This window comes from Salmo salar, chromosome 14 (assembly GCF_965601325.2).
Source record: "Salmo salar chromosome 14, fSalSal1, whole genome shotgun sequence".
Classification (NCBI taxonomy): domain Eukaryota; kingdom Metazoa; phylum Chordata; class Actinopteri; order Salmoniformes; family Salmonidae; genus Salmo; species Salmo salar.
Window position 1 is genome coordinate 62,340,781 of NC_138304.1, and position 72,089 is coordinate 62,412,869.

General features: G+C 40.9%; 1 protein-coding gene and 1 non-coding gene across 6 annotated transcripts; both read right to left on the reverse strand.

Moving 5' to 3' along the window:
- Window positions 1-18,681: 18,681 nt before the first annotated feature.
- Window positions 18,682-19,755, reverse strand: LOC106569781 (uncharacterized). The gene is made up of 4 exons (XR_014380396.1): window positions 19,519-19,755; window positions 19,286-19,356; window positions 19,019-19,093; window positions 18,682-18,896 (listed from the first exon to the last, which is right to left on the reverse strand). It is a non-coding gene; the product is annotated as an uncharacterized LOC106569781 (transcript).
- A 5,791-nt stretch (window positions 19,756-25,546) lies between these two features.
- LOC106569780 (T-cell differentiation antigen CD6) lies at window positions 25,547-35,931 on the reverse strand. 5 transcript variants are annotated; one of them, XM_045694586.2, is made up of 14 exons: window positions 35,687-35,931; window positions 34,043-34,108; window positions 33,175-33,456; window positions 32,612-32,929; window positions 32,173-32,484; window positions 31,955-32,020; window positions 31,681-31,827; window positions 27,653-27,772; window positions 27,391-27,510; window positions 26,975-27,049; window positions 26,761-26,841; window positions 26,267-26,350; window positions 25,994-26,086; window positions 25,547-25,866 (listed from the first exon to the last, which is right to left on the reverse strand). In XM_045694586.2, exons 1-14 carry the CDS (start codon window positions 35,736-35,738, stop codon window positions 25,730-25,732), a joined length of 1,953 nt encoding a protein of 650 aa, XP_045550542.1. In that variant the 5' UTR covers window positions 35,739-35,931; the 3' UTR covers window positions 25,547-25,729. The 5 variants fall into 5 exon arrangements, with proteins under 5 accessions (XP_045550542.1, XP_045550541.1, XP_045550543.1 ...); XM_045694585.2 differs by having other exon boundaries at window positions 25,994-26,089; XM_045694587.2 differs by having other exon boundaries at window positions 25,994-26,089; window positions 33,175-33,413; window positions 35,687-35,910.
- Window positions 35,932-72,089: the final 36,158 nt, after the last annotated feature.

Sequence of the window (72,089 nt, forward strand, 5' to 3'; positions counted from 1 at the left end):
TTGAAAAAATAAAGCAAATTGGATGGAATATGGAGAAAAATGCACAAAATTATTCCCACAGGAACACTACCAAAAAGAATTAGCAGAAACGTGTTACTAAAGATGGAGTCATCTATGACTCTCCGAATAATATTTTAAAAGAGAAAGCTAAATACTTAAAGCATGTTTTCTTTTCAGTCTCCTCCTCACCCTCTGAATAACTATTCAAGTAAAAAACAAGATAAACATGTACAAATAAACAAAAATATTAGTGTGAAGGACAAATTACAGAGTAATAACTTGTTGAGTCTATTCAAACCTTTCAGTCTGGAAAAACCCCAGGGCTTGATGGCAAGCCTTTCTTGATATAATCAAAGCTCCATTAGTAGATTGTAGTCTGTCAGGTACTCAACATCGGAGGCAGGTAAGGAACTGGTCTGTCTGCGCAATATAAAGGATAAAAACTGGTAGAGGAATAAAAACAACAAATTGGAAAGTATACCAGTTTCGTTTGAGGACCAGGATGTTGACAGCTGCGTCATATAGATTGCAAAATAGTTGGGAATAGATTTTTGATGTACCGATGTGCAAAATGCAAAAAACGACACAAGATTCAATACTTTGTGCTTTTCAGCTAAAATGATTGAACATAATTCTTGCCACCAACAACATTTTTTATATTTGGGGCATTCAACCGTCACAGATCTGCAGATTCTGTTGCGAGGATACAGAATCAATAGACCATTTGTTTTGGTATTGTCTTGACTGAACCTGGTCTCAGGTTCAGTAATGGCTGAAAAATATTTAAATGTATCTAAAATTTGACCCTAGAAATAGCATTGTTGGGAGAGTTGGAGAGACCAGATGCAGACACAGGAGGCAGATGGTTGGAGTCTTACAATGTTTATTAATCCAAAGGGGTTGGCAAGTGAATGGTCGTGGACAGGCAAAAAGGTCAAATCAGATCAGAGTCCGAAGGGCAGGCAGAATCAAGGTCAGGGCAGGCAGGATGAACAGGCAGGCAGGAAAGTAGTCCAGAGACAGGCAGAGGTCAGAACCGGGAGGACTAAAAAAAGTAAAGGAGTATGGGAAAAACACGCTGGTTGACTTGACTAAACATACAAGACGAACTGGCACAGAGAGACAGTAAACACATGGATAAATACACTGGGGAAAATAAGTGACACCTGGAGGGGGTGGAGACAATCACATAAACAGGTGAAACAGATCAGGGCGTGATAACACTTGCTTTGTTGTTTTTATTAAATAGTTTTAATCATAGCTAAAGTTTGTATTGCTACGTATTCTGCAAAGCGGTATGCCTTTAAGGATGGGACCGCAAGTTTGTGTCCTGGATTCCTGTTAAGGACTCCCCAGTGGAGCAATGGTCTAAGGCACTGCATCTCAGTGCAAGAGGTGTCACTATAGTACCTGGGTCGAATTCAGGCTGTATCACATGCGGCTGTGATTGGGAGTTCCATATGGTGGCACACAATAGGCCCAGCGTCGTCCGGAATTGGCAGAGTGAACAGGGCATTGTAAATAAGAATTTGTTCTTGACTGACTTGCTTAGTTAAATAAAATAAAATAGCTGCTGGCAATCGTGAAAACAGAGCAGGCTAACACTAGCCCACTGGTGTTTTTATCCACAGTTGGGCACAAATGTGTCAGGAGTGAGAGGATTTCCACCAATCACAAGATGAAGTTAAGGTGGAACTGGAAAACGGACAGGGGTTTGTCTGCCCTAAATGCACAATCATCGAGCAGCTTAGGGAAGAGCTCCTCCGGTTGTTAGCTCGGGTGGGAGAAAAGGATAACCTACTTTCTAAGTATACCGACCTTGCTGTAGCCCAGACGAACCGAATCTCAGTTTTAAATGCTTCCTATAGTAAAGCTGTCAATGAGTCGGGCAGCGTGATCTGTCCCAATCCACTGGACAGATGTTAATTAAGCTCAACTCCGTGGCCCATGGGAGACTGGACACTCGCATGGCGTAGGAGATCGGCGAGGCAATCTGGTCACCCTTCATCTATCCGAGAATATCAGATCCAGCTATCAAACAGCTTTTCCCTGCTTGAGACGAACCTACCAGCCCTGGGAGACAGCACGGATCCTGGATGTATACCAACAGCCGGAGGCCGCCCAGATGAATGACCTAATTTCTGAGTGCAAAGTTGAATTCATGTTTCTCACTGAAACATGGCTGTCAGACTGTAGTGCCACTCTTATTGACACCTCCCCCCAGACTCCAGCTTTTCATACTCTAGCAGAAAAGGGAAAAAGGGTGGTGGGACAGCCTCTATTTTTACTATTGCTCTCAGCTGTAAGGACATTTCGTTTGCCGGCTTTGGGTCTTTTGACCATCATGCTATACTGTTTAAATGTCAGCTACCATTACTTGCCATATCGTTGTATAGGCCGCCAAAGCATTGCCCCACTTTATTTACTGATTCATCTGAACTATTGTCTATTGTCCTTGAGATCTGTGATACAATGTTGTTAGGCAATTTTAATATTCATGCTGACAAAGAGGCTGACTCCAAAGCATTGAATTTCTGAATCTTTTGAGCTCTATGGACTTTATCCAACATGTTATTGGGCCCACCTATAACTGCGGCCATACTTTGGACCTGGTTATTACAAAGGGGATTTCTATTGACATATCCTCTATTGTTGATGTTGCTTTATCTGATCACTACTGTGTAGTTTTTAATACCTTGTTGCCCATAGCACAGGGTAATACTCAACGCATTACTAAGAAATGCTATTTTACCTCTGAAGTTGCTACAAGTTTTATTGAGTGTACGAACAATACTCCACCACATATTCTGCCTTCGTCTTTTGATGATTTAGTTGATAACTTTAATAGCAAACAAAGGGCAAACATTGATGCCATAGCTCGAGTAAAGTTGAAAAAGGCCACATCCAAACAGAGAGCCTGTAATGAATGCGCTGAGAGTGGCGAAGCAAGTACAGGGAGTGAGTGTTTAACCTGTTATGGCTAGGGGGCAGTATTTTCACGGCTGGATAAAAAACGTACCCGATTTAAACTGGTTACTACTCCTGCCCAGTAACTAGAATATGCATATAATTATTGGCTTTGGATAGAAAACACTCCAAAGTTTCTAAAACTGTTTGAATGGTGTCTGTGAGTATAACAGAACTCAAATGGCAGGTCAAAACCTGAGAGATTCCTTTACAGGAAGTGGCCTGTCTGACCATTTCTTGAACTTCTTTGCCATCTCTATCTATTACAAAGGATCTCTGCTCTAACGTGACACTTCCAACATCTTCCATAGGCTCTCAGAGCCCGGGATAACCCTGAATGTCGTCATTCCAGCCCCAGGCTGAAACACATTATCGCCTTTCTCAAGTGGCCGATCAAGGGACTGTGGGCTTAGGCGCGTGCACTGGCCGCCCCCGTCTTTGTGATTTTTCCTCTGTTTGCCGTAAAGGAGATTCCCGGTCGGAATATTATCGCTTTTTTACGAGATAAATTGCATAAAAATTGATTTTAAACAGCGGTTGACATGCTTCGAAGTACGGTAATGGAATATTTCGAATTTTTTGGTCACGAATTGCGCAATGCGCGCGAACCTGATTTACCATTTCGGATAGTTTCTGGAACGCGCGAACAAAATGCCGCTATTCGGATATAACGATGGATTATTTGGGACCAAACCAACATTTGTTATTGAAGTAGCAGTCCTGGGAGTGCATTCTAATGAAGACAACAAAGGTAATAACATTTTTGTTATAGTAAATCTGATTTTGGTGAAGGCTAAACTTGCCGGGTGTCTAAATAGCTAGCCCGTGATGGCTGGACTATGTACTTAGAATATTGCAAAATGTGCTTTCACCAAAAAGCTATTTTAAAATCGGACATATCGAGTGCATAGAGGAGTTCTGTATCTATAATTCTTAAAATAATTGTTATGCTTTTTGTGAACGTTTATCGTGAGTAATTTAGTAAATTGTTAGTAAATTCCCCGGAAGTTTGCGGGGGGTATGCTAGTTCTGAACGTCACATGCTAATGTAAAAAGCTGTTTTTTGATATAAATATGAACTTGATTGAACAAAACATGCATGTATTGTATAACATAATGTCCTAGGTGTGTCATCTGATGAAGATCATCAAAGGTTAGTGCTGCATTTAGCTGTCTTCTGGGTTTTTGTGACATTATATGCTAGCTTGAAAAATGGGTGTCTGATTATTTCTGGCTGGGTACTCTGCTGACATAATCTAATGTTTTGCTTTCGCTGTAAAGCCTTTTTGAAATCGGACAGTGTGGTTAGATAAAGGAGAGTCTTGTCTTTAAAATGCTGTGAAATAGTCATATGTTTGAAAAATTGAAGTTTTTGTATTTTTGAGGAATTTGTAATTCGCGCCACGCCTATCATTGGATATTGGAGCAGGTGTTCCCCTAGCGGAACGTCTAGATGTAAGAGGTTAATAAATAAACAGACCATGAAACAAGAAACAAGTCAATAACACCTGAGGAAAGAACAAAGGGGAGTGACAGATATAGGGAAGGTAATCAAGGAGAGGATGGAGTCCAGGTGAGAGTCATGAAGAGCTGGTGCGCGTGACGATGTGGACAGGTGTGCGTAATAATCAGCAGCCTGGTGACCTAGAGGCCGGAGAGGGAGTATATGTGACAGAGCCCCTTGGTTGAGTGAGGAATCAAATAAATTAAAAAGAAAATGCAGAAAGACAGAGCGGAAGTGGAGAAAGTAAAAGTTGCAAGTCCATTATGATATTCTGAGAGAGCAACTTGGCATATTAGAAATGCCACACTGGCAAATTTTTGCAACTTGATCACTGTTAATAAATCTTCTTAGGGCTAGAGTCCTTTTTTCCCATTTCTGCCTGACTTACGTGCCCAAAGTAAACTGCCTGTTGCTCAGGCCCTGAAGCCAAGATATGCATATAATTGGTACCATTGGAAAGAAAACACTTTGAAGTTTGTAGAAATGTTAATCTGGTTACCACTCCTACCCAGTAACTAGAATATGCATATACTTATTACATATGGATAGAAAACATCCTAAAGTTTCTAAAACTGTTTGAATGGTGTCTGTGAGTATAACAGAACTCATTTGGCAGGCAAAAACCTGAGAAGGTTTCATGCAGGAAGTGGCCTGTCTGACAAGGTGTCGTTCTTCTTGTCTCTGTTTATTGAAGAGTGAGGATCTTAGCTGTCCCGTGACACTTCCTACGGCTGCCATAGGCTCTCTGAAGGCGGCAAAACGCAGAATCGTGGCTTTGCAGGCTCTGGCTGAAAAAAAGTAGCGCGTTTGGGTAGTGGCTGGTTACAGTACTGTGAGACTCAGGCTCGTGCCCGCGTCGACCGAAAGCTGTGTTTTCTTTCCTCTGTTTAGCAAAATGGACATTCCCGGTCGGAATATTATTGCTTTTTTACGAGAAAAATGGCATAAAAATGGATTTTAAACAGCGGTTGACATGCTTCGAAGTACGGTAATGGAATATTTAGATTTTTTTGTCACGAATTGCACCATGCGCACGACCGTGATTTACCATTTCAGATAGTGTCTGGGACGCACGAACAAAACGCCGCTATTCGGATATAACGATGGATTATTTTGGACCAAACCAACATTTGTTATTGAAGTAGCAGTCCTGGGAGTGCATTCTGACGAAGACAACAAAAGGTAATCAAACTTTTATAATAGTAAATCTGATATTGGTGAGTGCTAAACTTGCCGGGTGTCTAAATAGCTAGCCCGTGATGCCTGGGCTATGTACTTAGAATATTGCAAAATGTGCTTTCACCAAAAAGCTATTTTAAAATCGGACATATCGAGTGCATAGAGGAGTTCTGTATCTATAATTCTTAAAATAATTGTTATGCTTTTTGTGAACGTTTATTGTGAGTAATTTAGTAAATTGTTAGCGAATTCCCCGGAAGTTTGCGGGGGGTATGCTAGTTCTGAACGTCACATGCTAATGTAAAAAGCTGTTTTTTTATATAAATATGAACTTGATTGAACAAAACATGCATGTATTGTATAACATAATGTCCTAGGGTTGTCATCTGATGAAGATCATCAAAGGTTAGTGCTGCATTTAGCTGTCTTCTGGGTTTTTGTGACATTATATGCTAGCTTGAAAAATGGGTGTCTGATTATTTCTGGCTTGGTACTCTGCTGACATAATCTAATGTTTTGCTTTCGTTGTAAAGCCTTTTTGAAATCGGACAGTGTGGTTAGATTAACCTCTATGGGCTAGGCGGGACGAATTCGTCCCACCTACGTAACAGCCAGTTGAAGCCTGTGGCGCGATTTTCAAAACCTTAAAAATCCTATTACTTCAATTTCTCAAACATATGACTATTTTACAGCTATTTAAAGACAAGATTCTCGTTAATCTAACCACACTGTCCGATTTCAAAAAGGCTTTACAACGAAAGCAAAACTTTAGATTATGTCAGCAGAGTACCAAGCCAGAGTTCTGTTATACTCACAGACACCATTCAAACAGTTTTAGAAACGTTAGGGTGTTTTCTATCCAAAGCCAATAATTATATGCCTATTCTAGTTACTGGGCAGGAGTAGTAACCAGATTAAATCGGGTACGTTTTTTATCCAGCCGTGTCAATACTGCCCCCTAGCCCTAACAGGTTAACATAATGTAGGGGACTATAACACAATATAAATGGTAGGAGAAAATTCAAAGAAAAACCAACCAGAATGTTTTGTTTTTCTGAGAGCCATTGCTCATGCAATGGAAAGTATAGGGGCACACTGAATTCCTATGCAATTCCTATGGCTTCCACAGGGTGTCAGCAGTCTATGTTCAAGGTTTTAGGCTTGTAACTTCAAAAACAAATAAGAAATGAGTTTTAGTACAAGGACACAGTCTTGGAAATTCGTGTTTGGGCACGCGATGAAGACAAGACGCACAAACACAATGACGGCCTACCCCGGCCAAACCCTGACGACGCTGGGCCAATTGTGCTCCGCCATATGGGACTCCCAATCATGGCTGGATGTGATACAGCCTGGATTTGAACCAGGGACTGTAGTGAAGCCTCTTCTACTGAGATGCTGTGCCTTAGACCGCTCAGTCGTAGTGATAATATAATTATTATCAGGACCCAGATGCAGACAGTTCAAATCAATGTTTATTAACAAAACAAGGGGCAGGCAGAGGTCAGTAGTCCAGGGCAGAGTCAGTAAGGTCAAAACTGGAAAAACTAGAAAACAGGGACTAGAGAGAACAGGAGTAGGGAAAACACACTGATAGGCTTGACAAGACAAACTGGCAACAGACAAACATAACAAAGGTATAAATGGGCAACACCTGGAGGGGGATGGAGACGAGCACAAGACAGGTGAATCAGATCAGGGTGGGACAAATAAACAATTACTACCATACTATTCTGTGCAGTCTGACGCAGACCGATTAGGCTATTTGGAGTCGAAAGCCACCTACTGGGAAAAAAAGTTATTATATGGACAATAACCCTGTGTTCCCTTTCAGTCAGTCAACTTTGGTACAACATACCGCACTCTCGCGACTTTGGTTGAAGTCTCTACAATGACGCCTGACAAGGCCAATGAAATCCGCTATTCTGTATGACTGTCCCATGTCATGGCTCTGTTCTGTATGGCTGTCCCATGTCAATACTCTGTTCTGTATGACTGTCCAATGTCATGACTCTGTTCTGTATGGCTGTCCCATGTCATGGTTCTTTACTGTTTGGCAGTAATCTCGTCATTTCCATGCATGGGAGTGACAGGAGAAGCGAAGGGAGAAGGTTGGTGTCGTATGATTCCACCTGTCCGTCCGTTTTCCATTACATGTCATTACATAACATGTCACATGATCATTTTTCAGAGGACCATTTACAGAGGACCATGCATTGATGTCACATGGTCATATTTACAGAGGACCATTTACAGAGGGCCATGCATTGATTGCACAGAGTAAAAATAAAAAGCTGTTTTCAAAAGATCCAGATGACTCGCCTTCCACAGGTGATAAGTGTGAGGCTAGAATTCATTACTTCAATTATTCCACTCTTCACTTTGGTTTGAACAGGAACGAATCCCGCTACTAAAACAAACAATTAGAAAATGAGACTGTCTTACGTTGCACCAACTAAACTGTCCCAAAGTTTTAGAGCGTGCTCTCCCCTTAGACGTGTTGAGATTGTTCTCATAAACAACTACTTATTATAAAACGTTATGGTGAAATGCGTAAGATAGCTAAGAAAATTACGAGACGACGATGGCTAAACTGGGTTCAGGGTTGAGATCATGCCTCCAGTCATGCGGTTATAGGATTTCCCTGAAAGATACTGTCACGGTTGTCGTAAGGAGAAGCGGACCAAAGTGCAGCGTGTGTGTCGTTCCACATTTTATTTACACTGTGAAACAAAGCAACACATAAACTAAACAACAAAACAACAAACCGTGATGCAGAGGTGAAACATACACTACTCAAAAACAATCTCCCACAAACCCAGGTGAAAAAAAACCCTACTTAACCTGTCTGGGCTAGGGGGCAGTATTTTCACGGCCGGATAAAAAACGTACCCGATTTAAACTGGTTACCACTCTTTCCCAGAAATGAGAATATGCACATTATTAGTAGATTTGGATAGAAAACACTCTGAAGTTTCTAAAACTGTTTGAATGGTGTCTGTGAGTATAACATAACTCATATGGCAGGCAAAAACCTGAGGAAATTCCAAGCAGGAAGTGGCCTGTCTGACAATTTGTAGTTCTTCTTTCTAGTCCCTTTCGAAACCAAAGTATCTCTGGGGTTACGTTGCACTTTCTAAGGTTTCCATTGGCTCTCTAAAGCCTTCAGAAAGCGGATTGAGGCGTATCCTGTCTCTGGGCAGAGTATGGTAGCTCAGTTTGTCAGTGGTCTGCCAGGTGACTAAGAGACTGGGTATGCGCGATCCCGTGACCATGCTGTTTTTTATTTTCCTCTTTGAATGAAAACACTATTGTCCGGTTGGAATATTATCGCAATTTACGAGAAAAATACCATGAATATTGATTTTAAACAGCGTTTGACATGCTTCTAAGTACGGTAAAGGAACATTTTTAAAAAAATTGTCTCGAAATGCGCTCGCGCGTTACTCTTTGGATAGTGACCTGAATGCACGAACAAAACGGAGGTATTTGGACATAACTATGGATTATTTGGAACAAAAACAACATTTCTTGTGGATGTAGCAGTCCTGGGAGTGCATTCTGATGAAGATCAGCAAAGGTAATACAATTTTTCTAATAGTAATTCTGAGTTTAGTGAGCCCGAAGTTGGCGGGTGTCAAAATAGCTAGCCGTGATGGCGAGCTATGTACTCAGAATATTGCAAAATGTGCTTTCGCCGAAAAGCTATTTTAAAATCTGACATAGTGATTGCATAAAGGAGTTCTGTATCTATAATCCTTAAAATAATTGTTATGTATTTTGTCAACGTTTATGGTGAGTAATTTAGTAAATTCACCGGAAGTTTTGGGTGGGAATGCATGTTCTGAACATCACATGCCAATGTAAAAAGCTGTTTTTGGATATAAATATGAACTTGATTGAACAAAACATGCATGTATTGTATAACATAATGTGCTAGGAGTGTCATCTGATGAAGATCATCAAAGGTTAGTGCTTCATTTAGCATTGTTTTGGGTTTATGTGACATATATGCTTGCTTTGAAAATGGCTGTGTGATTATTTGTGGCTATGTACTCTCCTAACATAATCTAATGTTTTGCTTTCACTGTAAAGCCTTTTTGAAATCAAACAATGTGGTTAGATTAACGAGAGTCTTGTCTTTAAAATGGTGTAAAATAGTCGTATGTTTGAAAAATTGAAATTATTGCATTTTTGAGGTTTTGTATTTCGCGCCACGCTCTTCCACTGGCTGTTGAATAGAGTGGGACGGTGACGTGCCACCTAGCCCATAGAAGTTAAGTATGATCTCCAATTAGAGACAACGAAGACCAGCTGCCTCTAATTGGAGATCATCCCAAACAAAACCCAACATAGAAATAGCAAACTAGAACCTGACAACATAGAAATAGAAAACATAGAATAGAACAAAGAACTACAAATCTCGAATGCCGACCCAAATCACACCCTGACCTAACCAAAATAGAGAAACTATGTGTAGTTTGACTCGGCTTGGAGCACTGCCCTTGCTCGAACTAGTCCACAATAAATGTTGTTTTGTTTAATAAAGTCCATAATTTATGTCCAAATACTTCCTTCTTGTTTGCGCGTTCAGTAAGCTACTCCAAATGTAGGAAGCTCGGCCAAAATTTCAAGACAAAAAGTTTAAAAAAAAGTTATATTAACCTGTTAGGGCTAGGGGGCCGTATTGACACGGCCGGATAAAAAACGTACCCGATTTAATCTGGTTACTACTCCTGCCCAGTAACTAGAATATGCATATAATTATTGGCTTTGGATAGAAAACACCCTAAAGTTTCTAAAACTGTTTGAATGGTGTCTGTGAGTATAACAGAACTCATATGGCAGGCCAAAACCTGAGAAGATTCCATGCAGGAAGTGGCATGTCTGACAATTTCTTCCCCTTCTTGATTATCTCTATCCATTACAAAGGATCTCTGTTGTTACGTGACACTTCTTACGGCTCCCATGGGCTCTCAGAAGGTGGCAAAAAGCTGAATCGTGGCTTTGCAGGCTCTGGCTGAAAAAAAGTAGCGCGTTTGGGTAGTGGCTGGTTACAGTACTGTGAGACTCAGGCTCGTGCCCGCGTCGACCAAATGCTTTGTTTTCTTTCCTCTTTTTACCTAAACGCAGATTCCCGGTCAGAATATTATCGTTTTTTTACGAGAAAAATGGCATAAAAATGGATTTTAAACAGCGGTTGACATGCTTCGAAGTACGGTAATGTAATATTTAGAATTTATTTGTCACGAATTGCGCCATGCTCGTGACCCTTATTTACACTTCGGATAGTGTCTTGAACGCACGAACAAAACGCCACTATTTGGATATAACGATGGATTATTTTGGACCAAACCAACATTTGTTATTGAAGTAGCAGTCCTGGGAGTGCATTCTGACGAAGAACACCAAAGGTAATCAAACTTTTCTAATAGTAAATCGGAGTTTGGTCAGGGCTAAACTTGGTGGGTGTCTAAATAGCTAGCCGTGATGGCTGGGCTATGTACTCAGAATATTGCAAAATGTGCTTTCACCGAAAAGCTATTTTAAAATCGGACACCTCGATTGCACAAAGGAGTTCTGTATCTATAATTCTTAAAATAATTGTTATTTTTTTTGTGAACGTTTATCGTGAGTAATTTAGTAAATTCACCGGAGGTTTGCGGGGGGTATGCTAGTTCTGAACGTCACATGCTAATGTAAAAACTGTTTTTTGATATAAATATGAACTTGATTGAACAAAACATGCATGTATTGTATAACATAATGTCCCAGGGTTGTCATCTGATGAAGATCATCAAAGGTTAGTGCTGCATTTAGCTGTGGTTTTGTTTTTTGTGACATTATATGCTAGCTTGAAAAATGGGTGTCTGATTATTTCTGGCTGTACTCTGCTGACATAATCTAATGTTTTGCTTTCGCTGTAAAGCCTTTTTGAAATCGGACAGTGTGGTTAGATAAAGGAGAGTCTTGTCTTTAAAATGCTGTAAAATAGTCATATGTTTGAAAAATTGAAGTTTTTGTATTTTTGAGGAATTTGTAATTCGCGCCACGCCTATCATTGGATATTGGAGCAGGTGTTCCGCTAGCGGAACGTCTAGATGTAACAAATTAGGCACATTTGGGCAGTCTTGATACAACATTTTTAACAGAAATGCAATGGTACATTGGATATGTCTAAAACGTTGTACATGATGCCATGGGCTGGAATAATACATTATAGCTTTTCTCTTGCATTTCAAAGATGATGGTACAAAAAAATACAAAACAACGGTTGTTTTTTTTCTTTGTATTATCTTTTACCAGATCTATTGTTATATTCTCCTACATTCCTTTCACATTTCCACAAACTTCAAAGTGTTTCCTTTCAAATGGTACCAAGAATATGCATGTCCTTGCTTCAGGGCCTGACTTACAGGCAGTTAGATTTTGTAATGGTCGTCGTACGTAGTGGACCAAGGCGCAGTGGATAGAGTGCTCATAGTGACTTTTATTGAACACAAAATTAAACAAAACACGAAAACGATCGAACGAACAGTGTTGCAGGCTAACACACAGCAGTACAACAACAACATCTTCCCACAAAGGGACAGGTGACACAGGGCTACCTAAGTATGACTCTCAATCAGCAACAACGATGTACAGCTGTTCCTGATTGAGAGCCATACCAGGCCAACACAAAGAAATACACAACATAGAAAACCATAGAAATACAAAACAAGAACATTACCCAAAAACCCCGGAACACATTAATTAAACACCCCTCTTACATAAATACACATCCCATTAAACCCCAAACCACATAAAACAAATACCCCCTGCCACGTCCTGACCAAACTGCAATAACCAAATAACCCCTTATACTGGTCAGGACGTGACAGATTTGGGTATGTCATTTTAGGCGAAAATGTAAAAAAAAGGGTTGGATCCTTTTTAATTAAGAGCTTATCTAATTTATAAGGTTCACATGCCATTAACCCTCTTTCAAGAACGTAAGCTTAGGACCTTCTGTACTAAGTGTTATCCCACGTCACTTACATAGAGGCTGCAGACTAAAGGCTTGTAAGAGCCACAATGGATATTGTAGTTGGGAATAGGCACCCAATCCACACTGACATAGATCACATACTGGTCTTGAGGCATTGCTGTAAAAGGACATAAGAATTGGTTTAAAAAAATTCAATAATTATCTGAATCCGTTCATTTGTTAGAAACGTTGTTTTTTTTCACCCAATATTGCTTGCCTTACCCTAAAGCAGTCTTACCTTGTACATAGACTGCTTCCATGGTAAGGAAACCAATAGACCTACAGTATGTCATTTTAACATCTAAATCCTGATAACACCTGTCAAAAGCCTGCCCGGTGTAGCATATGATCTGGTTGCCATGAGTTGAGTCTCTCTCCACATCACAGGAAATTGTCAGGGTGTCCGACAGTCCTGGCTCTCTGCGTTGAAACTGAACTGGTTCCCCTGGGTGAACCCTGTAAAAATAAGAAATTGTAACATTTAGCCTAATTATGAATGTCACCTCACAACTAAGTGCATCTTCATATTAAGGTTACATCGATTGAAAAGACAAAGAGCTGCTGGAGACGTGGCCCCAGTGGTCATCCTACCTTCTCCCTCAATTATAAGTTGTGCAGCTCCATTTATTCTCCCAACTCTTGGGGTCACTCTGGTAATTTTTTGAGCGTCTGATGAGTGAAAAGATGTGAATAGTCAGGGATTTAATATAATAAACAATCTTTTAATAACAGAAAATATAAATAGCAATAAATATTGAAGGTTAATCTTACTTGAGCAACACCACAGGAAAAAGGCAAGCGGCAAGTGCCAATGCTGTCTAGCACATTCCATCCTTGCGATGCCTGCATGCTTTTGTAGGACTATTGAATATTCTATATTGTCACGGATTCCTCCGGAACTTTCATTACGCACACCTGTCCCCTATTCCCACTGATTAGTATTTGTATATATGTGCCCTTTGGTTTCCATTGGGCTGTCAATTATTGTTACTATGTCCATCCATTTTACATAATAAATTAGCATACATACATACCATAAGCATTTATGATGACAATTCAGTTATACTCCTCAAAGCCAATTTATTTCAGACAGTTATCCTCTCTGGGCTAGGTGGGACGTTTGCGTCCCACCCTAGTCAACAGCCAGTGGAATCCCGTGGCGCTATATTCAAATACCTTAGAAATGCTATTACTTCAATTTCTCAAACATATGACTATTTTACACCATTTTAAAGACAAGACTCTCGTTAATAGGCTATTATTGAAATTTGCTAAATCTGCAATTAGTCTTAAAATTAAAAATGTGCCTAAATATTTGTATTTAATATGGATCCCCAAGGCAGCAGCTACTCTTCCTGGGATCCAGCAAAATTAAGGCAGTTTATACAATTTTAAAAACATTATAATACAATCACAGACTGTGTGCCCTCAGGCCCCTACTCCACCACTACCACATATATACACAATACAAAATCCATGTGTACGTGTGCATTTGGTGCCTATGTTATTGTGTGTGTGTGTATGCATGTGTCTGTGCCTATGTTTGTGTTGCTTCACAAATATAGGCACAGACACATGCATACACACAAATAGCCTACTAAAACAAGTCAAAATGAAATTGGTTGAGATAAATGACCTGTCGGGCAAAATGTTCAGATAGAGAGAGAGAGCCTCTTGAGCTCACAGCGCCTGCCCCAACAGGAAGCGTGTGCTCTGTCGATAACATGTTCATTACCTTCATGTGACACAAACACATGCACACACACACACACACACACACACACACACATTAAACTGTCAGACAACAAAATGATCAGAAGTGAAAGAGGTCTTATCTTCCTCTTAACTTCATATCATTTAAAATATGCAAATCATATGAAGGCATATCTTATAAGTTACATGATGCCTACTTGCCTGCATGCACAGTTCAATAGTGTCATAAAGGAAATAACTATACTCAAGGGAGCATTCTGATGGCTTACTAATCAAACTTATTGCTATATGACCTTTAATTAATTCATGATTTCATTGATTAATCTAAAAAAGTTTTTGTATCTGCATGTCAAACATATAGGCTTGCAGAAAAATATATTAACGTTATATTATGACAATAGTATGTAAGTGGTTTATAAATTATGCTTTTTATTCCATTTTCAAGTCACACATTTTCCTGTAAAATATGAAACACTTGCCTTGCCAAAAATAGCAACATGCTATGTTTAAATGTAAAACAACATTTAAACAGCATTCTTTACCCTAAAAATGAATGTATCACCCTAGGATATTCTTGAGGATTGATGGCCATAGGATATTTTATCAAGATATTCCAATGATCTCTTCACATAACTGAGATACAGGATTTAATTAAAGGGAGATATTGATATTCTATACACCATTAAACATAAAGTAAAACTTTTATGAATTATAGTTACAAATCAATTCAAATGAAAATATGAGAGCCTACATGTCAAACAAGGAACCTGCTTAAAATGGCTTTAAAATGTACTGGCATTGTTTGCAAAAAACATCTTCAAGGTACTTAAAGGTCTGTTTTTCTGCTGTAGTACTGCCTTATATCATGAACCTAAATCTAAAGCGATATTACTCTTTTGTTTATGTTTTTGTTTTAAAATTAACTATATAAAGCCGCAACTTAAATAAAACATGCCAATCTCATGGACTGTCAGTCCTTGCATCCATAGCTCCATCCACAAATTTGAGTGGTTACATTTCCCCAGTCCCATCCCAGGTGCCAGGATCAGGCTGTTGGAATTACAGATTGTAACTTTAACTGCTTATATGTGAGCAGTCATGTGTAGAAGTAAAGTATGTGGGATTTTTTTTACATCATGTTGACAGTCACCAAGAGGTTAATCACCTCCATATATCTGGACAATAGTCAAACTTGAAAGGACAGCAGGTACTCGAACGCATTTGTGAAAGAGACCTAGTTCTCAATATGTCTTCCCTGTTAAAATAAAGGTTAAATAAAAAAAATAGAAAATAATAATTTAAAGCAGTAAAGGGACAAAAGGAGAATTTCTGGGACAGGTTCAGCCATAGCTGTGTGACCTTCAATGCATGGTCACTCACACAGTAATCTGTCATGGACAGACATTATTAGATTAGATTAAACTTTATTTTCATTGAACAAGTACATGTACAGTACAACGAAATGCAGTCAGCATCTGACCAGAAGTGCAAATAAAAGAGTATAAAAAATGTACAAGAGAAACAATTAAGTACAATGTATATTATTAAGTGGGATGTATAAATGTGCAATGAAGGCAAATGGCAAGTCTAAATGTGCAATGAAGGCAAATTGAAAGTGCAAGGAGACATGCAACTGAAATACAGGGATAGCAGCAATGAGGTTACAGAGGTAGACATGTACAACTGAATAATGTCTTTTGCAAAGCAATATCAGAGTCCAGTAGTACTGTAAAGAGTGCAAAGAGAGTAATGCAACAAGGTCCCTGAGAGGCAGTACTAAGTGGTGGGCGGGTGGATATGGCTAGTGCCATGTCACAGAGTTCAGCAGGGTTAGCTGGAAAGAAACTGTTCTTGAGCCTGCTAGTGTGGGAACGTAGAGACCTGTACCGCCTGTCTGATGGTAGGAGGGCAAACAGTTTATGGCAAGGATGTGAAGGGTCCCTGATGATGATGCCCTACACAGACACCGCTTGCGCTAGAGGTCTACGATGGAAGGGAACTGGGCACCAGTGATGTGCTGGGTGGTTTTCACCATCCGTTGCAGGGCCTTCCGGTCGGCCACCGAGCATCCGCCAAACCAGACTGTGGCGCAGTTAGTCAGAATGCTCTCGACCGTGCAGCGGTAAAAGTTCACCAGGATCTTGGGAGACAGGCGGGCCTTTTTCCATTATGTAACAAACTGTAGTGGGAATTTCGTTCTTGGGTGCTTAGATTACTTACAGTTACTAACAACACGGGTATCTTTTGGTTATCACGACAACAACAGCATCCAGGAACAATAAAAAACACAATATTTACATCTTACAGTTAAATGAGAAAATGAGGAAAAGGAACAAAACCACAGTAAAATGGATGAGTTTGCGGTAAAATATTGTAAGGTACATTTTAAAACTCGAGACTGGACGTTTGTCATTATCTAATTCAGATATTGCTTGATCTATACTGTACAAAATATATATATAAAATACAGATATGCATCCGTTGGTCAGATACCTTTAAAAAAAGTTGGGGCGTAGACAGGAAAACCAGTCAGTATCTGGTGTGACCACCATTTGCCTCTTGCAGCACGACAAAGCCTTTCAATGGCTGTGGGGAGTTTCTGGATATTGGCGAGAACTGGAACACGTTAACTTACATGTAGATCCAGAGCATCCTAAAGTTGTTCAATAGGTGACATGTCTGCTGAGTATGGAGGAACTGGGACATTTCCAGCTTCAAGGAATTGTGTACAGATCCTTACGACATGGGGCTGTGTATTATCATGCTGAAACATGATGGAAGCAGATGAATGGCACGACAATGCGCCTCAGGATCTCTTCATGGTATCTCTGTGCATTCAAATTGCCATTGATAAAATGCAATTGTGTTTGTTGTCCGTAGCTTATGCCTGCCCATACCATAACCCCAATGCTACCATGGGGCACTCTGACATCACCAAACCGCTCGTCCACATGACGACATACAAGTGGTCTTCGGTTGTGAGGCCGGTTTGATGTACTGCCAAATTCTCTAAAAACGTAGTTGGAGGTGGCTTATGGTAGAGAAATTAACATTCAATTATCTGGCAACAGTTCTGGTGGACATTCCTGCAGTCAGCATGTCAATTGCATGCTCCCTCAAAACTTGAGACATTAGTGGCGTTGTGTGACAAAACTGCACATTTTATAATGGCTTTTTATTGTTCCCAGCACAAGGAGTACCATGTAATGATCATGCTGTGTAATCAGCTCATTGATATGCCACACCTGTTATGTGGATGCTCACTAAAAGGGATATAAACAAATTTGTGCACAACATTATTTCTCTATAATCTTTTTGTTCATATGGAAAAATTCTGCGATTTATTTCAGCTCATGAAAGCAAAGCAAACCAACACTTTACATGTTGCGTTTATATTTTTGTTCAGTGTAGATTATGATAAAGCTGGCTTTGCTTCACTTTGCTCTGCCTTGCATGCTACCTCAGGGAGTCTCAGGCTCAGTTGGCTCCGGCTGACAGCCCCCGGTTAGGGGTTTACGGGAACATTTTGGGTAGCCTGGGCTCTCAAACCCTGGACGGGCAGCCAGTCTAGAATATGGACAACTCCCATCACAAAGCAACAAGTCCTCAACGGCTGGCCAGGCAGATACAGGAGTCCCATCTCCCAAACATCTGGAAAGGCAGATGGCGGCAGCAACTGATAACTGACAAAATTGTATGCACTCACTACTATAAATCACTCTGGATAAGAGCGTCTTTGAAATAAAAACATTTATTTAAACGTAAATGATTGAGCTAAGCAGCAGAAGTTTGATTGTATTGTAAAGTTAACAGAATTGTATTGCATAAAGAGCAGAACAGGGCTGGAAGCAATTATGTTACTCTACTGTATTTCATGAGATGTTGTCAAGACAAAACAATAAATCTACCCACATTGCTCATGTGAAAGAAGCCAGGTTGCTCTTTTCTATTGTGCAGTGTTACAATGACCTAACCACAAAGTACTTTGAGATTAAATCTGAGGATGCATTCATTCACTAAGAAACAAAACGTATTGTGTAATATGAGGCCTCCATGGAAACATCTCCACAGGTAGTTTTGACAATGTCATGGGATGATGGTAGTTAAGTAAGACTTATTACGGTGTATTTTTGGTTGAAACGTCAGAGACAGAAGCTATGTAAAGTGGCATCAATTATCATTGAATGAGGGGACGTAAGCAAAAAATCGACCACTGTCAAAAAAAATTCACCTTTTAGTTTTGAAAGTGTCCAAGATGGAATTTACAATAAGGACGTTACTGGACTCTTAATGACAAAACATAACTATGGTTTTATTGTTAAAATTGTAGCATAAAAACAAACTAAATCTATATAAAAAAAACAAAGTAAAAATAACATAACATCAGTGGCAAAAAATAATATGTATTGAGAAAAAAAAATCTGCAGCCTCATTCACAAGGTAGAGTGTTGAGCTAAAAAAGTTGATTCTCTGTAATAGTTCCTTCTTCACACTCTGGTACAAGTGCTGCAAGAATAATAACATAACATGGTTGTTAGCAAAGTCACAGATTCATAGTAGTTAGAGACTAGGTATCTACAATAACATATTAGCTGAAATGGTGTGGTGAGTATTTATGCTCTGCATACCTCTTCCTTTTGGTGTGATTTCTGCTACCAGGTCCTCCACTGTTATGTGTTCCAAGCCCTTTTCTCTGATAACATCTGCATAGAAGAAGAACAGGGAAATGTCTCAAGGGCCAAATGGTTCAGATGCTTGCACTGACTCAGTGGTAGGTATGTTATGGGGATCCGGAATAAAATACCACAGGTGACTGAGTGATATATAGGTGACAACAACTAACCCCCCCTCCTCAAGCCACATACACAGATGGACAGGCAGGCAGACAGAAATACCTTTGCAGTGTGCTTTCAACTGATCCTTCCACCCACATTCTACCAGCTTCGCCCTGAGCAATTCTTTCAACCTGTGGTCAAGCAATCAATCACGTTCAAATCAAATGTACAAAAATAACAATGTCCATACGTGCAGTTTTTATCTCTGCCTGTTAGCTTTCAACCAGCTGGTTTTGTTTCACATTCCATCAGTAACGTTACACTACACACGCATGTGAATGTGTTTTGCTTACCGATCCCGTTCCCCCATTTCAATTAATTTCTGATTTATTGCTGCCCTCATTTGTGAATCTCTGCTCATGTTCTTTTCCCTGAAAATGGGATGGAGAACTTTGTACGTTTCCAAAGACACACCGCAAACTCGTTACAGCGATTGATTAATTGTAAACAAGGCGGTTAAACTAGCAAGCTACCTTTTTTTGGATGAGCAACAGTAAAATAAATATATTTCCGTGTCACGGACGTTAGAAAGAATTTCACAATAAAAGTCCCCCACGTAATAGTACAAGTGTCAATAACTTGTATTTATTCATGATATATGAAACATTAACAATGATTCATATTTGTTCATATTTACGTAACATTTGCATTAAATGTGGGTTTTAAAACATGTTCCAAGGTCAAATAAATGCCCCCAATGCACATAACTGTATATGAAATACATATTGGCTTGTAGAGCTTAAACTATTCTAGGTGCCGCAGTAAAAGCATTGTAGGGAATACCCAGTAGGGTCTATAGAGTGTACAAAACACCGTCCTAATATTATGTTGCACCCCCTTTTGCCCTCAGATCAGCCTCAATTTGTCGGGGCATGGACAAAGGGATGCTGGCCCATGTTGACTCCAACGCTTCCCAGTGTACGGGCTAAAAGATTGTAGCTCTGCTGGAGTCACTTTTATAGATAACTTTGACACCTTCTGGAAACAGAAGATACTCTACAGGAATGACGGAGTCCATCCAAATCATCTTGGCTCCTGGACTCTGTCCACGCATTTCAAGGCTGCGTTGAAACAATGACTGGTAAATGACCCAAGACCAGCTCAGTTAATCACTACCATTGTGTCAATGAGTGGTCATATGCTGCATCAAAAGCACATTATCCTAGGGGCGTTGGCAGACAATGTAAGTAACTTAATGTATGTCCCCCTAATTTCCCTGAATACCTTTGTTAATCCTACAGCTATTGGATGCAGTAATCATGAGCCTATGAACCAGAGTTACACAGTTAGCACTGAGGCAGTGTGTCCTAGTAAGAAGACCACTTTGTGCAGCTCACCCTGCACTATCAAGTCTGTCTGATAAGCTTCCCAGTAAAGCATTAAAAATAATCAAGCAACCCAGAAAAGTGCAAAAAATATCCCATATTAACACATGCAGCCTGAGAAACAAGGTCCATGAAGTCAACTTGCTTGTAACAGATGACATTCATATTCTGACTATCTCCGAAACTCACTTAGATAATACCTTTGATGACACAGTGGTAGCAATGCATGCTTATAACACTTACCGAAAAGACAAATGCCAACGAGGGCAGTGTTGCAGTCTATACAACGAACCACATTCCTGTAAAGCTCAGAGACAATCTAATGTTAAATACGGTTGAAGTAATATGGCTACAGGTTCATCTGCCTCACCTAAAGCCCATTCTTGTGGGAGCTGCTATAGACCACCAAGTGCTAACAGTCAGTTTCTGGATAATATGTGTGAAATGATTGATACTGTATGTGATATCAACAGAGAATAATATTTTCTGGGTGATTTAAATATTGACTGGCACTCATCAAGCTGCCCACTGAAGAAAAAACTTCAAACTGTAACCAGTGCCTGCAACCTGGTTCAGGTTATCAGTCAACCTACCAGGGTATTTACAAACAGCACAGGAATGAAATCATCAACATGTATTGATCACATCTTTACTAATGCTGCAGAAATTTGCTTTAAAGCAGTATCCAAATCCATAGGATGTAGTGATCACAATATAATAGCCATATCGAGGAAAACCAAAGTTCCAAAGGCTGGGCCTAATATAGTGTAGAAGAGGTCATACAATAAGTTTTGTAGTGATTCATATGTTGATGATGTAAAGAGTATTTGCTTGTCTGTGGTATGTAATGAGGAGCAACCAGACGCTGCACTTGACACATTTATGAAATTGCTTATTCTAGTTCCTAATAAGCATGCACCCATTGAGAAAATGACTGAAAAATGTTAAATCTTTGGATTTATGAGGACTTGAAAAATGGTATGGTTGAGAGGGATGAAGTAAAAGGTATGGCAAATAAGTCTGTTGAATCAGTTGGCTAATCTATCCCAAAACCCACTGATATTGCCAACTAATTACTTTTTCATTGGCAAGATATACAAATTTAGGGATGATATACCAGCAACAAACGCTGACACTACACATCCAAGTATATCTGACCAAATTATGAAAGACAAGAATTGTACTTCTGATTTTCGGAAAGTCAGTGTGGAAGAGGTGAAAAAATTATTTTTGTCTATCAACAATGACAAGCCACCGGGGTCTGACAGTCTGGATGGAAAATTACTGAGGAGAATAGTGAACGATATTGCCACATCTTCGATTTAAGCCTATTAGAAAGTGTTTTCCTTCAGGCCTGGAGGGAATCTAAAGTCATTCCACTACCCAAGAATAGTAAAACCCCCTTTACTGGCTCAAATAGCCAAACAATCAGCTTGTTACCAACCCTTAGTAAACTTCCGGAAAGAATTGTGTTTGACCAGATACAATGCTATTTTACAGTAAACAAATTGACAACAGACTTTCAGCACGCATATAGAGAAGGACACTCAACAAGCACAGCACTTACACAAAATACCCATGGCCATACTTGATGTTAGTAGATTCTCTACATCTTTGCGTGTGTTTTCATAGCACTCCTCGGAGGTGGTGCTGGAAGAATCAGAGGAGTCCACTGCAACAGAGGTCAACACAAACTATCTCTTGTCTCTTGCTTTTCACTGAATTGTTCATTGAGTTCAAAAAGGTGACCCTCTGGGGAGGTTACTTTTTTGGGATATAAAGAAGGACTTTATCGAACAAAATTACCATTTGTTATGTAGTTGGGACCCTTGTGATTGCAAACAGAGGAAGATCTTCAAAGGTAGGTGATTTATTTTATCGCCATTTCTGACTTTCGTGTCCCTCTGTTTGGAAAATGTTTGTAATGCTTTTGTACGCGGGGTGCTGTCCTCAGATAATCGCATGGTATGCTTTCGCAGTAAAGCCTTTTTGAAATCTGACAAAGCGGCTGGATTAACAAGAAGTTAAGCTTTTAAACGATGTAAGACGCTTGTATTTTCATGAATGTTTAATATTACGAATTTTGTATTTTGAATTTCACGCTCTGCAATTTCACAGGATGTTGGCCAGGTGGGCCTAGCCCAAATTAATATGCTGTAATTTGTAAACACTTTTCCTAGCAGCCAACCTGCTTGCACCAATCCCCTTTAATTACAGTAAAGATACAAACCCCTCCCTCAATGAATTTCATTCATTCATTCATTCAGATTATGGCAGCTTTTTACTTTTTACAATATAATAGTCAATTTTACAGTATTGTCATTACACAGTACTTGCTTTGATACTGTATTTATATTACAGTAAGTGTACTCTAATATGAAATACAGAATTTTACTTACCACCACACTGCTTGTATACTGTCAAATTCATGGCAATCCCTTTACAGCGCAGGTTAAGTTACAGAGTAGGCTGCAAAGCGCATCTCCGAATGGCGCAATGTCACGTCCTGACCAGTAAAAAGGGTTGTTTGTTATTGTAGTTTGGTCAGGGTGTGGCAGGGGGTGTTTGTTTAGTGTGTTTCGTTTTTTGGGGTCCTATTTAATAGGAGTGTTTTTTCATTGGGATTTGTGGGTAGTTGTTCAGTGTATAGCGTTTAGCCTTACAGGACAGTCTTCGTTTATTTTGTATAAGTATTTTTTATTTTTTTTCTCCATCTAATAAAGAAGATGAGTATACACATTCCCGCTGCGTATTGGTCCACTCAATACAACAAACGTTACACGCAATGCATTTATTTAAACAGCGGTTGACATGCTTCGAAGTACGGTAATGGAATATTTAGAATTTTTTTGTCACGAAATGCGTCGCGCTCGTCACCCTTCTTTACCATTCGGATAGTGTCTTGAACGCACTAACAAAACGCCGCTATTTGGATATAACTATGGATTATTTGGGACCAAACCAATTTTTTTTATTGAAATAGAAGTCCTGGGAGTGCATTCTGACGAAGAAGAGCAAAGGTAATAACATTTTTCTTATAGTAAATCTGACTTTGCTGAGGGCTAAACTTGGTGGGTGTCTAAATAGCTAGCCCTGTGATACCGGGCTATCTACTGAGAATTTTGCAAAATGTGCTTTCACCGAAAAGCTATTTTAAAATCTGATACCGCGATTGCATAGAGGAGTTCTGAATCTATAATTCTTAAAATAATGATGTTTTTTGTGAAGGTTTATTGTGAGTAATTTAGTAAATTCACCGGAAGTGTTCGGTGGGAATGCTAGTCACATGCTAATGTAAAAAGCTGGTTTTTGATATAAATATGAACTTGATTGAACAAAACATGCATGTATTGTATAACATAAATGTCCTAGGGGTGTCATCTGATGAAGATCAAAAGTTAGTGCTGCATTTAGCTGTCTTCTGGGTTTTTGTGACATTATATGCTAGCTTGAAAAATGGGTGTCTGATTATTTCTGGCTGGGTACTCTGCTGACATAATCTAATGTTTTGCTTTCGTTGTAAAGCCTTTTTGAAATCGGACAGTGTGGTTAGATTAACGAGAGTCTTGTCTTTAAAATGGTGTAAAATAGTCATATGTTTGAGAAATTGAAGTAATAGCATTTAAGGTATTTGAATATTGCGCCACGGGATTACACTGGCTGTTGAGTAGGTGGGACAAGCGTCCCACCTAGCCCAGAGAGGTTAACCTCTCTCGGGTATGTGGGACGAAATCGTCCCACCTAGTCAACAGCCAGTGGAATCCAGTGGCGCGATATTCAAAAACCTTAAAAATGCTATTACTTCAATTTAGTAACTTCCGGTGAATTTACTAAATTACTCACGATAAACGTTCACAAAAAACATAAATTATTTTAAGAATTATAGATACAGAACTCCTCTATGCAATCGCGGTATCAGATTTTAAAATAGCTTTTCGGCAAAAGCACATTTTGCAATATTCTGAGTAGATAGCTAGCCCGTGACGGCGAGCTAATTTGACACCCACCAAGTTTGGCGTTCACTAAACTCAGAATTACTGTAAGAAAAATTTGATTACCTTTGCTGTTCTTCATCAGAATGCACTCCCAGGACTTCTACTTCATCCACAAATGTTGGTTTTGTTTCAAAATAATCCATAGTTATGTTCAAATATCCTCTGTTTTGTTCTTGTGTTCAAGACACTATCCGAGCGGTGACGCGAGGACGCATGTCGTGACAAATAATTTCATTACCGTACTTCGAAGCATGTCAAACGCTGTTTAAAATCAATTTATGCGATTTTTCTCATAAAATAGCGATAATATTCCGACCGGGAGACGTCGTTTTCATTCAAAGACTGAAAGAAGAAAATGGACTCTTCATATGCCCGCGCGCGCCCGTTTCATTGTTCTCAGATCGACCACTATCCAAATGCGCTACTGTTTTTCAGCCAGGGACTGCAGAGTCATCATTCAACGTTCTGGCGCCTTGTGAGAGCCTATGGGAGTCTTAGAAAATGTCACGTTATAGCAGAGATCCTCTATTTTCGATAAAGAGGCTATAGAAGGCCAAGAAATGGTCAGAGAGGGCACTTCCTGTACAGAATCTTCTCAGGTTTTGGCCTGCCATATGAGTTCTGTTATACTCACAGACACCATCCAAACAGTTTTAGAAACTTTAGGGTGTTTTCTATCCAAATCAAACAATTATATGCATATTCTAGTTTCTGGGCAGTAGTAATAACCAGATTAAATCGGGTATGTTTTTTTATCCGGATGTGAAAATACTGCCCCCTACCCTAGAGAGGTTAAAGAAAACAATTATACGTTTTATTTGTTTTTAGACAACACTGTAAATACTGTGATCGTAATTTTGGAACAAATGTCCTAAAGTACTCCCACACAGAGTTATATGTGATTGTATAGAAATGTAAGCAAGGTTTCTAGTTGATCATCCCTGCTGTAAGGGTTTCCTCTGTAGGCTCCATGTATGTTATCAACTGCACAAATATCATAATTGCATAGTAAACAAATATTACATTTTTATTATCACACCCAAAAACACAAAACATACATAATATACCTACGTATGCTATACATTTATACATCATATCAAACATTGAAAACAATTAGCTAGCCACTCTTTTACATTAACAGAAACATTGACATGTACTGTAAAATGTAGGTCCTTCCAGCTCATTCAGTAGCCTTGCTCTGGGTTTGAGTCCAGGTAGTTAGCGATGTCATCATAGTCACCCTCTGAGGAGGACTGGTTGGGGTCAGGAGAGTTCAGGTGGCCCTCCTCCTCATAATCACCACTGTTCCCATCAGCCACTCCTGGGTGACAAACCATGATAAACAGAATACGGTGTGTCAGAAAATAGAGTAACATCCCAAATCCCTTATTGTCAAAAATAGAGTGATAGAGGAGAGGAAAATAGATAAGAAAGAACAGCTTGTTTACCCTGGTCATTTGAATGGGTTTGATCAGGGTTCCTTGAAGGCGTCAGGTGGTTATTTGCATTGTGGGTAACTGGAGGTTGCCATTGATCCATTCCTTCTTGGAGAGAAAAATAAATGCACAGCATGAATAGAAATTTAACTAAGCTATTGAAACATTAGCACAGTGACTTGTTTGCAGTGCTGTCTGCTCCTACTGTATCCATAGGGACTAGAATTTGTCCAGGTCAGGTCCCATAAAGTCAGGAAAAACTCAGTGCTGTACCCATGGACATACCTGATGTTAGTAGATCCTCTACATCTTTGCCTGTGTTTTCATAGCATTCCTCAGAGGAGGTGCTGGAAGAATCAAAGGAGTCCACTGCAGCAGAAGTCAACACAAACCATCAGATTGTCTCTTGCTTTTCACTGAATTGTTCATTCTTGAGTTCAAAAGGTGACCCTCTGGGGAGGTGACTGACGAGCAACCCTAGTTGCTGGGGGGGGGGGGGGGGGAAGGGGTGGGAAACATGGTTTCCTGGAGTGGGGAGGGAGGATTGGATGGAGACATGTTGTCTGGGTGGGTTTTGGGGAATAGGATGGGAGGTTCACTTTATTTATTTTTATACTGAATTTATTATTCCTTAAACTCTATGTATTTCTTACTGTTATTTTGATTAGCAGCCTACTTGTACATGTTTTATAAACTTATACATTGAATGGTATAATGTACCTTTAACCCCCCTTTCAAAAAATGTACATAACAAATAAAACATAAAAAGTGACCCTCACCACTTGGGGGTCCTATGTTGCATCCTGGATCTTGGTCAACAATGCCTCCTATGAAAATGTTATGGTTGTCTCCTGCATGTGCTACTGACGTCACATTGATGGTGAATAACTAACTTTTAAAACATATTTTCTATCAAATGTTGTGCATTTGTGTCTGTCATGTAGGAAAGGCATTGAGACCTTTATTGGAGTGCACCACTAAATATGGACTCACCTTCCTCAGATAGACTGTCCAGAGCTGTAGCCCTCATAAAAGGGTTCCTGGTATCTTGTTTGTATCGTATAGAATCTGAATTACAAGTGAGAGTTAAGCTATATTAGCTACACAACAGTGGTGCTGCTGAAAGGATGACGGCTGATAATGGCTGGACGAGCGCAAATGGAATGGCATCAAACGCATAGCAAACATGTATTCGATACCATTCCACTCATTCCGCTCCAGCCATTACCACAAGCCTGTCCTCCCCAATGAAGGTGCCACCAACCTCCTGTGCTACACAAATATGAGTAGTGTAGTCCAAAATGATTGTGTATTTTGGAGTCTTGATTAGCCCTTCTGAAGTGTAATGCTTAGTTAAAGTATGTACAAATTTAATGTGATTTGGGAGAAGAAAAAAAAACACTGTTTACTCTGAAAGGTGGTCATATGCACAGCTGCCTCGGTGCTTAGATCACACTGCTCATAGTCTGTATCCACTGAGGTGCTGTCCACACTACTCTGGGTCCACTGATATCTGGGATTTGATGGGACTGCAAGGCAAAACAAAAGAGACGTTCTCTATCTTTACAGAGTTACCAAAAATGTTGATAATATGTGGCAATGTGGGTCTTGATGAAGTAGTAGCTCTGTAGAGGAAAACAGGGTCAAAGAGGCATGTTCTAATTCACTAACCATCATTTTCTGTTGGGCTGCTGGTTGTGACCTTGATGAGATTCACAGAGTCCCGGTAGTCGTTGTCATGATGCTCAGTTGGCGTCTGCAGGTTAGCATGTCGCTGCTGGACTAGGAGAGCTATGGATAGTAAAAAACATGCTGTAATATTAATAGAGTATCAGCTTCTATCCAATCCAAAATGATCTATATTGGATTGTATAGGTGACTCTACAGAAATGGTGCAAATTGCAGTCCCACCCCAAAATAACTATTTAAAAAAGGACATTTATTTACATGTTGATATGCTCTAATTCAATACAAGGCAATAACAAACATTGTTAAATTAATATAGTACAAAGTCATTGTTTATACACATTTCTATTGAGAGGTCGCTGTCCTCAACCATGACTCCTAAATGTAATGTTTTAAAATAAAAGCAATTAATGATTTCTGTAATTTTTTAACACCATTTCAGAGCATCTTGAGTTGTTCTATTATTATATTGAAAGATGCTGATCTAATTAGTAGTTGTGCATATATATAAAAAAAAGTTTGGGGCAGAAATGCCTTCTCGAACATGTGAACTTTCATGTGCCTCTGTAAATACGAATACAATTGTTAAATTGTAAGCCTAGTTGGTTTAGCCCCAGAAAAGGTCAGCAGCCTTCCCGCTAGCCATGATTGGCTGAGATAATTAGTGGGCTGGACATGCCAAGAGAGGAGTTCGGACTGATCTACCATGTAGCAAGCTTCTGTCTATAATATGAGCTGGTCAGTATGTGTAGGTAATCCTTTCTACCATGGCCTTTTTGAAAGATATCACATAGTATAACTGCATAAGTGTTGCTTTCCACTTTCTGGAGGACCGAGTTTTGAAATCAGTGGAATTAGAGTATTGATAGCTAAGATGGAGAAAATTCTGGCGTTTGATTGCAAATATGCAGACAAAGTCGAAAACAGAACACACAGAAGGCTGGTGTATAAAATATCTGTCAAACTAAGGGCAACCATGGAATCCATGACAGAGGGAGAAGCGTCCATCCGTGCATATGGGTAAGACATTCTAGCTTGCTACATTTTCAGATATTACACATTTCTAATTTTGTCAGAAAGTTGTTTTCATTTCAAGTTAAAGTGTACTGTTAGCTAGCTAGCTAATGTTAGCTGGCTGGCTAGCTAGCTAACATTACGTGTATGATCTCTGTAGTAATATTATTTGTATCTCAGAGCCATTTGCATTGCCAGTTATAGCCCAATGTTAGTTAGCTAACATTGAACCTGGTTGGTTAGCTACCTGCAGATTCATGCAGGGTAGTAACGTTATGAGTTGGGATTATGGTTCATTATTTAGCTAGCTAGCTACATGTCTAAGCAAAAGACTCCACTATGCAAGTAACTATTTCAATAGAATGTTTATGATGTCACTGCAACAGCCATTGATAGACGTAGCTGGTAAAAAGAGCGCAGAATAACTGACGAATCTATGAATGCTCAACACCCATTGAATATGGCCGGTGTCATTAAAGGTTGGCGGCAGCGTAGTCTAGTGGTTAGAGCGTCAAATCCCGGAACTGACAAGGTACAAATCTGTCGTCCTGCCCCTGAACAGGCAGTTAACCCACTGTTCCTAGGCCGTCATTGAAAATAAGAATTTGTTCTTAACTTGTTATGGATAGGGGGCAGTATTTTCACGGCCGGATAAAGAACGTACCCGATTTAATCTGATTATTACTCCTGCCCAGAAACTAGAATATGCATATAATTAGTAGCTTTTGATAGAAAACACTCCAAAGTTTCTAAAACTGTTTGAATGGTGTCTGTGTATAAAAGAACTCAAATGGCAGGCCAAAACCTGAGAAGATTCTGTACAGGAAGTACCCTGTCTGACCATTTCTTGGCCTTCTTTGGCATCTCTATCCAAAACAGAGGATCTCTGCTGTAACGTGACACTTTCTAAGGCTCCCATAGGCTCCCAGAAGGCGCCAGAACGTTGAATGATGACTCTGCTGTCGCAGGCTGAAAAACAGTAGCGCATTTGGATAGTGGTCGATCTGAGAACAATGAGACGGGCGTGCGCGTGCACGAGACAACGCCATTTTCAACTTTGAGTCTTTGAACGAAAACAGGGTTTCCCAGTCGGAATATTATCGCTATTTTACGAGAAAAATCGCATAAAAATTGATTTTAAAGAGCGTTTGACATGCTTCGAAGTACGGTAATGGAATATTTAGAATTTTTTTGTCAAGATACGCGCCGGGCGCGTCACCCTTCGGATAGTGTCTAGAACGCACGAAACAAAACGCCGCTATTTGGATATAACGATGGATTATTTGGAACCAAAACATCATTGGGTGATGAAGTAGAAGTCCTGGGAGTGCATTCTGACGAAGAACAGCAAAGGTAATCCAATTTTTCTTATAGTAAATCTGAGTTTGGTGAGTGCCAAACTTGGTGGGTGTCAAAATAGCTAGCCTGTGATGGCCGGGCTATCTACTCAGAATATTGCAAAATGTGCTTTCACCGAAAAGCTATTTTAAAATCGGACACCGCGATTGCATAAAGGAGTTATGTATCTATAATTCTTAAAATAATTATGTTTTTTGTGAACGTTTATCGTGAGTAATTTAGTAAATTCACCGGAAGTGTTCGGTGGGAATGCTAGTTCTGAACGTCACATGCTAATGTAAAAAGCTGTTTTTTTATATAAATATGAACTTGATTGAACAAAACATGCATGTATTGTATAACATAATGTCCTAGGAGTGTCATCTGATGAAGATCAAAGGTTAGTGCTGCATTTAGCTGTGGTATTGGTTTTTGTGACTTTATATGCTAGCTTGAAAAAAATGGGTGTCTGATTATTTCTGGCTGGGTACTCTGACATAATCTAATGTTTTGCTTTCATTGTAAAGCCTTTTTGAAATCGGACAGTGTGGTTAGATAAAGGAGAGTCTTATCTTTAAAATGGTGTAAAATAGTCATATGTTTGAAAAATGGAAGTTCAGATTTTTGAGGAGTTTGTATTTCGCGCCACGCCCTATCATTGGATATTGGAGCGGTGTTCCGCTAGCAGAACGTCTAGATGTAAGAGGTTAACTGACTTGCCTAGTTAAATAAAAGGTTAAAAAAAAAGCGTAATTAAATTGTTGCCAGCAGCACAGTTGCAGTCACCAACGGATCACATAAAAACAGCCTAACAGCTCTGCTAGGGCGAGTAAAATAGAGTGAGTTCCCTCATTTGTGTCTGGAAGTAGATAGCAAGCTAGCCAACATTACCCAGTTAGCTTGGGTGCTTGATTGCTGTTAGGTCAGAATGCTCGGATCAACCCTACTCCTCAGCGAAAGAGTCTAGTGTGCGCTCTGACAATGCTCTGAGTTTACGAACGCCCAGAGCACACTCTTTCACTCTAGATTAAATTTACGAACACACCCGTAGTATAAACCAGCCTTTAGTCTTGAAATATTTGGCTGTTTAGTACATAGCCTCACATGTGAATCCTTAAAGAGATGGGTGGGGTTAAAGTTTAAGAGGGTGCTGAATGCTGAATGGGTGTAGACAAAGAAGAGCTCTCCAGTAGGTACCAAAACATTCAAATGCCATCTTCTCAAAAGTGAAGTAACAAGTTAATCAACTTTCAAAGCAGAATTACATTCCAATTGTTCCTCAACTGTAGTGTATGATATATAATTTTCCAGCTCTGAGTCTACTTTTATCCAATGTAAAAAATAAAATAAAAATCACATTTTGCTACATAAGACCGAATCGAGCCAGTCGGTCACATATATCAAATATGCAATACAAACAGAGTGTGTGAGTAGTACTGTATATATGTCTATCATACAGATGTTGTAAGAAATGTGCGCTGAAGGTTTGGGAAAAATAGGATACAAATAAGATATTTTTTCCAATCCCCAATTTGCACCACTTCTGTAGAATAACCCATTTACAAAACTATATTACAGTATGAACTGCCAGATACATGGACATATGATGCATGGAGATTTTGAAATACAGTCACTGAATGTATGTGGCAGTTGGGACAAACCATCTCTCCTCCTGTAGTGGCAGCAAAGCAGAGTGTTTGTGACCAGAGCCATGAGCAAAAGGAAGGACAGGGAGATGCACCCCAGCAGCTCTAGGGACATGGAGAATGGGAAGCCATCATTTGATACACTGGCTGTAGTCACTGGGCCTAGGAAGTAAACAAAATACAGAAACAAAATACAATTTTACACATTTGATCTTGATGTTTTACATTCTCAAAAAGTCTGAATAGTTTTGCCAATCTTAAAATTCAGACTCAGGTTTAACTTTTTCACCTGGCGTTCTGCTTAATACTGTTGTAGCTGTTTCTGTTGTAACTGGAAGATATCGTCCATGTGATCCTGTGAGAAAAAGTACAGTAGAAAATATTTGTTTCTGCTTCAAGTATCACATGTCCTTAAGTGGTTTGTCAGTATCTCTGAAAAACCTAAATTGTGCTCACTGTATACATTAAATGAAATATTTATATTAGTGCACAAATAATCTCACTTACCACTACAAATAAGTCCAGCCGCTTTAGAGTCAGCGCACAATAGTGTCTTGTTGGCAAACTCCTTACACTGCCAAAGGTCTGTGTGATTTGGAAAGCATTGGTAGTACCACAGGGTACTATTGTTGTGAGTGAAAGGGGGTATGAAAGCTAGAAAATGAACTGGCTCCCCACAGCCCAACATGGAACACACCATTGAGGCTTCCTCCTTCCCCCAGCAGGTATCACACACTGTCCCCCATGATCCATTACGGTGGATCTCCACTTTACCAGAACAGCGGTCCACACCTCCGGTCAGCCTCACTGCCTTCAGCTCTGTAAAGGAGGCAGAGAAAAGAGGGACCATGAAGATCTTTAGATGAATAAAGAGAAGTTGGTGCAATCTGGCCTGTTAATAGGTTTAATAATGTTTGTAGTGTGTAGGAAACAGAGTGACAGTTACCTGAGCATACCACCCCAGCATCCTCCTTGTGCCCACAGTCATGGCTTTCACCTGACGCTGGGCACTGCCATAGATTGCCCTCTTTGCCAGTACATTTCAGCTCATCCAGGTAGATGGGATCCTTGCCCTGAGGGAAGGCACCACCCTGCCCTGTCACACTCAAAGCATACCCACAGTCAAGCTGGGCACATACCACATCAGCGTCCCCCACGTCCCACTCATCGTCACACACCGTGCCCCACTGCTGCCCCTCTCTCCACAGCTCCACACGTCCAGCACAGCGGTGCTCGCCTCCAGCCAGCCTCACAGCCTGATGCTCTACAACCACAAGTACTGTATGAGTTTCAGTGAACATGATTTGCTCTATTCAACCCATAGAGTTATGGTTAGTGTGCCACTCATGTCGTTCAGCTTGAAAAACTACGTGATGTAATGCACATGATACATTTGTAGAAAATAAGACTGCATGATCAACAATATAAAATATCCTATTATAATGTGAAACTTATTTTGTGAAATGAGAGCATATGATGAAATGCTTGTCTTTTCAAACCGTGTCTTACCACATATGACATCGGACACCATTGCGCAATTAATCCTCACAACGTGGAAGCAGTTCTGAAGACGATATTCATGGTAGGTGCAGTTTGTGAGGCAGGTACTGTTGGGTGGTGCGTTGGTCTCAGTAAGACTGTAGACTCCACCACAGCCAAGTTCCATACAGATCTGATGGGCTAGTTGGTCTCTGGACTCTGCAGTGAATGTGACTGAAGTCCATATCTCATCTCTAAGGATCCTGGGACTCCAGGAGCATGCATTGGATTGTAGAGTTATATAGGGCTCAGCTGTGAATGAGACATTTTAAGTGAATGAAGACTAACTATTAAACGATATCACTAAATTAAATCGCAATGGTATAAGAGTAGGAGGGATGGAATGATTACATATGTAGTCTATTTGTAACATAATGGATGGTCATACTATAGAGAGAAAATGTTATGGGTATTGATGTGCAGAATGCAGGAACATTTAGGATCTTGATGAGTGGGTGAAATAGTTTTGCAACATAGCACTGTAATTTAGGTTAAGGCCTATCAAACTCTTGGTTGGAATGCACCTGCAAAGTTCAATCAAACACAGCAGCAAAGCCCTAACCACCTCCACATCCTGTTTGACATTCTTTTGACACTGAACAAAAATATTCATATGGAGAGCACACAATGGGGTTTAACCAAGCACAAGTGGTTTCAAACTCTGCACCGAATGCTTGATTAATGCTCTGAGAACTGGATAATTTGGGGTGGTCTGGTCATGATGCATGAGCGATGGAGTAAAATGAAATATGAAACTCAAAGCCAGCAGTAATGAATGGAGATATTTTTTTATAAGTGTGTGTGGGCCTTTGTCAGAAAATAAAATATAGCAACTCACTTTGATTCTTATCAAGCTCCAATTGTGATGCATTTTTTCCAGTTTGAGAGGAGTCATCTTTATATGCTGAAAGAAAGTTGAAAATCACACATCCCTTTAGATCAGATATAGCAATGACATGTACCATCATTTTATTTGTTAGAGTGTCACTGCTATTGTGACTCCCTTTGACCACTAGGACTTCCCACATGCAAGACTTTCAAACTAACCACTTGACCAAGCACAATCCGTTGTTGTTAATCCAGCATGTGAGATGCATGTGAAATGTGGTAAGATGACTTGAGTCATAAAGCCCTGTGTCCTAACCACCTGCTTACTGTACAAAGTAGTTAGTGGTAGTAGTTTACTACATTTTCCATGTAGGCCGTACAGTGTTTATTACATTAAAAGTAAAATAAAAATGAGGGTTATCCAGCTAGCACATTTGGTTCCTTGGAAGTTGTGGGAACATGTGTTATTGGTTTCCCAATGGTTTTGAGAACGAAGACATGAGTTTCATGACCGTTTTTTTTTTTGTATTATTTTTTTAAACGTTCTGAGAACGGAAGTGAAAATTTTGCCTGTTTTGGGAACGTTTGTTTTTAGGTTTTATTAACTTTCTGAAAACAAATTATAGGTCATTTGAAGGTTCTAAGAACATATTTCGATAAGACTTATTAACACTGCTAGCTTAGTTTGGGTTAACTCATAGCACAGATCGAAATTAATTTGCTTTGGCATTAATCATGCAAACATTTTTTATTTATTATTGTGGCACAGCATCAATATGATTCAAACCTATTACCTTTTGTTCTCTAGCCATGTAATTTAGTCCACTGTGCCACCAAGATGGCGCGAGCATGCCATGTCTTTTTAACTCATACAAAGCTGTTATGTTTGAATAGACTAAAATTGCCACATTTAAGTAGAACCATGAGGAAACCTGCAGAAAACGTTATGCTGAAGTACTGAAATTCACACAGAATAAACATATGGTTCTCAGGACATTATGTGCTAGCTGGGATAATTCCTTCATTGCTATTGTTATTCAAATAAATAATATTTGTGCCTTTTTTGCCTTGTGTAATACATAAAATCCAAAAGTTGTTTCAAATCCATGAAGTTATTAGCCGTGAACTGGTTAGCATGTCTAATACTCTTCACATTATATTTATTTATTTCACCTTTATTTAACCAGGTAGACAAGTTGAGAACAAGTTCTCATTTACAACTGCGACCTGCCCAAGATAAAGCAAAGCAGTTCGACACATAACAGAGTTACACATGGAGTAAAACAAAGATACAGTCAATAATACAGAAGAAAAATAAGTCTACATACAATGTGAGCACATGAGGTGATATAAGGGAGGTAAAGGCAATAAATAGGCCATGGTGGCGATGTAAATACAATATAGCAATTAAAACACTGGAATGGTAGATTTGACAGTAGATGAGTGTGCAAAGTAGAAATACTGGGATGCAAAGGAGCAAAATAAATAAATACAGTAGGGGAAGAGGTAGTTGTTTGGGCTATTTATAGATAAACTAATGTTTAGCTTCACTTATCGAGTGTGATAGAATCAAGGTTACTTTCACTGTAAATATTAAACAAGTAAATCAAAAATAGACCATAAAGAAATTATTGTGTAGAGTGGCATATATTACCTTGACATGATTGAAGCGTTTGGAGGATTAAAATGAGTTTCACCAAATTCATAGTGTTTTTATCTATTCAGACACACTATTGGAAAAGAAAACAATGAAAACAGAAAAATGTAAGTTTCCCTTGATATCTAGCTCTGATCACTGCATAACCCCAAACGGTGTGAAAATGTCATCCTGAGCTCTCTTTTCTGTGCCTAAACAATGCGCGGTTTCCTCTCTTGTTCCTCTGGCATAGGTCTTCATTTCACATTTCCGCTAAAACATCAAATAGCTAGTGTGCTCACATAGGCCTACTCACAAAATATGAAATAAGTCAAGAATCTAAGAAAACCTGATAGGGTCTGTCACTAAAAGACAGGACCAGTCCAGTATTAGAACATTGTCTAATATTTAAAATATCATTTTAAGTTCATTATTTTTGTTTAATTAACCTGAATTTAGTTGGTTAGAATTTGATTGACCCTGCCAACAGTCATAGTTGTTTGTCATCAGAAATGTAATGTGGGTGGGAAATGAATGTAGAGAACTCATGATTCAAAAACTGTATATCATTGTAATCAAAGAGAGTACAGTAGCCTGTACCGTCTAAAAAGTGCTTCAGTTTTTTTATACCCCTACCCGAGGTAGAACAACATTTATTCAGAGCTCTAAAGTCAACCAAAATGTTAACAGTCTTTATGACCCCCATATACGCACACACAAACAGTAGGTGGGCTGTATCTTTTTCCACAGTTCACATTCCTCCTTTATCACTTGGCAGCTTCTTTACTCCCTAGATTAGAGGAGCCTTGACAGGGCCTCTATCCTGTCATAAGTTTTTCCAGAGTTCCAACCAGGTCATGTGTAGTTCAATTGCCCTCTATTTTCTCAACCACACATTTCTCACCCTTAACCTCTATGGGCTAGGATTCAACAGCCAGTTGAATCCTGTGGCACGTTATTCAAATACCTTAGATATGATATTACTTCAATTTTTAAAAAATATGACTATTTTACACCATTTTAAAGATAAGACTCTCGTTAATCTAACCACACTGTCCGATTTCAAAAAGGCTTTACAACGAAAGCAAAACATTAGATTATGTCAGCAGAGTACCGAGCCAGAAATAATCAGACACCCATTTTTCAAGCTAGCATATAATGTCACATAAACCCAAACCACAGCTAAATGTAGCACTAACCTTTGATGATCTTCATCAGACGACAACCCTAGGACATTATGTTATACAATACATGCATGTTTTGTTCAATCAAGTTCATATTTATATCAAAAACCAGCTTTTTACATTAGCATGTGACTAGCATTCCCACCGAACACTGCCGGTGAATTTACTAAATTACTCACGATAAACGTTCACAAAAAGCACAACAATTATTTTAAGAATAATAGATACAGAACTCCTCTATGCACTCGATATGTCCGATTTTAAAATAGCTTTTCGGTGAAAGCACATTTTGCAATATTCTCAGTAGATATCCCGGCATCACAGGGCTAGGTATTTAGACACCCAGCAGGTTTAGCACTCATCAAAGTCAGATTTACTATAAGAAAAATTGTATTACCTTTGTTGTCTTCGTCAGAATGCACTCCCAGGACTTCTACTTCAATAACAAATGTTGGTTTGGTCCAAAATAATCCATCGTTATATCCAAACAGCGGCGTTTTGTTCGTGCGTTCAAGACACTATCCTAAAGGCTAAATAAGGGTGACGAGCATGGCGCAATTCGTGACAAAAGAATTCTAAATATTCCATTACCGTACTTCGAAGCATGTCAACCGCTGTTTAAAATCAATTTTTATGCCATTTTTCTCATAAAAAAGCGATAATATTCCGACCGGGAATCTGCGTTTAGATAAACAGACAAAGGAAAAGAAACCATTCGGTCGAAGCGGGCACGCGCCTAAGCCCATAGTACTCTGAGTGGCCACTTGCCAAAAGCGATAAAGTGTTTCAGCCAGAGCCTGCCTCGATATCGTTCAACGTTTTCCTCGGGCTCTGAGACCCTATGGAAGACGTAGGAAGTGTCACGTAATTGCACAGATCCTGAGTCTTCAATAAAAAGAGCCAAGATGAAACACTACTTCTCAGACAGGCCACTTCCTGCTTGAAATCTTCTCAGGTTTTGGCCTGCCATAGGAGTTCTGTTATACTCACAGACACCATTCAAACAGTTTTAGAAACTTTAGGGTGTTTTCTATCCAAAGCCAATAATTATATGCATATTCTAGTTACTGGGCAGGAGTAGTAACCAGATTAAATCGGGTACGTTTTTTATCCAGCCATGTCAATACTGCCCCCTAGCCCTAACAGGTTAACCTTGTCTCAACCATACTTTATTGGATTATAGTCTTATAATTCTAATACTTTTCAGTCTTATAATTGTAATACATTTCACATCGTCAATTTATTTTTACTTTTATTTAACTAGGCAAGTCAGTTAAGAACAAATTCTTATTTTCAATGACGGCCTAGGAACAGTGGGGTAACTGCCTTGTTCAGGGGCAGAACGACAGATTTGTAACTTGTCAGCTCGGGGATTTGAACTTGCAACCTTTCGGTTACTAGCCCAATGCTCTAACCACTAGGCTACCTTTAGTCATTACTTTAAACATAAATTCCCTTATCAGTGGGCCACATTATCACGTTTCAGGGAAGACCCAGATGCAGACAATGTTGATGTAACAAAAGTTTATTACTAGAATTGGGGGCAGTCAAAATTACAGGATAAGGGCAGGCAGATGTCAGTATTCCAGATTAGCATCAGACAAGCAGAGAACACAGGTATAAATACACTTGGGACAATGGAGAAGATGTGCGACACCTGGGGGGGGGGGGGGGGGGGGGGGGGGACAAGCACAAAGTCAGGTAAAACAGATCAGGGTGAGACACACATAGGCTCATGTAATGAAAAATTGCAAGCTTTGATATTGTTTGAATGTAGAATACAAGTAGTCAGTTGTCAGCAGTACTTACAAATAAACAGATCTTTATTATCTTTAGGGTAGGTGGGACGAAATCGTCCCGCACTATTCAACAGCCAGTGACACCAGAGCGCCAAATTTAAAACCACAAAATGTCATAATTCAAAGTTCTCAAACATAGGACTATTTTACACCATTTGAAAGATAAGACTCTCGTTAATCTAACCACACTGTCCGATTTCAAAAAGGCTTTACAGCAAAAGATTAGATTGTTAGGAGAGTACAGTCAGAAATAACCACAGCCATTTTTCAATCAAGCATATATGTCAAAAACCAAAAAAACAGCTAAATGCAACACTAACCTTTGATGATTTTCATCAGATGACACACCTAGGACATTATGTTATACAATACATGCATGTTTTGTTCAATCAAGTTCATATTTATATCAAAAAACAGCTTTTTACATTAGCGTGTGATGTTCAGAACTAGCATACAAACCGCAAACTTCCGGTGAATTTACTTACTCACGATAAACGTTCACAAAAAACATAACAATTATAGATACAGAACTCCTTTATGCAATCGCGGTGTCAGATTTTAAAATAGCTTTTCGGTGAAAGCACATTTTGCAATATTCTGAGTAGATAGCCCATCCATCACGGCTAGCTAATTTGACACCCACCAAGTTTGGTACTCACAAAACTCAGATTTACTATAATAAAAATTGGATTACCTTTGCTGTTCTTCGTCAGAATGCACCCCCAGGACTTCTACAAGAAATGTTGTTGTGGTTCCAAATAATCCATAGTTATATTGAAATAGCTCCGTTTTGTTCGTGCGTTCAGGTCAGTATCCGAAGGGTGATGCGCGTGCACATTTCGTGACCAAAAAATTCAAAATATTCCATTACCGTACTTCGAAGCATGTCAAACGCTGTTTAAAATAAATGTATGTGATATTTCTCGTAAAATAGCGATAATATTCCAACCGGGCGACGTTGTATTCGTTCAAAGACTGAAAGAACAAAATGGAGAATTCACATGAATGCGCATCTCCAGTGTCACTGTCCCCAGGCAGGCCAGTAAGAAAACAGAGCTGCTGTACTTAGCCCAGAGACTGCAGAGCTCTCATTCCACTTTCTGGCGCCTTCTGAGAGCCAATGGAAGCCTTAGAAAATGTCACGTTACAGCAGAGATGCTGTATTTCCGATAGAGATAACCTAGAAGGACAACAAATTGTCAGAAAGGGCACTTCCTGCATGGAATCTTCTCAGGTTTTGGCCTGCCATATGAGTTCTGTTATACTCACAGACACAATTCAAACAGTTTTAGAAACTTTAGAGTGTTTTCTATCCAAATCTAATGATTATGTGCATATTCTAGTTTCTGGGCAGGAGTAGTAACCAGATTAAAATCGGGTACGTTTTTTATCCAGCCGTGCAAATACTGCCCCCTAGCTCCAACAGGTTAATCTTGGAAATAAAGACCTGTAAACAAAGAGATACAAAAACTACTGCCAAGGAAGCAGCTAATCTTCCTGGGGTTCAGCAAAATTAAGGCAGTTCATACAATTTAAAAACATAGCAATAAATTCAAAGATTCCACAACACACTGTGTGCCCTCAGGCCCCTACTCCACCACTAACACATATCTACAATACAAAATCCATGTTTAAGTGCGTGTATAGTGCACATGTTATCTTGTCTGTGTGTATGCATGTGTGCCTATGTTTGTGTAGCTCCACAGTCCCCGCTGTTCCATACGGTGTATTTTATCAATTTTTTTTTTTTTTTTTATCAGATTTTACTGCTTGCTTCAGTTACTTGATGTGGAATAGAGTATCATGAAGTCATAGGTCTATGTAGTAGTGTGCACCTCCCATAGTCTGCTCTGTACTTAGGGGACTGTGAAGAGACCTCTGGTGGCATGTCTTGTGGGGTATGTATGGAGGTCCGACTGGACTGCTGACTGCTCCAGATGTTCAAACATACAGCTCGGTGCATTCAACATGTCAATACCTCTCATAAAAACAAGTAGTGATGAAGTCAATCCCTCCTCCACTTTAAGCCAGGAGAGATTGACATGCATATTATTAATATTAGCTTTCTGTGTGCATCCAAGGCCAGCCGTTCTGCCCTGTTCTGAGCCAATTGCAATTTTCCTATGTCCTTTTTTGTGGCACCTGCCCACACGAGTGAACATTAGTCCAGGTGTGAAAACATCAGGGCCTGTAGAACCTGTATTGTTCGTAATGCTGTTGCGAACAAGGCAGGTCCTACAAAGTAGAGAAGTGCTTTAGTATTGCCAGACTTCTCCCCATCTTATATACACTGCTCAAAAAAATAAAGGGAACACTTAACTTATGGATAGGGGGCAGTATTTTCACGGCCGGATAAAAAAACGTACCCGATTTAATCTGGTTATTACTCCTGCCCAGAAACTAGAATATGCATAAAATTAGGAGCTTTGGATAGAAAACACTCCAAAGTCTCTAAAACTGTTTGAATGGTGTCTGAGTATAACAGAACTCATATGGCAGGCCAAAACCTGAGAAGATTCTGTACAGGAAGTACCCTGTCTGACCATTTCTTGGCCTTCTTTGTCATCTCTTTCTAAGACACTCTCTAAGGCTCCCATAGGCTCTCAGAAGTCGCCAGAATGTTGAATGATGACTCTGCAGTCTCTGGCTGAAAAACAGTAGCGCATTTGGATAGTGGTCGATCTGAGAACAATGAGACGGGTACGCGCGTGTACGTGAAAAGGCCATTTAACTTTTTCAGTCTGAACGAAAACAACGACTCCCGGTCGGAATATTATCGCTATTTTACGAAGAAAAAAAAGTAAAACCAAAAAAAAATTCGCATAAAAATTGATTTTAAACAGCATTTGACATGCTTCGAAGTACAGTAATGGAATATTTTGAATTTTTTTGTCACGAAATGTGCCCGCGCATCACCCTTCGGATAGTGTCTTGAACGCACAAACAAAATGCCGCTATTTGGATATAACTATGGATTATTTGGAACCAAACCAACATTTGTTGTTGAAGTAGAAGTCCTGGGAGTGCATTCTGACAAAGAACAGCAAAGGTAATCCAATTTTTCTTATAGTAAATCTGAGTTTTGTGAGTACCAAACTTGGTGGGTGTCAAAATAGCTAGCCATGATGGCCGGGCTATCTACTCAGAATATTGCAAAATGTGCTTTCACCGAAAAGCTATTAAATATTTTTTTTTAAATCGGACACCACGATTGCATAAAGGAGTTCTGTATCTATAATTCTTAAAATAATTGTTGTGTTTTTTGTGAAGGTTTATCGTGAGTAATTTAGTAAATTCACCGGAAGTGTTCAGTGGGAATGCTAGTTCTGAACATCACATTAAAATGTAAAAAGCTGGTTTTTGATATAAATATGTACTTGATTGAACAAAACATGCATGTATTGTATAATATAATGTCCTAGGAGTGTCATCTGATGAAGATCAAAGGTTAGTGCTGCATTTAGCTGTGGTTTTGGTGACATTATATGCTAGCTTGAAAAATGGGTTCTCAGATTATATCTGGCTGGGTACTCTCCTGACAATCTCATGTTTTGCTTTCGTTGTAAAGCCTTTTTGAAAATCGGACAGTGTGGTTAGATAAAGGAGAGTCTTGTCTTTAAAATGGTGTAAAATGGAAGTCTTCGGATTTGAGGAGTTTGTATTTCGCGCCACACCCTATCATTGGATATTGGAGTGGTGTTCCGTTAGCGGAACGTCTAGATGTAAGAGGTTACAACACAATGTAACTCCAAGTCAATCACACTTCTGTGAAATCAAACTGTTCACTTAGGAAGCAACACTGATTGACAATACATTTCACATGCTGTTGTGCAAATGGAATAGACAGACACCCCCAATAAAGGAGTGGTTCTGCAGGTGGGGACCACAGACCACTTATCAGTTCCTATGCTTCCTGGCTGATGTTTTGGTCACTTTTGAATGCTGGCGGTGCTTTCACTCTAGTGGTAGCATGAGACGGAGTCTACAACCCACACAAGTGGCTCAGGTAGTGCAGCTCATCCAGGATGGCACATCAATGCGAGCTGTGGCAAGAAGGTTTGCTGTGTCTGTCAGCGTAGTGTCCAGAGCATGGAGGCGCTACCAGGAGACAGGCCAGTACATCAGGAGATGTGGAGGAGGCCGTAGGAGGGCAACAACCCAGCAGCAGGACAACTACCTCTGCCTTTGTGCAAGGAGGAGCAGGAGGAGCACTGCCAGAGACCTGCAAAATGAACTCCAGCAGGCCACAAATGTGCATGTGTCTGCTCAAACGGTCAGAAACAGACTCCATGAGGGTGGTATGAGGGCCCGACGTCCACAGGTGGGGGTTGTGCTTACAGCCCAACACCATGCAGGACGTTTGGCATTTGCCAGAGAACACCAAGATTGGCAAATTCGCCACTGGCGCCCTGTGCTCTTCACAGATGAAAGCAGGTTCACACTGAGCACATGTGACAGACATGACAGAGTCTGGAGACGCCGTGGAGAACGTTCTGCTGCCTGCAACATCCTCCAGCATGACCGGTTTGGCGGTGGGTCAGTCATGGTGTGGGGTGGCATTTTTTTGGGGGGGGCCGCACAGCCCTCCATGTGCTCGCCAGGGGTAGCCTGACTGCCATTAGGTACCGAGATGAGATCCTCAGACCCCTTGTGAGACCATATGCTGGTGCGGTTGGCCCTGGGTTCCTCCTAATGCAAGACAATGCTAGACCTCATGTGGCTGAGTGTCAGCAGTTCCTGCAAGAGGAAGGCATTGATTCTATGGACTGGCCCGCCCGTTCCCCAGACCTGAATCCAATTGAGCACATCTGGGACATCATGTCTCGCTCCATCCACCAACGCCACATTGCACCACAGACTGTCCAGGAGTTGGCGGATGCTTTAGTCCAGGTCTGGGAGGAGATCCCTCAGGAGACCATCCGCCACCTCATCAGGAGCATGCCCAGGCGTTGTAGGGAGGTCATACAGGCACGTGGAGGCCACACACACACTACTGAGCCTCATTTTGACTTGTTTTAAGGACATTACATCAAAGTTGGATCAGCCTGTAGTATGGTTGTCCACTTTAATTTTGAGTGTGACTCCAAATCCAGACCTCCATGGGTTGATAAATTGGATTTCCATTGATTATTTTTGTGTGATTTTGTTGCCAGCACATTCAACTATGTAAAGAAAAAAGTATTTCATAAGATTATTTCATTCAGATCTAGGATGTGTTATTTTAGTGTTCCCTTTATTTTTTTGAGCCGTATATATTGCGGTTTTTGCAAAATGGCGCCGACAGAGATGGTCGCCTCGCTTCACGTCCTTAGGAAACTATGCAGTAATTCATTTATGTATTATTTCTTACATTGTTAGCCCAGAAAAATGTAGTTATTACATACAGCCAGGAAGAACTATTGGATATGAGAACGACGTCAACTTACCAACATTACGACCAGGAATATGACTTTGCCGAAGCGGATCCTTTTTTCGAACCTCCACTCTGGACAATGGTTCTAATCCCAGAGGCCGACCCAAAGCAACATCGTCGCTGCAGGAGAGGCAAATGGAACGGCCTCCTGGTCAGACTTAGAAGGTGAGCACACCATCCACCGCTTCAAAGCATACAACTCGCCAATGTCCAGGCTCTGGACAACAAGGTGGATGACATGGCTCACTCGGGATATGTTGTCAGAGTCGGTACAGCCACCCGGTTTCTTCATGCGTTGCGCCGACTGAAACGAACAGGTCTCTGTCAAGAAGAAGGGCGGGGGTGTATGCCTCTATGATTACACGAGTCATTAATCATAACATACAGGAACTCAAGTCCTTTTGTTCATTTGACCTATAATTCCTTACAATCAAACCCTGACTGCATTATCTTCCAAAAGTATTCTCTTCGATTATAGTCACAGCCGTGTATATCCCCCCCAAGCAGATACCTCAACGGCCCTGAAAGAACTTCAGTGGACTCCATGTAAACCATATACCCTGAGGCTGCATTTATTTTAATGAAGCTAATTTGAGAACAAGGTTACCCAAATTCTACCAGCACATTGATTATTGCACCCGCTCGAGCAAAACATTGGACCAGTGCTACTCTAACTTCCGTGATGCATTCAAGGCCCTCCCCCCCTTCGGCATATCTGACCATGACTCCATCTTGTTGCTCCCCTCCTATAGGCAGAAACTAAAACAGGTCACGCCCGTGCTTAGGTCTATCCAACACTAGTGTGACCAATCGGATTCCATCGATCACGTGGATATGTTCCGGGTAGCCTCAGACAATAACATTGACATATGCTGACTCGGTGAGTGACTATTAGAAAATGCATTGTACCCACTGTGACTATTAAAACCTTCCCTAACCAGAAACTGTGGATTGATGGCAGCATTCATGCAAAACTGAAAGCGCGAACCACTGCATTTAATCATGGCAAAGCGACTGGAAACATGACCGAATACAAAGAGTGTAGCTATTTCCTCCGCAAGGCAATCAAACAAGCAAAGCGTTACTATAGAGACAACGTAGTGTCGCAATTCAACGGATCAAACACGAGACGTATGTGGCAGCGGCTACAGACCATCACAGATTACAAAAAGAAAACGATCCCGGTGTGGACATCAATGTCTCGCTCCCAGACAAATTAAACAACTTCTTTGCGTGCCTTGAGGACAATACAGTGCCACCGACACGGCCCGCTAACAAAGACTGTGGGCTCCCCTTCAACATGGCAGACATGAGTAAAACTTTTAAACGTGTTAACCCTCGCAAGGCTGCTGGCCCAGACGGCATCCCTAGCCGCGTCCTCCGCGCATGCACAGACCAGCTGGCTTGTGTGTTTACAGACATATTCAATCAATCCCTATCCCAGTCTGTTGTCCCCACATGCTTCAAGATGGCCACCATTGTTCCGGTTCCAAAGAAAGTTAAGGTAACTGATCTAAATGACTATCACCCCATAGCACTCACTTCTGTCATCATTAAGTACTTTGAGAGACTAGTCAAGGATCATATCACCTCCACCCTCAACTGCAAGGCTCTCCAGAGGGTAGTGCAGTCTGCACAACGCATTACCGGGGGCAAACTGCCTGCCCTCCAGGACACCTACACCACCTGATGTCACAGGAAGGCCAAAAAGAATCTAGAACAACAACCACCCGACCCACTGCCTGTTCACCCCGCTATTATCCAGAAGGCGAGGTCGGTGTAGGTGCGTCAAAGCTGGGACTGAGAGACTGAAAAACAGCTTCCATCTCAAGGCCATCAGACTGTTAAACAGCCATCACTAACAGAGTCTGCTGCCAACTGTAACAGATTTGACTTGAGGTTATTGTTTATAGGGGTGCCAGGTAGGTTGTGCCTACCAGAGAAAACACGGATTTCTCCTTTTGGTTTGGGAGGGAATGAGTCCCGTCTGGTCCGTCAAGTCTACACCAATACAAAGGACTCATGTAAAAGTCAGGATGGAAATACACTTTTCTTTCCAATGTTTTAAGGGTTTATGAACTCTTTTGCGTGGGTTGTATTACCAACATAAATGATCACACACACAGAATAATATAACAAATATTGAGCTCTGGTTCCTCCAGAAAAGTCCTGTACCTCGGGTCTAAACGAGTCCAGCCTGGTAAAGGAGTTCAGGGAACTCAAGTGACCTTAGTCCTTAGTCACGCAATGTTTGTCTGTTCATAAGTGTAGCGTAAACCCAGTCTCAATCATACAATCAAATATCAACTCTTTTACCACACAACCATAGAGTATCAAATCTCAACAAGTCTTCAACTGACCACAAATCACGGTATGAATCACACCAAAACAAATGAAATACCTTATACAAAAAGGTGGTAGTCAGTCAGACAATCCAATCCCCCAACAGATCTCCAGTGGAAGAAAGGCCACGAAGAACAACGGAGATGTATAGTCCAAAGGAAGCAATGAGTTACTCCGATCCTGGGTAAACTTGCGATTAGGCTATAAAGCACACTTAAATACAACAAAACAAACGGAGTAAAGAAGCTGAGTAACTGAGGGTTGAACACATCCTCATTCGCGTCTCCATCACAACCACTTTTGCGCAGCTCATGCTAGCTATTTAATTGGGAGTTAAAGGGGAAGCGCCCTATTGGAAGGAGAAACACTGAGATGGTTCAGACAAATTCAGGGCCGTCACACACCCCTCCCCTGGAAAAAGCTGACCATTGCCCTGGAAGGCACATCTTGGTCTGTGAAACCGAGAAAAGTCTTCATCACTTTCCTCCACAAAAATATTCATGATTTTGTGGCACTCACGCTCCTCAGCTGAGGGGGTAACAGGCCTTAAGGCGTTGGACACGGACAGCGCGCATGTCTTCACCTTTGTCCTCTTTCACCACTCGGTAGTTCAGAGGGCCCATCTGCTCCACAATCCTATATGGTCCTTGCCATTTAGGAGCGAACTTGGCTGAGAAGAATTGTTCAGCTTTTGAGTAAGGATGAAAGTGAAGCCACACCCGATCACATGCCGGTCCAGGTTAGTCTCTTATCATAATTTCTCTTCTGCTTGAGTCGAGCCTGGATCATGTTCTTTGAGACAAGAGCTCTCAAGTCGTGGAGATGGACTACTTGGTCATAGCATGCAGAGTCTGGAGTAACCTGCCGGGGCTGTAGTACCATCTCCAAGGGTCCTCGGAGAGGACGACTCAGGTTCAGTTCTGCAGGTGTGACTCCAGTGGACTCTTGCACAGCAGAATTCAGGGAAAATCGAAACTCGTGAAGGTGCTTGTCCCAGTGTTTGTGTTGGGTCCCTACATAGGAAGCAACCATTGTCTTCAAGGTTCGATTAACTCTGTGAGGTTGGTCTGTGGGTGATAGGCTGTGGTCAACTTCTGTCTCAGGTTCCATCTTTCGCACATCTCCTCAAAGAGATCAAAGATGAATTGTGAACCTCGGTCAGACAGGATGTAAATCAGGCACTCCACAGCGAGTCAGGATCTCTTTCGTGAGGATGTTAGAGATTATCCTCGCTGTGGCCTGACGCAGGGCAAAGAGCTCCACCCACTTGGAATAGTAATCAACAAAAACAAGCATGTACACATTCTGATTGGAGCTTCTAGGAAATGGACCCATCAAATCCACTCCTAACATTTCCCAAGGTCTGGTAACCACCGTTTTCTGCAACTTGCCAGCAGCCTTTCTACCTTCTGGTTTGGACATTTGACAAACCTGACAGTTTCAGTTTTTTTGCCTTCACATCCATGCTCAGATGTGGCCAGTAAGGTAATGCTGGCAACTGCTTGTAGGGTTTGAACCTGCCCAAATGACCAGCTAACGGGTCTTCATGGAAATATTGCAGCAGTTAAAGGCGTAGAGGTTCAGGCATGTACATTTGGTAGAGTGTTCTGTGAGGTAGTTGTACAACTCGGTAGACTTTGTCTTCAATGATGGTCAGCTTGGTGGTAGGATTGACCATCTTTTCTCCATCTTCCAGGATAGTCTGGTACAAAGCCTGTACGTCTGGATCATCCTGTTGGGCCTTCCATATGGCCTCAGAGATGGGAAAGTCAGTGTTGGGTGAGTCGCAACTTCTAGACAGGACAGTAGCACATGTAAGATGAGGGCCACCATTACCACCAGCAGGAGCTCTGGATAAGGCGTCTGGAACAGTGTTGTCTTTTCCTTTCCTGTATTCTACTGCAAAGGTGAACTCTTGCAACCGTAGAGCCCATCTGATGAGTCTGGTACTTGGTTTGTTGGTCTTCAACACCCACGCAAGGGAGGAATGGTCAGTGACCACAGTGAAGTGTCTTCCCTCCAGGTAGTACCTCCACTTTTACAAAGCCCAGACAACTGCAAGGCACTCTTGCTCAGTTGTGGAGTAGTTCCGTTCTGCTCCATTCAATGTCTGACTGGCGAACGCTAGCACTTCTTCAGTGCCAAGTCCCATCTGTTGGACTAGGACAGCACCAAGTCCAACATCACTTGCATCAGTGTAAACAACAAAGGGGCAGTGACATGGTGTCGTTTCAGGTTTGGCACTCTGCTGTCCAACGGAATTCCGCTCCAACGCGTTGAGTGGTTCTGCCACCTGGGAGAAGTTCGACACAAACCGATGGCACCATCCAGCCATCCCAAGGAACCGTTGAAGGGCCTCGAGTGTGGTTGGCACAGGGAAGTCTTGTACAGCCTTGGTCTTTTCAGGATCCACATGAATGCCATCAAAAGACACAATATGGCCAAGGAATTACAAGGAGGCATGGCAGAAGTTGCACTTCATGTTCAGTGTCAGACCAGCTTCTCTTATCTTGTCCAACACTGTTTGAAGATCTAGAAAGTGTTGTGCTCTGGTCTGGAAGTAGATAATTATATTGACCAGGTAGACAAAACAGATCTTCACTTTGAGCTCACCTAAAGCAATCTCCATGAGTCTTTGGAAAGTGGCAGGTGCATTCTTTAATCCAAAAGGGATCACCTTGAAGGAAAACAAGCCCTCAGCACAGACAAAAGCAGTCTTGTCCTTGCTTTTCTGGTCCATCTCAACCTGCCAATAGCCACTATTGAGGTCAAGGGTAGTGAACACAACAGTGCCAGACAATGACTCCAGGATCTCTTGGATGGTGCGAAGAGGATAGGCATCAGTCTGGGAAACATTGTTGGTCTACAGTCCACACAAAATCTAAGACAGTCTGTCTTTTTTTGGATGAGGACAACAGGAGCAGCCCAGAGAGAGGAGGAACGTTCAATTATATCTTGTGTCAACATATCATTAAGAGTCCCTTTTGGATGATTAGCGTCACTAGGGACGACGATATGGCTTCTGCTTGATCGGCATTTCCCGTGTAAGGAATATTTTGTGCTTCATGAGCCCGGTGCATCCCAGCTTTGAAGTACATACATCAGTTATTCTGCAGCTGTTCCAACAGCCTTAACTCCTCTGGCTGTTCCAGCTGAGCTCTTCTCACAGCCTGTAAAAGGAGATCAGAAGGTTAACCAAGGGTTAGTGGTACCAGAGCAATGGCAGAGAAGACTGACACATTTGGACCCCAATCATGTAACTTCGTAGCTTCTGATTGGAAGAAATGCTTCTCGCTCTGATTGTGTGGAAACCAGTAGCAATTGTGTGCGATATCCATCTGGACACCACTGAAGTACATGAAATCAATTCCCAAGACAACAGGAAAAGCAAGGTTCTTGGTATGTAGAAAAACTGAAGGAATCATATAGCAGTGGTTACAAAGGCAGAACTCCACCTCACTCCATCCAAGTGGTCGTTTAGCCTCACCATCAGCCAGATAGAGTGGACCTTCTGTCCACTGCTTCAAGTTGTAGTGTGGACCTTTAACCTCCTTCCCCAATTTCTCAGTGTGAAGGATGACCCGGGGTCTAGGATGGCTCTTCCTGTCCACGGGCCTATGGACAGGGATAACACCAGTTGGTGCGGTTTTAACCTCTGGGCTAGGCGGGATGAAATCGTCCCACCTACGCAACAGCCAGTGTAATCCCGTGGCACGATTTTCAAATACCTTAGAAATGCTATTACTTCAATTTCTCAAACATATGACTATTTTACACCATTTTAAAGACAAGACTCTCGTTAATCTAACCACACTGTCCGATTTCAAAAAGGCTTTACAACGAAAGCAAAACATTAGATTATGTCAGCAGAGTACCCAGCCAGAAATAATCAGACACCCATTTTTCAAGCTAGCATATAATGTCACAAAAACACAGAAGACAGCTAAATGCAGCACTAACCTTTGATGATCTTCATCAGATGACACACCTAGGACATTATGTTATACAATACATGCATGTTTTGTTCAATCAAGTTCATATTTATATCAAAAACCAGCTTTTTACATTAGCATGTGACGTTCAGAACTAGCATACCCCCCGCAAACCTCTGGTGAATTTACTAAATTACTCACGATAAACGTTCACAAAAAACATAAATTATTTTAAGAATTATAGATACAGAACTCCTTTGTGCAAGCGAGGTGTCCGATATTAAAATAGCTTTTCGGTGAAAGCACATTTTGCAATATTCTGAGTAGATAGCCCAGCCATCACGGCTAGCCCTTTAGACACCCACCAAGTTTAGCCCCGACCAAACTCCGATTTACTATTACAAAAGTTTGATTACCTTTGATGTTCTTCGTCAGAATGCACTCCCAGGACTTCTACTTCAATAACAAATGTTGGTTTGGTCCAAAATAATCCATCGTTATATCCAAATAGCGGCATTTTGTTCGTGCGTTCAAGACACTATCCCAAGTGTAAATAAGGGTCACGAGCATGGCGCAATTCGTGACAAAAAAATTCTAAATATTCCATTACCGTACTTCGAAGCATGTCAACCGCTGTTTAAAATCAATTTTTATGCAATTTTCTCGTAAAAAAAGCGATAATATTCCGACCTGGGAATCTGCGTTTAGGTAAACAGAGGAAAGAAAACAAAGCATTCGGTCGACGCAGGCACGCGCCTGTGTCTCACAGTACTGTAACCAGCCACTATCCAAACGCGCTACTTTTTTTCAACCAGAGCCTGCAAAGCCACGATTCAGCTTTTTCCCGGGCTCTGAGAGCCTATGGGAGCCGTAGGAAGTGTCATGTTACAGCTAAGATCCTCACTCTTCAATAAACAGAGACAAGAAGAACGACACCTTGTCAGACAGGCCACTTCCTGCATGAAATCTTCTCAGGTTTTTGCCTGCCATATGAGTTCTGTTATACTCAGACACCATTCAAACAGTTTTAGAAACTTTAGGGTGTTTTCTATCCAAAGCCAATAACTATATGCATATTCTAGTTACTGGGCAGGAGTAGTAACCAGATTAAATCGGGTATGTTTTTTATCCAGCCGTGTCAATACTGCCCCCTAGCCCTAACAGGTTAACTGAAAAGGGGATGCCGACAGGAGGGGGGGCTGTTGTTGATGGTCTGGCTTGGGTAACCGTTTCTTCCTCTGTTCATATTACTGTTGGCATTCTCTGTCCTTCTCGAACTGCTGTCCCAGTCCATCGACAGTGGTGACTCTTTCTCGAAGATGACTGGCTAGTATAGGGTTGATGTTCTTCAAGATCAACTTAATGACCGCTTCCTCCTCAATGCCAGGTTTTCACCTTCTGTACACGGAGTGGTAACCGTATGCAAATTCACAGATACTCTTTCTCTCTTTGCACTCGATTCCTGACTGTCTGCCAACTCATCTGTGTAGTCCTCAGACAGAAATGCAGAGGAAAACTTGGCCTTAAAGTCAGCCCAGGAGGTAGTGGTGAGACGAGCCACATCCCACCAGTCTCGAGGTGTCCCATGCAACACATTCCTTAATGTGGCAAGGAGTTCTTCGTCAGCCAGGGGATTGAGGGCAAGAAAGTCACAACATCTTCCCAGATACATTAAAGGATCAGGACTGTCATCCTTTTTTGCAATTTAATGGGCATCGCCCCCACATTACATCTACTCAAATCACCATGAACAAAAGAGCTAGGAGGGATTGAGGAAGTAGAGGGTGAGGGAGTTATCGTTCATTTTCATGGTCCACCAGGATGCATGGTGGATTGCATCCTGCAAGGGGTGGCTGCAGCATGGCTTTGTCTTGGTTGTTCTGAGGTGCCAGCTTGGCCCTCAGTGGTCTGAACAGAAGTTGACACCAGAGAAGCTCTGTGCAAGGAGTTGTGCCTAATGGAGGCCATGTCAACAGACATCATCCAACATTTTAACACAATTAGAGAGCTCTGTCTGCAAGTGGTCTACAGTGTTAAGAGGAGAAAAAACAGAATTAACGTCCTTGAGGAGTTCAGTGTGATGTTGCAGGCGCCACTGGAGAGTGGCAGTGAGTTGGTTTCGTTGGTAGTCAAACTGCCTGTCCATGGAACCAGTAATTTCCCGTCTTGCACTCTCACTGAGCTCTGTCAGTGTGTGGGTTAGAATGCTCAGTGAGTCTCTGAATTCCATTGCACTCTTGTTGCTCTTCACTCCGACATTTTATGGTGGATTAGAGTTCGGAGATGGTGTTGAGCCCGACGAATATCAAGGATGTCACCTTGAAGTTGTAATACTACAACCTCTGGAGATCAACCTTCCTCCATTGTCTGGTTTGGTATCAGAGGGTGGGCTAGCTCAGTACTTCCACACAGGTCCATGTCAATAACTGAGTAACTAGTTAGAACTCCTGTGGCCTGTGGTCCAGACCGAGCATTCAGATTCCCAGGACTCTGGCCCAAATCAAATACATTATCTCCATTCACATTATGATTTATATTGTCAGCTCAATGGTCAGAATGACCCTGACCCGGTGTATTCCCATTGACAGGTAGGATATGGATGAGCACATTTTCTTGGGGTGAATCCATTGTTTTAATTCAACACAAAATATTTACTTTGGTTATTTCTCAATGTTGACTTGAGGATATTGTTTATAGGGTTGCCAGGTAGGTTGTGCCTACCAGAGAAAAAAAAATGTATTTCTCGTTTTGGGAGGGAATGAGTCCCGTCTGGTCCGTCAAGTTTAGACCAATACAAAGGACTCACGTAAAAGTCAGGATGGACATACAGTTGAAGTTATTCTAATGTTTTATGAAAAGTGTATCTGAACGGAACCTCCGTACCTTCAGGCTCTGATCAGTCCCTACACCCAAAGAAGGGCACTGCGTTCATCCACCTCTGGCCTGCTCACCTCCCTACCTCTGCAGAAGCACAGTTCCCGCTCAGCCTAGTCAAAACTCAGGGGCGGAAATCCTGGGGGGGACGGGGGGACACGACCCCCCCATCCTGGGAAAAATATGATTTGTCCCCCCCAATATATCACTGAAACATAACTATGTAATTTAAATAATATTAATAATACGCAATGAAAGCAATTGTGCTGATTATAGACACTTAATAGCGCGTTTTTAAGTTTCAAAAGATTGCAACCCCCCACCCTTTGCCTCACAATGGTTTGATCCACTGCCAGTTCCTTAGTTTGCTAGGTAACAGAGAGGTCGTATCTACTGTCTGAAAGGCACTCAATGCATGTAACTGACGTGAGGTTAATCCAGTCAATCGCGCACACACACTAGCTGAATATGCAGAGCTAGCGCACAAATATTAACTATTAAGCTAGCTAGTACCTATTCCATTTATGTGGCGTCGTCAAAGATGGAATCAGCATGCAGATGATGTAAGTTAGTGCTTCAAAGTCCCTGTGATAAGGTTAGCGATAAACTGAAATCCAAACTGAACAGAACTACACTCTCTTCTACCATTGTCTTAAATATATTTAATGGTCTCGTTGCAAAAGCTAAATTGTCGCAAGTGAACTTTTATTTATTTTATTTCACCTTTATTTAACCCGGGTAGCAAAGATTATAGCAAACACCACTGAAACTGAATTGGTGCTCGCTAGCTTTGCAAATTCAGCTATTGTTGGAAGCCAGCCAATATGAAACAAACTATTAAAATTACAAAAGGTTGCAGCATATGTTGTGTAAATGGTGAACTCATACAGCTGTCAACTCTTGTCATTTTAATCCGTTTCACATTTGCTAGCTACCTTTTAGATCGAAGCCCAAATAGAATGATTGAAGATGATAGAAGCCCATCTCCTACTGTAAATAACCTACACACTGTGTGTGTAGCCAGCCAGCCAGGTAGAAAAATGGCAGAAAAATAAAAGACGGACATCAGAGTATTTTTCAATACACCAAAACGCATAGTAAGAACCCTAGTAGCCTAATATCTCAAAGACTAGTTGATAAAATGTTCATAAGAAAGAAATGAAATTCTAATGGAAATGTTTCACAATGATGTCATTAGGCAGAGCAGGCAACAGATGGCACACAGACAGCAGAGTTGGGGACAGATATGCAGGGACAGACTGGCAGAGACAGGGAGTCTCAGGTAAGTTTGTTGAGTCTTTGTTTGGCAACATTATGAAAGGTTCTCAATTTTTTTGACTTGTAAAATAGGAACATAATTGGAAAATGCCATGGATACCCCCACTCTCAACTGGTGACTGAACTAAGATTTGTTAAAGGCAATGGTATTGCTGTTGTGATTAGTTGTGTAGTTTTGGGTACCGGTAGTTAGGAGTATGGCAAACACCTTATTTCTTTGGTTCCTCAATATACATTTACCATATTACAATGTAGGCTATGTGTTACAGCACTACTTTTGGTGTCCCCCTCAGGAATTGCTCTTGAGAAAATTTCATCTAATTGTCCCCTCCAAAGTTGATATCAGATTTTCGCCCCTGTCAAAACTATTCGCTGCTCTGGCACCCCAATGGTGGAATAAGCTCCCTCACGACGCCAGGACAGCGGAGTCAATCACCCCCTTCCGGAGACACTTGAAACCCCACCTCTTTAAGGAATACCTGGGATAGGATTAAGTAATCCTTCTAAACCCCCCCCCCCTCAAAAAAAGATATAAATGTACTATTGTAAAGTGGTTGTTCCACTGGATATCATAAGGTGAATGCACCAAATTTGTAAGTCGCTCTGGATAAGAGCGACTGCTAAATGACGTAAATGTAATGTATCTTTGCATGGGTTGTATTACCAACATAAATGATCACACATAATAATATAACAAATATTGAGCTCTTGTTCCTCCAGAAAAGTCCTGTACCTCGGGCCTAAACGAGTTCAGCCCGGTAAAGGAGTTCAGGTAACTCAAGTGACCTTAGTCACGCAATGTTTGTCCATTCATAAAAGTGTAGCGTAAACCATCTCGATCGTACAATCAAATATCAACTATTTTACCACACAACCATAGAGTATCAAATCTCAACAAGTCTTCAACTACAACTGACCACAAATCATCACGGTATGCATCACACCAAAACAAATGAAATGCCTTATACAAAAAGGTTACAGTCGGTTGGTCAGTCAGTCAGACAATCCAATCCGCCAACAGATCTCCAGCGGAGAAAAGCCATGAAGAACAACGGAGATGTGTAGTCCAAAGGAAGCAATGAGTGGCTCTGATGCTGGGTAAACTTGCGACTAGGCTATAAAGCACACTTTTAAATACAACAAAACAAACGGAGTAAAGATGTTAAGGAACTGAAGGTTGACCACATCCACGTCTCCATCACAACCCCACTTTTGCGCAGCTGATGCTGGCTATTTAATTGGGAGTTAAAGGGGAAGCGCCCAATTGGAAGGAGACGCACTGAAACAGTTCAAACAAATTCAGGGCCGTCACACAACGTACAGACTCAAATCACTGGCCACTTTATTAAATTAATTTAATAATGGTATCACTAGTCACTTTAAATAATGCCACTTGAATAATGTTTACATATCCTACATTACTTATCTCATATGTATATACTGTGTTTTATACCATCTATTGCATCTTGCCTATGCCGTACTGCCATCGTGCATCCATACATTTAGATGTACATAGTCTTATTCCATCCCCTTACATTGTGTGTATAAGGTAGCTTGCACTTTATACACACAATGTAAGGGGATGGAATAACATCCAAGTATATCTGACCAAATTATGAAAGACAATCATTGTAATTTTGCATTCCGTAAAGTGAGTGTGGAAGAGGTGAGAAAATGATTGGTGTCTATCAATAATGACAAGGCACCGGCGTCTGGCAACTTGGATGGAAATGTAATGAGGATAATAGTAGATGATATTGCCACTCCTATTTGCCATATTTTCTATTTTAACCTACTAGAGTGTGTGTGCCCCCAGGCTTGGAGGGAAGCAAAAGTCATTCTGCTACCCAAGAATAGTAAAGCCCCCTTTACTGGTGTCACGTCCTGAACAGTAAAAGGGGTTATTTGTTATTGTAGTTTGGTCAGGGCGTGGCAGGGGGTGTTTGTTTTGTGTGTTTCGGGCTTTATGTTCTATGTTATCTATTTCTATGTGTTTATCTAGTTTTCTATTTCTATGTTGGGTTTTGTCAATGACCTCCAATTAGAGGCAGCTGGTTGTCGTTGTCTCTAATTGGAGGCCATATTTACTTGGGTTTGTTTTCTCTTATGTTTGTGGGTGGTTGTTTATAGTATAGTCTGTGCTCCTTACTGGACTGTTTTCGTCGTTTGTTTATTGTGATTAAGTGTCTTCTTTAATAAAATAAGAAGATGAGCACTTTACCTGCTGCGTTTTGGTCCGACGCTTATGACAACTGGCTCAAATAGCCGACCAATCAGCCTGTTACCAACCCTTAGTAAACTTCTGGAAAAAATGGTGTTTGACCAGATACAATAATATTTTACAGTAAAGAAATTGACAACAAACTTATAGGGCTTTACACCCCCTGCTATACTGTGGATAAAGAGTTACCTGTCTAACAGAAAACAGAGGGTGTTCTCTAATGGAAGCCTTTCCAACATAATCCAGGTAGAATCAGGAATTCTCCAGGGCAGCTGTCTTGGCCGATTACTTTTTTCAATCTTTACTAATGATATGCCACTGTCTTTGAGTAAAGCCAGAGTTTCTATGTATGCGAATGACTCAACTCTATACATGTCAGCTACTACAGCGACTAACACTTAATAAAGAATTGCAGTTAGTTTCAGAGTGGGTGGCAAGGAATAAGCTAGTCCTAAATATTTCTAAAGCTAAAAGCATTGTATTTGGGACAAATCATTCACTAAACCCTAAACCTCAACTAAATCTTGTATTAAATAATGTGGAAATTGAGCAAGTTTAGGTGACTAAACTGCTTGGAGTAACCCTGGATTGTAAACTGTCATGGTCAAAACATATTGATATAACAAATCAAATCAAATTGTATTGGTCACATACACATGATTAGCAGATGTTAATGCGAGTGTAGCGAAATGCTTGTGCTTCTAGTCCGACAGTGCAGTAATATCTAACAAGTAATCTAACAAATTCACAATGACTACCTTATTGATAGACACCAATCATTTTCTCACCTCTTCCACACTCACTTTACGGAATGCAAAATTACAATGATTGTCTTTCATAATTTGGTCAGATATACTTGGATGTGTAGTATCAGTGTTTGTTGCTGATATGGCATCCCTAAGTTTGCTAATCTTGCCAATTAAAAAAATATTAAATTAGTTTGCAAAGTAGTTTCCTAAGTTCCAAAGCTTCTTAATATCATTCTTTTAGTAATTTATCTTTGTTTCATCGTGTAGTTTCTTCTTATTTTTATTCAGTTTAGTCACAGGATTTCTCAATTTGCAATACGTTTGCCAATTGGTTGTGGAGCAATACTTTTTTGCCATTCCTTTTGCTTCATCCCTCTCAACCATACAATTTTTCAAATCGTCACACGGGGATTGAACAATTTTTACAGTAATTTTCTTAAATTAATGAATGCTTATTAGTAACTGGAATAAGCAATTTCATAAATGTGTCAAGTGCAGTGTATGGTTGCTCCTCATTACACACCACAGACAAGCAAATATTCTTTACATCAACAGCACAGGAATCACTACAAAACGTTTTGTATGACCTCTTATACACAAAATTAGGCCCAGCCTTTGGAACTTTGGTTTTCCTAGATATGGCTACTATATTGTGACCACCACATCCGATGGATTTGGATACTGCTTTCAAATCAAATCAAATGTATTTGTCACATACACATGGTTAGCAGGTGTTAATGCAAGTGTAGCGAAATGCTTGTGCTTCTAGTTCCGACCATGCAGTAATATCTAACAAGTAATCTACCAATTCCACAACAACTACCTTGTACACACAAGTGTAAAGGAATGAATACGAATATGTACATAAAAATATATAAATGAGTGATGGCCGAACGGCATAGGCAAGATGTAATAGATGGTATGGAGTACAGTATATACATATTAGATGAGTATTGTAGGGTATGAAAACATATAAAGCAGCATTGTTATGGTGGCTAGTGATACATTACATCAGGATGGCAAGATGCAGTAGATGGTATAGAATACAGTATATACATATGAGATGAGTAATGTAGGTTATGAAAACATTATATAAAGTGGCATTGTTTAAAGTGGCTAGTGATACATCTAATTACATCAAGATGGCAAGATGCAGTAGATGGTATAGAGTACAGTATATACATATGAGATGAATAATGTAGGTTATGTAAACATTATATAATATAAATAATATTTTAGTGGCAAGTGATAAATTGATTACATCAATTTTCCCATTATTAAAGTGGCTTGAGTTGAGTCAGTATGTTGGCAGCAGCCACTCAATGTTAGTGATGGCTGTTTAACAGTCTGATGGCCTTGAGATAGAAGCTGTTTTTCAGTCTCTCGGTTCCAGCTTTGATGCACCTGTACTGACCTCGCCTTCTGGATGTTAGCGGGGTGAACAGGCAGTGGTTTGGGTGGTTGCTGTCCTTGATGATCCTTTTGGCCTTCCTGTGACATCGGGTGGTGTAGGTGTCCTGGAGGGCAGGTAGTTTGCACCCGGTGATGCGTTGTGCAGACCTCACTACCCTCTGGAGAGCCTTCCGGTTATGGGCGGAGCAGCTGCCGTACCAGGCGGTGATACAGCCCGACAGGATGCTCTCGATTGTGCATCTGTAAAAGTTTGAGAGTGTTTTTGGTGACAAGCCGAATTTCTTCAGCCTCCTGAGGTTGAAGAGGCGCTGCTGCGCCTTCTTCACCACGCTGTATTTGTGGGTGGACCATTTCAGTTTGTCCGTGATGTGTACGCCGAGGAACTTAAAACTCTCCACCCTCTCCACTACTGTCCCGTCAACATAGATAGGGGGTTGCTCCCTCTGCTGTTTCCTGAAGTCCACGATCATCTCTTTTGTTTTGTTGACATTGAGTGCAAGGTTATTTTCCTGACACCACACTCCGAGGGCCCTCACCTCCTCCCTGTAGGCCGTCTCGTCGTCTGCAAACTTGATGATTGAGTTGGATGCGTGCATGGCCACGCAGTCATGGGTGAACAGGGAGTACAGGAGAGGGCTGAGAACGCAAACGCAAACAAATCTCTGCAGCATTAGTAAAAGTATGATCAATACATGTTGATGATTTCATTCCTGTACTGTTTGTAACTATTCTGGTAGGTTGATTAATAACCTGAACCAGGTTTCAGGCACTAGTTACAGTTTGAAGCTTTTTCTTGAGTGGGCAGCCTGTTTAAAGCCAATCAATATTTAAATCAATTAGAAAGTAAACCTCTATTGACATACATTATCAAGCATTTCACACATGCTATCCAGATACTGACTGTAAGCAATTGTGGGTCTATAGCATCTTCCCACCAGAATTGGCTTAATGTGAGGCAGATGAACCAGTAGCCATGTTATTTCAACAGTATTTAACATGAGATCCTCTCTAATCTTTACAGGAATGTGGTTCTGAATATATATAGCAACACCATTGGCATTTCTATATTTTCTGTAATTCTTATAACCTTGTATTGCTACCAAAGGTATTATCTAAGTGACTTTCAGAGATAGTCAGAATATGAATGTCATCTGTTACTAGCAAATTTTTGATTTCATTAACCGTGTTTCTTAAGCTACATATGTTAACGTGGGCTATTTTGAGCACTTTTCTTCTGGGATGCTAACTTGTTTTTATTGCTTTACTCGGAAGCTTAGCAGTAGTATATGTGCTCATGTTCTTTACGCTAGTGCAGGGTAAGCTGCACACAGTGTACTTCCTCCTAGGGTACACCAGCTCAGTGCTAACAGTATAAATTGGGTTAGTAGGCATGAGATTGCTGCATACAATAGCTGTAGGATCAGTAGAGGCATTCAGAGCAGTTAAAGGGACATAAATTATGTTACTTATATTGTGTCTACAGACACCCCTGGTGTAATGTACATTTGCTGAAGTATTATGACTACGCTGCATCACAATGGTAGGGATTAGCTGAGCTGGCCTTGGGTCATTGATAAGTCATTGTCTCAATGCAGCCTAAATAATGCTGTGAAAGGATCCAGGAACCCAAATGATTTGGGTTGATCCGATCTTTCTTATAAAACGTGTTTTGTTTCCAAAATGTATTGAAATTGTCAACACAAGTCCACCCATTGAGCTGCAATAATCACAAAGCCAGTTGTGAAGAGAAATAATCCTGCTAAAGCGTTCATTACCACGATTCAGAGAAGGCACAGGGCCGATATGATGGGTCTTTTGTTAGTGTCTAGCAGAGAGTCAATCAGCCTTTAAAATCCAGTTTCAACTGTTCAGAGCTGCCCTTCATAATGTCATTAAAACCCACATGGACTACAATAGAATTGATTTCCATTGTCACGTCCTGACCAGTATATAAGGGGTTATTGGTTATTGTTGTTTGGTCAGGACGTGGCAGGAGGTATTTGTTTTATGTGGTTCGGAGTTTTATGGGATATGTATTTATGTAAGAGGGGTGTTTGATTTATGTGTTCCGGGGTTTTTGGGTAATGTTCTTGTTTTGTATTTCTATGGTTTTCTATGTTGTGTATTTCTTTGTGTTGGCCTGGTACGGCTCTCAATCAGGAACAGCTGTACATCGTTGTTGCTGATTGAGAGTCATACTTAGGTAGCCTTGTTTCACCTGTCCCTTTGTGGGAAGTTGTTGTTGCACTGTTGTGTGTTAGCCTGCAATACTGTTCGTTCGATTGTTTTCGTTCATTAAAAGTCATTATGAGCACTCAACCCGCTGCGCCTTGGTCCACTATGTATGACGACCGTTACATCCATGTCTTGACGTAGTACACTCGGGAGCAGCTTAGTAATGTCATTTACTCTCGCTCCGGGATAGGACATTGTTTTTGCACCAGGAACGGTCACATTTCAAATCAAAATCAATTTTATTTGTCACATACACATGGTTAGCAGGTGTTAATGCAAGTGTAGTGACATGCTTGTGCTTCTAGTTCCGACCATGCAGTAATATCTAACAAGTAATATAACCTAAAATTCCACAACAACTACTTTATCCACACAAGTGCAAAGGAATGAATACGAATATGTACTGTCACAGGCCGGCTCATAGCCTGTGGCAAAAATGAGGGGACATGAACAACAGGTATAGGCCAATCACAAGGTTCTTTATTGTAAACCAAAAACGATTAACTTGAAACAAAGAAAAAGGAATGAGGTGTGGAAATGTCATAATGTAGGGTGTATGTAAGATGCATGAATCTGTGTGTGTGAACATGACTGAGTGGAAACTAAGTAAACCTATGAAGGAACAAACAAAACAGGATCATACCTGGAGGAGCAGGGAGAGAGAGAGAGTGGTTAGTGAAGCAGTATTAACCTGTTTGGGATAGGGGGCAGTATTTTCACGGCCGGATAAAAAACGTACCCGATTTAATCTGGTTACTACTCCTGCCCAGTAACTAGAATATGCATATAATTATTGGCTTTGGATAGAAAACACCCTAAAGTTTCTAAAACTGTTTGAATGGTGTCTGTGAGTATAACAGAACTCAAATGGCAGGCCAAAACCTGAGAAGATTCCATGCAGGAAGTGGCCTGTCTGACAAGTTGTGTTTCATCTTGGCTCTTTTTATTGAAGACTGAGGATCTTTGCTATAACGTGACACTTCCTACGGCTCCCATAGGCTCTCAGAGCCCGGGAAAAAGCTGAACGATATCGAGGCAGCCTCTGGCTGAAACACATTATCGCTTTTGGCAAGTGGCCGATCAGAGTACTATGGGCTTAGGCGCGTGCCCGAGTCGACCGAATGCTTTATTTTCTTTCGTCTGTTTACCTAAACGCAGATTTCCGGTCGGAATATTATCGCTTTTTTATGAGAAAAATGGCATAAAAATTGATTTTAAACAGCGGTTGACATGCTTCGAAGTACGGTAATGGAATATTTAGACATTTTTTGTCACGAATTGCGCCATGCTCGTCACCCTTATTTACCCTTTCGGATAGTGTCTTGAACGCACGAACAAAACGGAGCTATTTCAATATAACTATGGATTATTTCGAACCAAAACAACATTTGTTGTTGAAGTAGAAGTCCTGGGAGTGCATTCTGACGAAGAACAGCAAAGGTAATCCAATTTTTCTTATAGTAAATCTGAGTTTGGTGAGGGCCAAACTTGGTGGGTGTCAAATTAGCTAGCCGTGATGGCTGGGCTATGTACTCAGAATATTGCAAAATGTGCTTTCACCGAAAAGCTATTTTAAAATCGGACACCGCGATTGCACAAAGGAGTTCTGTATCTATAATTCTTAAAATAATTGTTATGTTTTTTGTGAACGTTTATCGTGAGTAATTTAGTAAATTGTTAGTAAATTCCCCGGAAGTTTGCGGGTGGTATGCTAGTTCTGAACGTCACATGCTAATGTAAAAAGCTGTTTTTTGATATAAATATGAACTTGATTGAACAAAACATGCATGTATTGTATAACATAATGTCCTAGGTGTGTCATCTGATGAAGATCATCAAAGGTTAGTGCTGCATTTAGCTGTCTTCTGTGTTTTTGTGACATTATATGCTAGCTTGAAAAATGGGTGTCTGATTATTTCTGGCTGGGTACTCTGTTGACATAATCTAATGTTTTGCTTTCGTTGTAAAGCCTTTTTGAAATCGGACAGTGTGGTTAGATTAACGAGAGTCTTGTCTTTAAAATGGTGTAAAATAGTCATATGTTTGAGAAATTGAAGTAATAGCATTTCTAAGGTATTTGAATAACGCGCCACAGGATTCCACTGGCTGTTACGTAGGTGGGACGATTTCGTCCCACTGGCCCTAGAGAAGTTAATAATTAATGTCCCAATAGCTTCTTCTTGTTAGCGCGTTCCGAAAGCTACTCAAAATGTACCATAGTGCGCGGGACTTCTTGTCACGAATGTGCAAAAAATATATATTTATGTTCGTTCAAACATGTCAAACGTTGTATAACATAAATCTTTAGGGCCTTTTTCAACCAGAGCTTCAATAATATTCAAGGGGGACGATTGCATTGTCTTTCTAAACGTTTCGAAATGGGAGGGTAGCCAGGGGCGTCCGCATCATAATGGTAATGGCCCTCCCCCTATGACCAAGTTCCACAGCCTCTCATTCGGTCAGTTTGTACTGTAGAAGACTCAAACACTAAAGACTGGTGACATCTAGTGGAAGCCATAGGAAGTGCTCAATGAATCCTAACTCACGGTGTGTTTTATAGGCAAAGTGCTGAAGTTGAGTCCACAAATCCAATTTCCACTTCCTGTTAGGATCTGTCTCGGGGTTTTGACTGCCATATGAGTTCTGTTATACTCACAGACACCATTCAAACAGTTTTAGAAACTTTAGGGTTTTTCTATCCACATCTACTAATTATATGCATATCCTAGCTTCTGAGTTTGAGTAGGAGGCCATTTAAAATGGGCACATATTTTTTTTTTTAATCGCTGTATCCTTGGCGTGCGTCAAGAGGTTTTAATACTGGTAAAAAAATCTGTGGAAAAACAATTCCACTCCGATTCCCTTTATGGATAGGTGTATCTTTGAATTCACTGTTGAATGGCCTGCTCCTTCTCCATTTTCGAAACACCATTCCGCTCCCCCAAAGTGATCGATAGTATATTTTGGCTCGCACTGTGATGATTGTGATTCTGAGCTCTCAGGTTCATACAGCGAGTTATGGTATTCACTGATCTCTCTCCGTCAGCTCCATCTGTGGCGTATAGGGGCAAGACTTGATTGTATACGGATGGTCGTGAGCTCAATCTAGCTGCGTCCTGAGCTCTTTAGGGATGGTCCCGGTGGACCTCTTCTCCACCGCAGCACAGGAACACACTGCCACCCAGGGGTCAGTTTGGCATGCTGTACTAACCGTTCTTTCCTGTTGGTAGAAAACAATTAAGGCATCTATTAGATTATAGTTATACTCAAGAATCACTGCATATACTTCAAATAAACAATATCCTTAGAATGAACATGGATTTGCATGTACCACCTGCCTCCTGCACAGTCTCCTCCAGGATGAAAACATTTTCAGGGATGAAAATGTCCTCCTGAAAACAAACAAACGTTTTGTTAAGACAACTGAACCCAAATAATCAGTTAGCATTAACAAGCTACCTGTTGTATGCTTTGTCATTGTCAACACACACACACACACACACACACACAGCAAATGCAAGGACATTTATTTTTCAGCAGACATTAGCTATGTCATCTTCAGTCTAGCTAAATGAGGTGGAGCTAACAAAATATTACAAAAACAAAATTGTCAACAAAATGTATTTGACTAACTGAGGGGGAAGCTAGCAACAGTAACTAACGTTACCTTATAACCGGTACCCTGATAAAATGTGTTGCAATTTTAGTTGCAGTTGAGTTGCTGGCTACATTTATTTGCTGTGGGGTGTTTCACAAAACAATTCAGACACAATTAGTAAGTTACCTTCAACTGGAATTGCAACAAAGTTGTCCAGTGTCTAACGCTAGCATAGTCAACAACAGTCATGACCGGTTAACGTTACCTCAGGCTCCATTGCATTGACTCCTCCGTTCAGTCGCTTTTGCTTGACTCCAAAGTCAGCGATGTTGATGATGGTCGACCTACACCATAACCCTCGAAATGTTAAATGGAGGAGCAAGCAGAGGGCTTCAACGTAGGCCTATGATTCCTTTCCATTCAGAAACCCCAGTTGCTGCATTGAAAGTGCCCTTCATCGCAAAGTCTGCCTCTGCGAAATGCTGTCTGCAGATCCCGCTAGCTCGAGCTGGCACGTCCTTCCTCTTCAGGACATGGAGCTACTTCTTCAAAAGTTGTAGGTCTTGGTAGTCGACGGTAGTTTACCGAGGGATTTTTTTGGAGACAATTCATACAGCCTGGCGCTATACAGTTCATGTTTGAATTACTACTTGCTGTTGCCATCTTCTTGTCCGCCCCCTAAACTCACTCTCTTCGATTCACTCTCCGCGCAAAATCTCAATACCACAGACAATTTGCTGATTCCTGCCAGTCACGCACTGGTGTCAGTCGTTACTATGACAATTTAAAATGGCGCTGACCATAGCTCAAATAAACCTTGTCGACAATCAAAATACTAAATATAAAGATGTTTTTGTGTTAAATGTACGTTTAGTATTAGTGGATTGAAATCATCTCTTTGCTTAGATTTACTTCCTAAAGTGTTTCCATTCCCCTTTAAAGTAATGATGGACTGTCATTTCTCTTTGCTTAATTGAGCTGTTCTTGCCATAATATGGACTTGGTCTTTTACCAAATAAGGCTATCTTCTGTATACCACCCCTATCTTGTCACAACCCAACTGATTGGCTCAAACACATTAAGGAAAGAAATTCCACAAATTAACTTTTAACAAGGCACACCTGTTAAATGCATTCCAGGTGACTACCTCATGAAGCTGGTTGAGAGAATGCCAAGAGTGTGCGAAGCGGTCATCGAGGCAAAGAGTGGCTACTTTTTTGGTTACTACATGATTCCATATGTGTTATTTCATAGTTTTGATGTTTTCACTATTATTCTACAATGTAGAAAATAGTTTTTAAAAAAAGAAGAAAAACCCTAGAATGAGTAGGTGTGTCCAAACGTTTGGCTGGTACTGTACTTTGATCACAGACAGACTGGTATTCATGTCTAGACATCTACTTTTCTTGATCTACACTTGAACAGAACAGATTTTAAAAGTTCAAATTAGTGCTGGTGGACGCCTTCCTCATAAACAGACTAAAGCACCTTATAGACTTACAAACCTTGATCTTTTAAGTGTAAATGATTTCATGAGTCAAGTCAAAACAGAGGATTGTAATATTTTAATATGTGTTTCCTTCATGTTAGATTAGATCTGGTAAAAGATAATACAAAGAAAAAAACGTTTGTTTGTATTATTTTGTACCATATTTGAAATGCAAGAGAAAGGCCATAATGTATTATTCCAGCCCAGGTGCAATTTAGATATTGACCACTAGATGGGAGCATTGTATGTGCAAAGTTTTAGTCTGATCCAATGAACCATTGCATTTTTGTTCAAAATGTTGTATCAAGACTGCCCAAATGTGCCAATTTGTTTATTCATAACTTTTCATGTTCAAAACTGTGCACTCTCCTCAAACTATCTAGGTAAAGCTCCACCTTATCTCAGCTCACTGGTCACGATAACAACACCCACCCGTAGCACGTGCTCCAGCAGGTATATCTCACTGGTCATCCCCAAAGCCAACACCTCCTTTGGCCGCTTTTCCTTCCAGTTCTCTGCTGCCATTGACTGGAACAAATTGCAAAAATCGCTGAAGTTAGAGACTTATATCTCCCTCACTAACTTTAAACATCAGCTATCTGAGCAGCTAACTGATCACTGCAGCTGTACTTAGCCCATCTATAAATAGCCCATCCAATCTACCTACCTCATCCCCATATTGTTTTATTTACTTTTCTGCTCTTTTGCACACCATTATTTCTAATTGCACATCAGCATCTGCACATCTATCACTCCAGTGTAAATTTGCTAAATTGTAATTGCTTCGCCACTATGGCCTATTTATTGCCTTATCTCCTCATGCCATTTGCACACCCTGTATATAGACTTTCTTTTTTCTATTGTGTTATTGACTGTGCGCTTGTTTATTCCACATGTAACTCTGTGTTGTTGTTTGTGTCGTACTGCTTTGCTTTATCTTGGCCAGGTCACAGTTGTAAATGAGAACTTGTTCTCAACTAGCCTACCTGGTTAAATAAAGGTGAAATAAAAAATTAAATAAAAAACAATAGCATGGTATTCTTACACTCTAATAGCTACTGTAAATTGGACAGTGCAGTTAGATTAACAAGAATTTAAGCTTTCTGCCAATATCAGATATGTGTATGTCCTGGGAAATGTTCTTGTTACTTACAACCTCATGCTAATCGCATTAGCCTACGTTAGCTCAACCGTCCCTCAGGGGAACCACCAATCCTGAAGAAGCTAATTATAGATTAGCAATTACATTTACTTTTGCTACTTAAGTATATTTAAAACCAAATACTTTTAGATTTTTACTCAAGTAGTATTTTACTGGGTGACTTACAGTGGGGGGAAAAAGTATTTGATCCCCTGCTGATTTTGTACGTTTGCCCACTTACAAAGAAATGATCAGTCTATAATTTTAATAGTAGGTTTATTTAAACAGTGAGAGACAGAATAACAACAAAAGAAACCAGAAAAACGCATATCAAAAATGCTATAAAATGATTTGCATTTTAATGAGGGAAATAAGTATTTGACCCCTCTGCAAAACATGACTTAGTACAAAACCCTTGTTGGCAATCAGAGGTCAGACGTTTCTTGTAGTTGGCCACCAGGTTTGCACACATCTCAGGAGGGATTTTTGTCCCACTCCTCTTTGCAGATCTTCTCCAAGTCATTAAGGTTTCGAGGCTGACGTTTGGCAACTCGAACCTTCAGCTCCCTCCATAGATTTTCTATGGGATTAAGGTCTGGAGACTGGCTAGGCCACTCCAGGACCTTAATGGGCTTCTTCTTGAGCCACTCCTTTGTTGCCCTGGCCATGTGTTTTGGGTCATTGTCATGCTGGAATACCCATCCACGACCCATTTTCAATGCCCTGGCTGAGGGAAGGAGGTTCTCATCCAAGATTTGACGGTACATGGCCTCGTCCATGGTCCCTTTGATGTGGTGAAGTTGTCCTGTCCCCTTAGCAGAAAAACACCCCCAAAGCATAATGTTTCCACCTCCATGTTTGACGGTGGAGATGGTGTTCTTGTGGTCATAGGCAGCATTCCTCCTCCTCCTCCAAACACGGCAAGTTGAGTTGATGTCAAAGAGCTCCATTTTGGTTTCATCTGACCACAACACTTTCACCAGTTGTCCTCTGAGTCATTCAGATGTTCATTGGCAAACTTCAGACGGGCATGTATATGTATTCTTAAGTAGGGGTACCTTGCGGGCGCAGCAGGATTTCAGTCCTTCACGGCGTAGTGTGTTACCAATAGTTTTCTTGGTGACTATGGTCCCAGCTGCATAGAGATCATTGACAAGATCCTCCCGTGTAGTTCTGGGCTGATTCCTCACCGTGATCATTGCAACTCCACGAGGTGAGATCTTGCATGGAGCCCTAGGCCGAGTGATACTGACAGTACTTTTGTGTTTCTTCCATTTGCGAATAATCGCACCAAATGTTGTCACCTTCTCACCTAGCTGCTTGGCGATGGTCTTGTAGCCCATTCCAGCCTTGTGTAGGTCTACAATCTTGTCCCTGACATCCTTGGAGAGCTCTTTGGTCTTGGCCATGGTGGAGAGTTTGGAATCTGATTGATTGATTGCTTCTGTGGACAGGTGTCTTTTTTACAGGTAACAAGCTGCGGTTAGGATCACTCCCTTTAAGAGTGTGCTCCTAATCTCAGCTCGTTACCTGTATAAAAGACACCTGGGAGCCAGAAATCTTTCTGATTGAGAGGGGGTCAAATAATTATTTCTCTCATTAAAATGCAAATCAATGTACACTGCTCAAAAAAATAAAGGGAACACTTAAACAACACAATGTAACTCCAAGTCAATCACACTTCTATGAAATCAAACTGTCCACTTAGGAAGCAACACTGATTGACAATAAATGTCACATGCTGTTGTGCAAATGGAATAGACAACAGGTGGAAATTATAGGCAATTAGCAAGACACCCCCAATAAAGGAGTGGTTCTGCAGGTGGGGACCAACAGACCACTTCTCAGTTCCTATGCTTCCTGGCTGATGTTTTGGTCACTTTTGAATGCTGGCGGTGCTTTCACTCTAGTGATAGCATGAGACGGAGTCTACAACCCACACAAGTGGCTCAGGTAGTGCAGCTCATCCAGGATGGCACATCAATGCGAGCTGTGGCAAGAAGGTCTGCTGTGTCTGTCAGCGTAGTGTCCAGAGCATGGAGGCGCTACCAGGAGACAGGCCAGTACATCAGGAGACGTGGAGGAGGTCGTAGGAGGGCAACAACCCAGCAGCAGGACTGCTACCTCCGCCTTTGTGCAAGGAGGAGAAGGAGAAGCACTGCCAGAGCCCTGCAAAATGACCTCCAGCAGGCCACAAATGTGCATGTGTCTGCTCAAACGGTCAGAAACAGACTCCATGAGGGTGGTATGAGAGCCCGACGTCCACAGGTGGGGGTTGTGCTTACAGCCCAACACCGTGCAGGACGTTTGGCATTTTCCAGAGAACACCAAGATTGGCATATTCGCCACTGGCGCCCTGTGCTCTTCACAGATGAAAGCAGGTTCACACTGAGCACGTGACAGACGTGACAGAGTCTGGAGATGCCGTGGAGAACGTTCTGCTGCCTGCAACATCCTCCAGCATGACCGGTTTGGCGGTGGGTCAGTCATGGTGTGGGGTGGCATATCTTTTGGGGGCCGCACAGCCCTCCATGTGCTCACCAGAGGTAGTCTGACTGCCATTAGGTACCGAGATGAGATCCTCAGACCCCTTGTGAGACCATATGCTGGTGCGGTTGGCCCTGGGTTCCTCCTAATGCAAGACCATGCTAGACCTCATGTGGCTGGAGTGTGTCAGCAGTTCCTGCAAGAGAAAGGCATTGATGCTATGGACTGGCCCGCCCGTTCCCCAGACCTGAATCCAATTGAGCACATCTGGGACATCATGTCTCGCTCTATCCACCAACGCCACGTTGCACCACAGACTGTCCAGGAGTTGGCGGATGCTTTAGTCCAGGTCTGGGAGGAGATCCCTCAGGAGACCATCCGCCACCTCATCAGGAGCATGCCCAGGCGTTGTAGGGAGGTCATACAGGCACGTGGAGGCCACACACACTACTGAGCCTCATTTTGACTTGTTTTAAGGACATTACATCAAAGTTGGATCAGCCTGTAGTGTGGTTTTCCACTTTAATTTTGAGTGTGACTCCAAATCCAGACCTCCATGGGTTGATAAATTGGATTTCCATTGATTATTTTTGTGTGATTTTGTTGTCAGCACATTCAACTATGTAAAGAAAAAAGTATTTAATAAGATTATTTCTTTCATTCAGATCTAGGATGTGTTGTTTAAGTGTTCCCTTTATTTTTTTGAGCAGTATATAACATTTCTGACTTGTGTTTTTCTGGATATTTTTGTTGTTATTCTGTCTCTCACTGTTCAAATAAACCTACCATTAAAATTATAGACTGATCCTTTCTTTGTCAGTGGGCAAACGTACAAAATCAGCAGGGGATCAAATACTTTTTTCCCCCACTGTACGTGAGTCATTTTCTATTACGGTATGTTTACTTTTACTCAAGTATTACAATTGGGTACTTTTTCCACCACTGCCTACGTCCTACCACACCATCTTCAGAGATAGCTGTGCACATGGAGATGTTTCCCCCACATTGTCTAAGCACTTGGACGGTCGGCCATTGGCCAATGAGGTTCTGCCACAGCGACGAGTTTTGGCCAGGTTGAAGCCTGCTTCATCAAAGATACACTTGTGATGGTTCACAGCAGCATCAAGCACCATCACTCTCTAAAAATATATTTAGGATAGTTCCTTTTACACTATAATTCCAATATGATATTGTGAAGTAGCATTTGCATCAAATAGTAACAGTATATAGTGCGGTACCTGAACATACTCGGCTTGCAGTTGTTTCACCTGGTCGTTGTTTCGCTCAATGGCCTGCTTAATTTCGAACAGCCGTATGTCATTCCTGGCCCTAACCATTTCCACCACTGCCCACTCCTGCTGGTTGGTCAGCTCATGGCCACCACAATGGGGTCTTCTGTCAATTCTGAGGGTAAAACAGAATATACTGTCAATAGTTCATACTGTAACTTGTTTTGTGAATTTACATGCATTACAGAGTAATTTACTGTAAATGTAATGTAATGCATAATGCATAATGCATATCCTGCAGACTTACCAGTTTTCTTGGCAAAATGTTCTCATGATCAAATTGACAGTTCATCTTTTCAGATTGAGGTGAACTAATCTGTTAGCTTCTGCCATGGTAAGGCCCTGGTTTGCCCCATGGTCAACAACGACGGCCCAGACTTCATTAGACACAACAGTTCCCTGCTGCCTGCCTCCCTCTCTCTGATGTCCACCACTTTGATGGGGCCCATGTCCACCTATTTGATGGGGCCCATGCTCACCTCATAAACAGGCCCCTTGTCCACGAGCTCTATGATTTCTTCCTCTCCCTTGCCATCTATCCTGTTCCATATTGAAAGAAAGTGTTCACACCTTGGAGTAAAAGCCAGCAACGACACAGTCCCCCTGCAAAACGAAACATATTTGGTTAGAAGTAATCTCTAGTGGACAGATTAATGGTTAGTGACACTTCTGCAAGAATTTTACTTCTCAGTAACTGAGATTAGGTTAGTAGAGACCATACTGAGTCCTTTCCACCTCACTTTAGCGCTCTACAGTTCAATATGAGTTCCATTGTTATGTTCTATGTTCTGTTGCATGGGTAAACAGTCTCAAACTCTGAAAGACCAAATAATTAGTATTTATTAGCAAAAGATAGTAAAACAACTGCTGGACACAGTACATAGTGTTATAGTTTCACAGAACTAGGATAAGACACATGAGGCTTTAAGCCACTAGGATAAAGATAAGGACAATTTTTTTTATTAATTGACCTTTA

Coding starts and splice junctions, on each gene's coding strand:
- LOC106569780 (XM_045694585.2), bottom strand. CDS start 35,738: ATGAATTTGGTGAAACTCATTTTAATCCTCCAAACGCTTCAATCATGT. Junction 32,930..33,174: donor GGTGTCCGATGTCATATGTG/GTAAGACACGGT, acceptor TTGTGGTTGTAG/AGCATCAGGCTGTGAGGCTG. Junction 32,021..32,172: donor GGCTGGACTTATTTGTAGTG/GTAAGTGAGATT, acceptor TTTTTCTCACAG/GATCACATGGACGATATCTT.